General features: G+C 41.1%; 5 protein-coding genes across 6 annotated transcripts; 3 read left to right on the forward strand and 2 right to left on the reverse strand.

Moving 5' to 3' along the window:
* Positions 1 to 5,207: 5,207 nt before the first annotated feature.
* Positions 5,208 to 15,035, forward strand: ptgs1 (prostaglandin-endoperoxide synthase 1). The gene is made up of 11 exons (XM_031849616.1): positions 5,208 to 5,316; positions 5,398 to 5,475; positions 7,129 to 7,245; positions 7,736 to 7,876; positions 8,966 to 9,109; positions 9,181 to 9,362; positions 9,524 to 9,607; positions 10,734 to 10,980; positions 11,424 to 11,710; positions 12,612 to 12,759; positions 13,308 to 15,035. Exons 1-11 carry the CDS (start codon positions 5,310 to 5,312, stop codon positions 13,655 to 13,657), a joined length of 1,785 nt encoding a protein of 594 aa, XP_031705476.1. The 5' UTR covers positions 5,208 to 5,309; the 3' UTR covers positions 13,658 to 15,035.
* Positions 15,036 to 16,326: 1,291 nt separating this feature from the next.
* On the reverse strand, positions 16,327 to 33,183 carry LOC116384578 (uncharacterized). Its single transcript, XM_031849383.1, has 18 exons — positions 33,006 to 33,183; positions 25,995 to 26,146; positions 25,146 to 25,299; positions 24,727 to 24,919; positions 24,458 to 24,552; positions 23,845 to 24,031; positions 23,557 to 23,654; positions 23,296 to 23,449; positions 22,318 to 22,436; positions 21,585 to 21,752; positions 21,328 to 21,441; positions 20,971 to 21,023; positions 20,588 to 20,702; positions 18,617 to 19,928; positions 18,374 to 18,528; positions 17,785 to 17,854; positions 17,472 to 17,673; positions 16,327 to 16,821 (listed from the first exon to the last, which is right to left on the reverse strand). The coding sequence occupies exons 1-18, from the start codon at positions 33,181 to 33,183 to the stop codon at positions 16,327 to 16,329; spliced, it is 4,014 nt and encodes a 1,337-aa protein (XP_031705243.1).
* A 957-nt stretch (positions 33,184 to 34,140) lies between these two features.
* Positions 34,141 to 39,779, forward strand: pmpca (peptidase, mitochondrial processing subunit alpha). Its single transcript, XM_031849676.1, has 13 exons — positions 34,141 to 34,212; positions 35,118 to 35,320; positions 35,421 to 35,500; positions 35,580 to 35,662; positions 35,802 to 35,896; positions 36,081 to 36,181; positions 36,474 to 36,737; positions 36,882 to 36,974; positions 37,081 to 37,199; positions 38,009 to 38,099; positions 38,322 to 38,384; positions 38,489 to 38,633; positions 38,726 to 39,779. The coding sequence occupies exons 1-13, from the start codon at positions 34,166 to 34,168 to the stop codon at positions 38,893 to 38,895; spliced, it is 1,554 nt and encodes a 517-aa protein (XP_031705536.1). The 5' UTR covers positions 34,141 to 34,165; the 3' UTR covers positions 38,896 to 39,779.
* inpp5e (inositol polyphosphate-5-phosphatase E) lies at positions 39,628 to 44,863 on the reverse strand. 2 transcript variants are annotated; one of them, XM_031849674.1, is made up of 11 exons: positions 44,779 to 44,863; positions 43,358 to 44,196; positions 42,976 to 43,099; positions 42,783 to 42,880; positions 42,564 to 42,688; positions 42,198 to 42,317; positions 41,956 to 42,063; positions 41,359 to 41,520; positions 41,135 to 41,250; positions 40,900 to 41,036; positions 39,628 to 40,827 (listed from the first exon to the last, which is right to left on the reverse strand). In XM_031849674.1, exons 2-11 carry the CDS (start codon positions 44,125 to 44,127, stop codon positions 40,689 to 40,691), a joined length of 1,899 nt encoding a protein of 632 aa, XP_031705534.1. In that variant the 5' UTR covers positions 44,128 to 44,196; positions 44,779 to 44,863; the 3' UTR covers positions 39,628 to 40,688. The 2 variants fall into 2 exon arrangements, with proteins under 2 accessions (XP_031705534.1, XP_031705535.1); XM_031849675.1 differs by lacking the exon at positions 44,779 to 44,863 and having other exon boundaries at positions 43,358 to 44,768.
* Positions 44,864 to 46,612: 1,749 nt separating this feature from the next.
* Positions 46,613 to 47,567, forward strand: LOC116384509 (gamma-crystallin M2-like). Its single transcript, XM_031849265.1, has 3 exons — positions 46,613 to 46,645; positions 46,937 to 47,179; positions 47,289 to 47,567. The coding sequence occupies exons 1-3, from the start codon at positions 46,613 to 46,615 to the stop codon at positions 47,565 to 47,567; spliced, it is 555 nt and encodes a 184-aa protein (XP_031705125.1).
* The last annotated feature ends 22,942 nt before the right edge of the window (positions 47,568 to 70,509 follow it).

The following is a 70,509-nucleotide window of genomic DNA, read 5'->3' on the forward strand; positions in this document are numbered from 1 at the left end:
TGCATGTTTGTCTAATATTTATTGTCATTTAGTTCAGTGTTTGGTCTCTAATGACTTCTGAGGGAAATATCTGCCTATTTATCAGCTAAATGCTTCACTATGTTCGCCAGCTAGTCTGACAGAAGTTTTTTTTAATATTGTTTCTACTTACCATCTTTGTCTCAAGCTCATGTTTTTCATTCTGAAAGCTTTAAAGGGGCAATCCACCGATTTCACACAATACGTTTACTTGTCATGAAGAGTTCTACTCAGCCTGTGAAAACAGTTGTATAATGTCCTCTATCTGGTGGAGCTTTCTAAATTCTCAGAAAATAACCATCGTGATATGATCAGGGTTAACTCAGTTTTGGCTTCAAATGTATAACATAAAGCTTGTGTTAGGGGTGAGGAGTTCAGAGCTAAAAGTCAGGATATCTCCCCACTTCTGCTGCCTTGATTTTTATCTTTCTTTTGTCAATCTGTTTCTCACTGAATCGTTGAAGTACCCCTTGCAAGCAAAAAAGGTTGGACTATCCATTAGCAAAATGCTGAACCTCTTCCAGCTTCAGGGTCTGTGATCTGTTGCTACGCCTTACCTCTAACCTCCTTTCATACAGCATAAGGGAATTTGACCTCTCAACCTCCCAGACGAGAATTTCTGTGAGCAGCACGTTATTTGTTTATTGGATATATGACAAGGACGTGGATGTGTGTGAGAGAAGTTTATTTTCCCCATTGGCAATGACAGAAAACCGATCAAAGGAAGTAGAAATTTAGTATCTAATTAAATCAGCTTCCTTTAGGAACAATCATTCCACAGCCAAAATATGATAATACACACAAAGTTCAATTTCGTGAACCTGTTGTGATCGCTCTGTCTGATTTTAATTTAGCAGTTTATCTTGCCTCTCTGATCAGTATCCAGCTCTTGATATGTTTGAGGACTCAGGCCAATGTCAAAGATTAGCTACTTACCCAATCAGGTAACCAGCTCCAGAAGGAAAATTACCTCCTTCCGACCACTTGCACTCACCTGCAGTGACCCGGAGCAATCAGAGGTGAACGGGGCTCCTAATCACGGAAAAAAACCTCCTTTAGGTCAGTACACGCACAGCCCACACACGGCACCACCCAACCTCCTCCAACACCACCTCCCCCACCTGACAGGCCAACTCCCGAGTTCAAGTGTTTAAACTGTCACATCAAATAGGTTCAAACGTGGAGATTACTTGTGCAGGACGCATTGTGTGTTTAGTTTGATGCCGACTGCAATATCCTGCAGCACTGCTGATCCTTGCAGCTCTGGGTGTAGAGTGGCGGAGTCGAGCTGTGTCAAGTAGGGGTGGCTGGTGCCGGGCACGCTCGCACTCCGATCAGTAAGAGGAAGTATGGAAGGTGGGACAGGAAACAGAGGAGTGTTTTAGTAAAGAGCGGTATTGCTCAGAGCACAACCAGGACTCCCTCACTATTTATTTTGATAGGAGTAACCCTGGTCCTTCAGCAGGAGCATGTGTTATAAAGCAGAGAGTGCACACGGTGGCATAGTTAATTTATCCATTTTAAGACTTATGGTACCTTCTGGTTGAGTGACACGTGGATGGATACTCAGCTACGAGTGTTTGCGTTTCATGGACCCTTAAACTTGTGAGGGCCTGAAACCGTGAACACTTCAGATGTGGTGAGTCTGCAGAGTGACTAAATTACAGTGAGGGGACTCTTGTGTTTTTCTATGGTGAACCGTGCCAGCTCTCAGACAGCTGATGAATGAGTCCGAGTCTCGCTCCTCCCACTGATCTCAGATCCTTTGTATAGCCTGTAGTGTAAAAGGCCTGAGGACTGTGAACACTTGGGGCCCAGCTCACAGTACAATGTGAGGACCCAGTGACTGATCATCTACAGCAGGGGGTTGGCAACCTTTTCATGAGGTATTTTAAGATGATATATTTCTACCTGCCTACTGTTGGGTAGTCATCATGATGATATTATGCGGCTGGCAGATAAGAGCCCACTTTTTTTTATGCTGTTCAACAAAACAATGAGCTAAATGTGCAAGCTCCATACGGCTAAGGGGGACGACAGAGTCGGATGATAAGTCTCTGTGGGTTTGTCACCTTTCACATTACACATAGTCATTTAATACATTGTTTATGCACAATACCGACTAGTGCAGGCCTGAGTACAGTTGATTAATTCCAGCACTGATGAATGGACCACCAGCTGACTCCAGAGGAGGTCTGTCCTCCTTTTACAATCAGCTGCTTCTTCAGACAGTTTTAATGATACCTGGTTGGCTGTTTTAAGGACCTACCGCTGTGTGTCGGAAAAAAACCCATCTGAGATAACACATGATGCCCGTTGCCTGTACGCCTATCGCCTCTCCGTCAGTTGGGTCGGCTTGTTCCCCAACTGGACAGGAAGTCTGCTAATCTGTAACCCGATCCAGGGGGGGGGAAGACGTCAGGAACAAGCCTTCAGTGCTTTCACCAATCGTATTCATCACCAGAGCCGGACCGAGGCTCATTTAGAGCGGGAGCATATAGCTTAACTAAACATCTTCGCCATAAAATAAATGCTTCCAGGTTACTCCCAGTCCAGGTTCCACTCAGAGGAGCATCTGATCTCAATTACCAGGAGTGCTATAGGAAGCAGCGAGCCTCGGTCTGCAGGCTGAGCCAACAGCACCATGGCAACCCGCAGCACGTCTACGAGCCCTGCACCGATACGAGTCCCTTTCAGGCACTTGTACGGCGGGGGAATGATGATTTGATAATTAGTTCCTGATGCCTCTCATTCTTTTTCATATCAATCATGTCTAGGAAACAGAATGTAACTCAGATATAGTTTGAAGCTGCAGCGGTTGGTTGGTAAACTGAAAGTCCATTGAAGAGTGATGTATATGGATGCTCTACAGTCGCTCCACTCGGTTTTTCCATTGTGACATTTCAACACTAAACAATGAAAAGAAAAAAAAGTTCACCAAGCACTGACAGTCATGAGCATGTTTTAAAATGTATTGAGAGTGGAGATATCACAATTGTGTTACAGTTTCCAATAATTATGGGTTTTATACATTCCTACAGTTCCCAGAAATCCCCTGTTTAATCAGTGAGAGGGGTAAAATGACTTAATGCTACATGAAAGTGCTCCTCCTACTTCTAAGATTAAAGGTTTTACTTCTTTTTTTTACTTTAAGAACCAGATCAGTGTTCCTTTGTACTGCAGTGGCAACTTAGTTGAAGAAAGCACATATAGGACTATTAAAATATATTTCTTAAAAGGTCAAATCTTTATTGAAACGCACAAAAAGCCAGTTCAAGGCCTCAGGCAGAAGGTTTTGTCTTTCTCTCCATATACAAGAAACCATATAGGCTACCCCAGTGCACCAAATATATAGGAACAACAACAGGTTCAAACAAAACAGGTGTTGAAGACGGTAACGTCCAGAGAAAAATAGCCTACAGAATTAGTTGCATACAATTATTATCTACAAATGGCGAATAGATAAACATTCAGCACAAACAGGCAAGCAGGCATTTTAAGTAGAATAGCCAGGATTAATTGATTAATTGTCTAAATAGACGAATACAATTGTTGTCTAGAGAAAGCATAAAAAACCTGCAAATTGTTTATGGTAAAGTCATAGGAGCCATTTTAGATGCTTCTTCTGATATGACATTAAATTTATCATCAAACATTTTTTATTTTTACCGTAACAAAGCAGATCATTGATCAACATCACTGCAAATGTGCCAGTGGGTAAAGGACTCAACTGCTGTCCCTTGGCCAGATGAAAATGAAAACGTCGGCGTATATGTTCAATGATATATATGATTTTAATTTACATGAACCACGACACATACTAAAATCCCCTCGTAGATAATAGAACATAAAAGAAACCTTTTCCACGGCTGTTGTGGTTTTTGGTTTGGCAAAGACTGATCAGCTGCTTATGTTTTTAATAAGTGTTGTATTCCTAGAATAAATTTAGTTAAGCCCATCTGAACAAAGTGAATTCTTTTTCTGCATTTGTTGCAAATAAGAAACATTCAGCAACTCTTCAGAGAGAGCGGAAGGTAAGGTCTGCGAAGTTCAAAAAAATTAGCTGAACATGTTTTTGGTCAAGATTTGACTCATCTCCATGTGGACAAGCTAGTCATAAAATTGCTACAGTATGCAGGAAATTACTTCAACCGGCAAATATCTCACATAGGTTTGGCTCAGATGATGTCTCTGTGGAAGGTATCAAAGATCAGAAGTTGGCTATTCAACAGTAATGTTTGGTTCATTTTAAAAAGAGGACGTCCTCTGTCCTGTGACTCAACCCCTATATTCCCAAGAAAGCACAAATCACATATACTTTCCCAGTCTGTGTCAGTGTCTCTGTAGTATAATTGTTGGACAAGAAGTCCTGAAACTGCTCAGTAAAATCAAAACTTAATAAGGAACAACTCAATCGGCTGAAGAAGGTTGTGTAATATTATCAAAAGCTCCAGAACGGCTACTAAATGAACCTTGTAGTGCAGACTGTATTCTCAGTATCTGCTCATTGATTAATATACTTTGATGAGTAATACTACGCTCCTCATTCTACATTGAATTGATCAACAAATATTCAATCTTTGATATGATAAGCCGTGAATGCAAACACTCTACTCTACTCTGTTTATGTCTGCAACACTAAGATCAGTTTTGTAGGATGCAATTCTAAAAAAGTCCACCACAGTTAGATAATTGATAGCTGTTTTATCTTGCACACACATCAAGTGTAATGAGGGTGTCTATTGCACAAGAGCATTTAGGGTTACTGGGATATTTAGTACCGACATCTGTTAGGGTCAATTTTGTAAATGTCAATTTGAAATGTAATGGTTTAATTTAAACAAGTAATGTTATATGAATTCGCCAGCAGGTGGCGATAAAGCGCTTTGAAATCTTCCTTGCGCATCCTTCACTGTTTTCTTTCACTGCAATGAATTGAATGACACATTAAAGTTAATAATATTCATCTTTTGAATACTTTTTACACACTAGATGTAATTCTGAGACCAGTTTGCCCACCACATCTGGTTAAAAACGATCAAAACGATGCGCCAGTGGCAGCAGACTTTCTTTGAAATGTATTGCTGACTAAATGGAGGAAGTGGAGGAAGCTGTGTCACCACCCATTCCCTATAGCTGTGGTTATAAAGCCCATTCGACCATATTAGCAGGTCTTTGGGTTGTTAGGAGAGTAGCAAACCCATGTCTCTCAAATTACTTTCTAGAAACTCGTTTTCAGACAACTATAATTTAATTTTGAGCCCTCGTAGGACGATCCGCTCGTAGGAACCATGAAAGGTGAGTCCTCAAATTATTAAACACCTGCAGATAGAATTTGATGTTTTTACTGCCAGATAATATTGTAATTATGTTTTGTAGAGTTTAGCATCTTTTCCATCTGGTTTCTCAACCTGTTGCTGCTGGGGAGCTCATCATGTGCTGCTGAATCAAGTGTTGGTAAGACGGTTTTTCCCCCTCATCACAACACATCTTAATTGTTTAGACTAACAATGTGGTATTTCATGATGATGCATACATTCTTTCTTTATTATGAAGCTTATAGTACAAGGGTTAATGGATAGGGTATTGTATGAGTAAGGAAGGCACAAAGAAATACTGAGAATCCGGCAGAGAATGGGTGGAAATAGGCCTGTTGTATACTGCAGGGCTGATGAGGGAAAGTGGAAACGGGTGAGCAGGTGGATGTGAGAGATGGGCGACTGAGACAGGTGGGAGATTCTGAGAGCATCTGGTGGATGGATGGAGAACGGTAAATGTAGTGGCCTGGGGGAGCTGAGAAGTGGCTGTAGACTTGGACAGAAGATAACAACAACTGAGACAGACATAGTGACAGAAAGTAAAAAGAAATGCCAAGTTTACAATATTACATTTCCTATCTTAATATTGTCACGTAAAGTTCGACATTCATACACTACAATCACTTTTTTCATAGCAAATTAATGAATGACAGCAAGAAGCCCATATTGTAAATTCAAGTTAAACACAGAAAATATCAGGTTGTTGTATCAAAATCAGTGAAATATTAGAAAACAGCTGCAGCAGCAGCAGTGGTGGATGAAGTATTGAGATCTTTTTATTAAATGTAGAAATTCCACTCAATACAAATACAGTCCAGCATTCATAATTCATCATTTCAAGTAAAAGCACAAAAGCAAAATATACTTAAAGTATCAAACCTAAAAGTACTCTTTAGGAAACGCTCCATGAATGGATGTATGAATAAACTGACTTTTTATTTCAAATTAAGCCACCATTGATCGACCTTGATAAAAGAGTGTAATACATATCATAAGCAATGGTATGAAAAAGTGTAAAATAGTAATGAAATACCTACCTATGGTGATTCAATTTAAACAGAAGTAGCACCATTTTGCATTTACTCATGCTGTGTGTGCAATAAATACATTTGTTATCTGCTTTCCTGGTAAACATATAGACCTACATAACACATCAGTGCTATTTTAACTAACAGCTCATGCATGCATTCATACAGTTCTCCTTTTTAGAAACCTACATTTGTTTGTCGTTCATGTAGGGTGGGCATGCTTATCTATCCTCTCATTCATAGCTAATGAGGAAGAAAAAACTGCAGCGTCTCATCATCACATTGGACTTTTGCAAGTCTGAAGGGAGGACAGGAAGCCGTACTACAACAGCAGAGTGTTGAAGATATGAGGAAGGTGGTTGGGGTTGGTGCTAGGCAGCAGCAACTTTTTACAAGCAATGAAGTCCTAATTTATTAAAGACTTTCTGTGAACCGTATATTCTGAGTCAGTGGTGGTAATGAGGGCGGGCAGCCGACTTCCCTAACCCTTAGGCAACCGCTACATTTTTGGGGTAGTGATAATGTGAGATAATAAAAGTTTCGAGTTGTTTTTAGCTTTAAGATGTTATGGGACATGTTTGACACGCACAAACACACACAGTAATATGTAAATTAATTCTACATTTTCAGGTTGTCTGTGTTTGAATTTGGTTTTGGTAATGACAGGCAATACATCATCTGCACTGTCATTTAGTTCAGCAGTGGCAACATTCTTCCAATTATTCATTCATAGAAAGTAAGTTGATCTTTTTCTTCCTTTGCAGTGAATCCCTGTTGTTGTTACCCTTGTCAGAACTCAGGAGTGTGTGTGAGATTTGGTACAGATCGCTACGAATGTGACTGCACTCGCACTGGCTTCTATGGAGACAACTGCACTGTTCGTAAGTACAGAAAAAATATTTAAAAGTCACCCTTCAAGTGAACGGCTGGTCAACTTCCCAAGTACCTGTTAGCTCCAGTGCTACTTAAATGTTACATTTAACCAAACACCATGCTAACCCTAACCACTCTAATGCTCTTCTTATTTTAGTTAAATGATGTATAGTTAAAATACTAAGAAAGGGTTTTTACAATAATCTATAAAGTCTGCAGTTCCTGCAGCTCTTCATCAGAAGGGTGAACGTCAAACAGTCCGATGGACCGATCCTCATCCTAACCCTTCACCACTTAATGAACTAAAGAACTAAAAACATAAAGCAAGGGGCATTTTGAAGGAGAAGAAACACAAAACAAACGTGAAAACACAAAGGTTTCTCTCTATAAAGCATTGATAAATGATTTATTTACAATAGTCACAATTTCTAAACCCTGTACAAAGGCTGATTCATTAGAAGTTTATTTAAAGAATATTTATTCTATCTTTGTGTGCAGCGGAGCTCTGGACAAGAGTTTGTCTCACGCTGAAGCCGAGGCCTTCAGTGGTTCACTTCATCCTCACCCACTTCCACTGGTTCTGGGACCTCGTCAACAGCTCTTTCCTGCGGGACACAGTCATGAGATTAGTGCTGACGGGTAGGTTAAAAAAAACAAGTCAATCAATGAGCAGAATCACACAGACCACTGCAGAGAAGTCAACACGACTGGCTTGCAGCCAATATTTTCCCACCATTTTCTACAGATCTTCGCTGTTATTTATTGTCACAGCATGTACACTTTGATACGCAGTGTTGTCCAGGAGTTTGGGTTTTATTAACGTTGATTTATTTAAAGGTGGAGACACATTTTGATGAATATATTGCTGAGTTCAAAGCTTTTTTAGATAAGGCCTGGTGGGTTAATTGTCATAATATTCGTATGAGAAGCAAGGAAGAGAGGTCAGAGTGGGTTTGCCTCATCTATAGACACAAAGCTGTTTGCATGCAGATGTGTGTATAAAACTGCTTTTAGACTAAATAAATGTGAGCAGTAAGTGCATCTAGAGGGTTTTTTCCTTGATGCAGGACAAGTTTTGAGAGTGTGCAAAAGATTATTTGAACCCACAAAAGAGGAACTGGGTTACTATAAATGAGCATTACGATTTCCTTTGCTCTATATTTTCAGAGTTGAACGCTCTTACTTTGGGCTGTTGTATTCTTTGCAAGCAAACTGAAAGCATAGTTTAAGGTAAAGTCTATTGTTATTCGATACTTAACTTATTGCCAACAAAATCCATGAAAATGCCCATTGGTGCCCACTAAAGATGTTCAAAAAACTAAAAAACAAGCTAAATATTTTGCTAGCAAGTATTGCTACAGGACAGTGTTTGTGGGCTGAGTAGAAATACATACAGTGCTTAAGGTTTGGCTAATTTATGTATTTTTAATAGATTTTGGGCAACAATTGAGCTCCATAGAGCAGAAGAATAAGCTATATCGGGCTTTGTAGCTAGTAGCGTGCTAGTAGGATCAATGCATTGTTGGTTTTGGTCTTTTCATGGGATTTGTTGACAATAAGATACATATAGTATCTGACCAGCCTTATCCCTTAAATCTTTATATAGGTTAGGAAATTAATCAGCTGTCCAAACAAGGTGCTTCATTCATTTCAAAGAGACGGTAAAATTGGAAAATGTACAAAAAATTAATTTGTATTTCACAATATTTTGTCATTTTTCTCACAAAGTCAGAAGCGACCTTATTCCAAGCCCTCCGACCTACAATACCAAGTATGGATACCTCAACTGGGAGTCGTACTACAACATCTCCTACTACACCCGTCTCCTCCCTCCGGTACCTGAAGACTGCCCTCTACCGATGGGAGCTAAAGGTGAGACCTGCTCAACTGCACACAGACAACGGTGTTCCTGAGGAAATCTTTAAATGTTTCTTTCTCAACAGGTAAACCTGATCTGCCTGATCCCAAAGTGTTGACTGAGAGGTTTTTTAGGAGGAAGACATTTAGGCCAGACCCTCAGGGAACCAATTTGATGTTTGCCTTCATGGCCCAGCACTTCACCCACCAGTTTTTCAAGACAGCCTATGAAGTTCAAGGTGGCTTCACCAAGGCTTTAGGACACGGGGTGAGACACACACAGCACTGGCAGTTCAGCAGTTAGCCACAACCAGAATTTAATTATTATTAAACCATAAATACCTGTTACCTTTTATGAATCCATTGTTGGTTGTGAATGTGTTTGACTTTTGAATCTATTGACACATTCATGTATTCTTCTCTCACCAGGTGGATGCGAGCAATATCTACGGAAACGACCTCATCCGACAGCATCACCTCCGGCTTCATAAAGATGGAAAGCTAAAATATCAGGTAATAAAGAAAGTCTTAATTTCAAGAAATATGCTTATTGGCTTTTTTACTAGAGTTAGATGAGAAGATTCATTAATCGCTCACATGTCTTTATTGTAAATACATCGCAGGAGCCAGCAAGCAGTCAAACAGATTTAAAAGAAGAGAGGTGACAGCCTTATAACGAGTCATAATGTTAAATGTGGTCTGCACTTACTGACATGCTCACTAGCTGACACACAATCATAAAACATGAGGATGATTGATTGGTTTCACTGTGGCGTCCAGTGTAGCCTACTTTATGGGTGAAAATTACAATTTTGCAATCATTGAAAAGAACTTTAAAACAGATACACAAACGTTTTATTGTAACGGCCGCCATCCATTTGAGCGTACCCAAAAAGTTAACATAACAGCTCCAGTTACCCTGCAAATATATTATACCCCATAGCTCAAAACAGTGTATCAGCTACATTTAATAGCCTTGCAGCGGGTTAGCTTACCTTAGCTTAGCATAAAGACAGGAATCAGGAGAAACAGCTAGTCTGGTTCTGTCTGAACGGAACAAAATCTACCTACCAGCATCTCATTTGTTTAATCAAACCAAAAACAGTGATGTGTGGTACCAATATTTTCATCGAAGTTTTAACAAGAAAGCTATTTAGAATATTTCCCAAAATGTCAAACACATCTACATTAAGACTTACAAGCTATATGGCATTTTCTTGCATTTATCTTTGAAATATCAGACATCTTGATAGTAAAATTAATCTTATAACTGTATGATATGAGTGCCATTACAAAATATTTTATAAATATTAGTATTTTGTGGTAAGACTGTCAGTCTTGATAAACTTTTACTTCCTGTGTCACACTGGTTGGTGCCTTCGACATGCTTGTTATCAGGGTTTGAGAGGGAACTTCCTCAAACCATTTTTTTTATCTAAAAGGCACTCTGCTTGAGGATGTTCTGTGGTAGGCCTACTCTACCAGCATGGTATTCACAAGTCCTGTCATGACCTGTGCACAACAAAACTTAAATTTACCGAAACATGGGGAAGAAAATGGGGTATTAAAATGGTTAAATGGTTCAGAATCACATCTTCAAACTATCTCTCTCTGAATTACTTGTTTTGTTTGTTCACAGACAGTAAATGGTGAGATGTACCCTCCTACTACATCTGAGGTCCCTGTGCACATGGTGTATCCTGAGAACTTCCCTCCAGAAAAGCGCCTGGTCATCGGTCAGGAGGTGTTCGGCCTCCTGCCGGGCCTCACCATGTACGCCACCGTATGGCTGAGGGAGCATAACAGAGTCTGTGACATCCTGAAGGCAGAACATCCCACCTGGGACGATGAGCAGCTCTTCCAGACCACCAGACTCATCATCATTGGTGAGGGCGTCGGGAGCAAATCTTCTTTCTCTGTTCTCTGTGACAGAGTGATTGGAACAAATATATATTTGAATTATTGTAAATATGAAATAAACATTGTTTGGTGTTTAAAACTTTAGAAAACTGTGAAAACATATCAAAAGTGACTTCATATAATGCCTTGTTTTGTCCGACCAACACTCCAAATCACAATAATATTCCAATTGTTATAATTTAAGACCAAGAAAAACACCTAATTGCTGTAACCTGTAACTGCATCATTTTGGGCATTTTTGCTTGCAAAATGACTTGCAAGATAAGTTGATTATTAATTTTCTGTCAATCAACTAATAGAGGAATTAACTTATCGTTTCAGCTCTAATTGTTTGAGTAATTATCAGTCATTTTGATAAGGTTTAGCTCAGTGTGTGACATCAAGTGATGATATTTTTTGCCCCCCCCAGGAGAGATCATCAACATCATAATAGAAGAGTACGTGCAGCATCTGAGTGGTTACCTGCTGAATCTGAAGTTCGACCCCACCCTGCTCTTCAACGCACGCTTCCAGTACAGCAACCGCATCGCTCTGGAGTTCTGCCACATCTACCACTGGCACCCGCTCATGCCCGACAGCTTCCTCATCGACGGAGATGAAGTCCCGTACTCCCAGTTTATTTACAACACCTCCCTCCTCATGCACTACGGTGTGGAGAAAATGGTGGATGCCTTCTCCAAACAACCTGCAGGACAGGTAGATAAGTACCGTCTACTGTTTGTTTACAAGAATCCAGTGATAGAGGTACCAATGCAGCTACAGCCTGGTTAGTGTTGCTTTTTTAGATGTGAAGTTACTTGTACTTAGGTATGTACATTTAATGTTACTTTATACTATATTGTACTTTTTACTCCACTACATTTATCCCTCAGCTGTAGTTATTAGTTACTTTTCAAATAAAAATTTTGATGGAGAGATTTTAACTCTAAACTTCTCAGATGACTTTATTTAAGTATCTGTTTAAGTCCCAAAGAAGTAAAATCATTCAATAGTTAACAAAAGAACGGTTAGAGAAAAGTACCAAAAAATGAAAAACAAATTAGTGTAACATAGCTTGTTTTTTTCCTTCTATCCAGTCCCATTAATCCGTCTTGCATTGCTGCATCAGTATTAAAAATAAATACTGTAAATGTCAGTCAAGGGTAATTTTCCTGCAGATCAAGTACTTATACCTTTCGTTACTTAAAGTACACTTTGCTGATGAAACTTTTGTACTTCTCTTTAAAGCTACTAAGAGGAACTTAATAACTAATTTTTATGTTCCCCCTATCTAATTTCCTATTGTATTGATTTTTGCTGTCCTGTAGACTAAAGCAGTAGTGTCTCTAGCACCAGATTCCCTTGAGAAAACCTCTCATTTTACACGTATTTCTAAGCACTGTGTGCACACTGTGTTTCTTAATCACTTCCTAAAATCAAATGAGAGACAATATTCTCGTATCTTTCAGCAGCATCATTTTCTTGCAACGCTTTATATCTGTTTGCTGAGAATTAAGATGCACAGTCAGTAAGTGTTTTTTTTTTGTTTTTTTTATCTGGCTGATGGTGTCACTACGAACAGTTCAGTACTACAGTAACGTCTTTGTTTGTGTTTCAGATAGGTGGAGGTCACAACTCTCATGCAGTAGTGCTCAAGGTGGCAGAAATGGTCATCAGAGAGTCCCGAGCAACACGCGTGCAGCCCTTTAATGAATACAGGAAGAAGTTCAACCTAAAGCCATACACCTCGTTTTATGACTTCACTGGTAAGCAGCAATAATGTAATATAGCATTTATGCTCTTGATTTCAAATTTGACATTTCTTTGCCGCAGTTGGATGTCAAATGATTTTAGGAAAAACGAACGTTATCATTGCAGAGATGAAGTCGGTATTTTGTCTTTCATTTTTGTGGTAACAATGATAACGATAAAAGTTAAAAATGTTGACCACGTGGCATTGCGCATTTCTGCAAGTGTGATCCAAGATAGAAGATCCAAGAAGAAATGTATTCATGAAATACATATTTTGGTTCAGAAACGATGACATTCAACGTTTCCAGTTGTTTGCAGAAACATACGATGACAACATTTCTTCTGGCAGCTGAGTAGCATCACTGGAGCTGTGCTGCTATAGTGGATCGAAACATAAAACAATAGGTGTTGAGATGACTGAGAATGGTTTAGCACACTATGTTTTTGAAGTGGTTAAAGAAAAACACCCATTTAATCTGTGTGACACATACAGGGCGGTCTGGTGTAACATGATTTATCAGGCCAACAGTTTATTAACTGCTGTTTTCTCTTCTCCAAATAGATGACATAGAAATGGCCAGAGGTCTGGAGGAGCTCTATGGTGACATAAATGCTCTGGAGCTCTACCCCGGCGTCCTGCTGGAGAAAACACGTCCCAACAGTCTATTTGGTGAGAGCATGGTGGAGATGGGTGCTCCCTTCTCCCTGAAAGGCCTGATGGGAAACCCCATCTGCTCCCCTGAGTACTGGAAGCCCAGCACTTTTGGGGGAGAGACAGGTTTCAATATCGTCAAAACTTCCACTCTGAAGAAACTGGTGTGCCTCAACACCAAGTGGTGTCCATACGTGGACTTCCATGTTCCCCGGAATAAGGAGGAGGCAAAACCAAGGAAATTACCTACTGAACTTTAATAACGATTTCAATAATCATAATTCGTTTCTGAATATACTGACTGTGGGAGATACTGTAGTTGTATTTAATATAATTATTCTTTGTCATAATCCCATTTGGACTGGATTTTAGGAGAGGAGTGATTTTGTGACCTGGCCACTCCACTGGGGGTTTAAGTACGTTGATCAGGAGCAACTTCGCATGAGGAAGGGGTGCAGATCAAACCAATCAGGTTCTGTACTGCAACGATGAGGACTAGATCATGATTTATTTCTGTCGTATATAATATGAATTAAGAAAAACCTACAATCCCAATACTAAACGGTTAACTGTGTGAGTTCTCGACTGATGAACAGGATGTAGAGGGTGGAGTATCACCTCATAGCATGCGTGAGAAAAGTGATCACACACTGCTGTGGTTTTGTCTGCAGTACTTCTCTGTTTCAAATGTAATTAGTTCATGTGTATTTAGTGTTAACTAAATAAGTAAAACCAATACTGGTATCATGTCATGGGGGCTCGCATGCTGAACACACTGCAGGATTACTGTACACTACTTCTGATGCAAAAATAACTGCAAACTAATCTAAATTAAATATCTATTTTGAGAAGTTACAGCCAGCATGGCAGAAAAGTGTGGTTGCACTGACCTCTGTGGGTTACATTTCAAGACTGTTTCATGTCGAGTGTGATCGCTGCACTTAGCAGATTTCAGCTGCTAGAGGGCAACAAATACCCATTTAGCTGCTGCAGTTTCAGATAGTGTGCATGCTGGCTCACTGTCATAAAACAGAGACATCATTCATGTTATTTCCTGTGGTTTTCCTTCTATGAAAAGTCAAAATGTCTGCTGTTAAAAAGCCTTTAACTCTACAAAGAGTGACCCAAAACAATTTATTGAATAAGATTAGAATATGAATATGAATATGTTACCTATTGAAAAAAACAAGTCTCTGTACTACATTAATTTAAAATATTCACCCTTTCAATAGCTACAGGAATAAAACAGTGTATTTTTTAGAGTCAAATGTAGTATCAAGAGAGCTCTTGATAAAGTAAAAACTCGCATGTAAATGAGTTCTAATGGATTTCAGTCGTAGCTTGTAGCCTGTACTTTATCCCAAATGTTTAGAGCAAATATTAAATTCATGAAAAAATTGTAATTCATCTCTTCTATTTTAAGATTAGTCCGATTAATACTTTACTGAACTCCAAGATCCCAAAACTGTAGATTTATAAGATGGGACCAGAATAAGGATGGGATGCTAAATTTTATTATGAAAAAAAAAGGCCCTGAAAGGCCTGATGGGAAACTCCATCTGCTCCCCTGAGTACTGGAAGCCCAGCACCTTCCAGAGAGAGACCGGCTTCTGTATCATTAAAACTTCCACTTTGAAGAAACTGGTGTGCCTCAACAGCAAGTTGTGTTCATTCTGATAAAACACTGGTACATGATGTGGTTTGATGAAGTTTGGAGCACATAGTTATGGGGCTTTTAAAAAGCTTCAGCAACTTACATACTTTATGTCAAAAATAACATTCCCAGGCCATGTCTAAAATATCATTGAAGACGTTGCTTATATTGTCTAAATGTTTATTGATACAGCCCCTCTTACCCTCCTTTGGTTTCAAAAAAGGTGTTAACAGTCAAGTAGCTTGATATAAGAGAGTGAAAGTCACTGAACAAAAAGAAATACAGTATTTTGTGACAAAGTAAAGTATCCTTGGCTGTTTCACTAGATAAGTCAATACTGTACAACACATTTAGGTCTTACTGTACTTGAACTAACCCATAACATCACAATGAAACATGAATCCTATATAATGAATAATTTAAATAATATTCAGCATGCACATTTTCACCTTCCTGTTTCAGTAGTGAAATAAGGAGAGTAGAAAGCAAGCCCACAATTCAGAAGAGGCCTGAACTACAGTCAGACTGTAACATAATAATTAATGTAACACAGGAAGTAATACAGAAACTACCGTGCTAATGCTATGAAATACACTTTACAAAAAAGTTGTGAATGCTTATACAGAATATGTCAGCTCCATAGTATCACAATTTTCTTTTAAAGAAATAGTTCAACATTTTGGGAAAAATGCACATTTGAGTTAGATGAGTTGATCAATATCACTCTTATATCTGTGCGCGTGTTAGCCTAGCTAAGCATTAGCACTGAAGGCAGGTGGAAGGTACCAGCATCTCATAAGATCAGTAATATGTAAGTAGCATGATGTATACTGTTTGTTTAATCTGTACCAAAACAGAAAACAACAAGTTTTTATTTTACAGGGAGCTTCGCAATTTAATTACAATTCTTGTTAACAGTCCTGAGCTGTAGAGATGCTGCACAGGTGAACGGATAAACTGTCTTTACATTTCAGTTACTGTACAGATTCAACAAAGGAGGTAAATAATGTTTTAAATTAGTTAGTCGGTGTATTTTTAACTTTATCAGAGCCAGACTAGCTGTTTCCCTCTATCTCCAGTCTTTATGCTATGCTAAGCTAACCACCTCCAGGCTCTAACTCCATACACTTAAAGACACTGTTAGTAAAAAATATATTTTCCGAGTTATAATCCTGTGGCCCTGTGCAAACTGTTTAGTCATTATATTCTTAATATATTCTTACGACTGTTGAACTGGTTGTTCATATGAGCGTGTCCTGGACTTGATGCCCTAATCTACTTACTCTGATGAAATCTGGCAGTGGATTGGTCATTCTCCTGACGGTTAACTACCGGAGGACTGAACAGAGGTGCAGCCACTGAAGTGGAATTAGAGACTGAACTGATATGGGTGCTCGTGCCTACTGCCGTTGAAGCAGTGGCTGCTGGGTAAAAATGAACATCTACCGCCACGGTAGTGAGGCCCAAGGAGACGTGGTGAGAAAGGAGCATGGGAGGGTTGCCATGCGAGATGCTGAGGCTGTGGTGGATGGGTGCTACAAATGCCTCTGCACTTTGCAGGGTTAAAGAGGAGCGCAGACCCTCCTCACGTCTGGATGGTGGAGAGGGGGAAGGCGATCGAGAGGGTAAGGATGACGGGGGAGGCAACGCGTCCTGGCATGGGCTGCAGCGGTTGTCTTCTCTGTTACTGGTCCAGTCCTCAGCACACTGCAGCTGGATGCTGGGCTGCGACAAACTGCAGCCCTTCTCATCCTCCAGAGCGGGATCAATCTGAAATAGTATAACAATATTAATGGTAATTTATATGATTTGATCAAATAAAGGGTACCAGGCCTGATGGCATCGTGAGGTTTGTACTTCTAACTACACATCAGAAAACAAAACTATTGGCAAAAAGCTAGATAGCTGTGATGCTGTTAAATCTTTGCCACTTGTGAGGCAAAGAAAGGTTTGCACTAGAAGACATGCCGTTGCCATATTATCTTAAATTCGATTTAGGATTTCACTTCTTTAATTATATTCGGACTGGACAGTTGAAAGCAAAATTGATAAAAATCGTTGCAACAGAACCAAAGATCCTTTTTATGATATGATTTCTTGTGATTATTCCTTATCTAGCACCTACATTACCCACAATGCAACTTCACTGCTTACAGGTTGGATGGAGATTTGGATGTGCTTTAGTAACAGCAAATGTAGCCCTGAGCCGCTAACCTCATGCAGAGATGGCAAGTGGACTAAATAGGTCTGGTAAACTTGAGTCATTCTAACTTCCAGATTTTGTTGACTCAAGTGACATCACTTGAGGAAATTTATCAGATTTGCTCTTCTGCGCTACAACCGGGTTGCCTTGTTTGTTCAATCTGTTCATGCCCTGAGGACCGACAATCCTCTTAAAATGTGTTTCTGTGTAATCAAACCTTTGTGTCAAGAATGGGCTCAGGATAAGTCTCTACGGTGACTAAATGATTGTCCAGAGCCAGCTGTGTGTCCTCCTGAAGATCCTCAAATGTAGGCTCCATCTGCACCGTGACCAGGCTCGGCCCTGGAGGTCGGGCTTTGGTGTCTGATGTGTTGGGGCTCTGCTCAATCACTGCCATGCAATCATCGTCTTCAAAAGCTCTGTGCAAGACACAAAACACTCTAGGTTCCTGCATCTTTTACAAAGAGACAGAAAGATATTTTGCGAGACCTTGTGTCATGCATTTCTTTGTCCTGTATTAGTGTATTTACCTGTTTTCATACGTACGTCCTGCAGCTCGACATTCAGTTTGTCGTATGGGAATGTCTACGTTCCTCGGAGCTGTCAAGGAAATTTAAATTTTAAAGCAATAGTTTGACATTTTGGTAAATATGCTTTATTCGCTTTCCGGTGGAGAGAAGATTGACACCACTCTAATACTTGTCTATTACATATAAGCAGCTCATAGCTTGGCACACAAATTGTTAGACTTACTATGGACAGAAAGCCGATGGCCAGTAGAGAGAATGCACGTTTAAGGAACTTCCGAATTGGCTTAACTTTTCAGAATCGGAGGTTGCCGCCTGCAAAAGTCTTTATACAAATTCACAACTGCAGTAGTATTCCCCAAAAGCTGTAAACAGACTTTGATGTCTAAAATAGGTGAGGCTCTTCTTTCTACAATCAGACATGAGAGTGGTATCAATCTTCTTATCTAACTCTCCGCCCTAAAGCGAAAAAGCATATAACCCAAAATGTTAAACTATTCCTTGAATAGTAATGATTTTTTTTTCCGAAGTTTACCATGTTCAGAATGTGAAATAGTTGTGCTGACATTTGATGTGGCTGAGGATCTCTGACCTGCTCGGCTTGTTGGTGCAGATTCGTTCTTCTGGACCACTGAATAGAAGGTAACAGTGATGAAGATGAAGGCCAGAGATACACCCACTCCCACCACAATGGGAATGTCATGTTTCTCCAGCATGGGCAACCATGACGGAGACTGCTGCGTTACTCTGTGTGGAACACAAAACTTAACTGAAATATTTCTGTTTTTTCTTCTTCACAATATCTATCACTCCACCATATCATATTTTGACCTACCTTTGATCATTGCTGGTCATAGGTGATTGGGAGGTGTTCCTCTTCAGCCACTCTGTAAGCTCCGTGTCATTGGCTGATTTAGCTTCCTGACCTGGGTCACCTTTCTGGCTAGTATTTAGCTGTACCTTATCAGACATATTGACCTGATGGACAACAGGAATGTCAGGGCCCAGCTTTGAAGGATCGGAGGTCTGATGGGCGGTTGAGATTGAAGGCTGGATTTTAAGAGGGTTTCTGTTCTGGGGTGGAAAGGTTTCTGTCTGAGGTGGATAAGCTTGTGAGTGGAGCAGTGGATGTTGTGTTGGAGATGATCGAGGAAGTGTAGACATGGTTTTAGCTGGTTTAGGTAGGGCGGGCGAAGGTTCACTGTAAATTTGGGATTGTTGAGGCTTTATAACTAAAGACGGTGGAAGTTGTGTGGAAGGCAGATGATGTGGGTTTGTCGATAGCTCAAGATGGAACTTCGGAAGAAGACTTTGAGTGAATGTCTGTTTAGGATCAGATTGAGATATTTGTGAGAGAGTTGGTGAAGGCTGCAGGTGTGTGTCCAGGTGTAGACGTTGACCTTGGTGATCGAATTTGGTCTGAGAAATCTGGGTTGAGGTTGGCTCACGGACGGATTGGTAAATTGTACTTTTTGTAACCAGCTGGTGAGTTTGAGTTTGGTGCAGTTCAGCTTGAAAAGCAGACAACTGGGTGATTGAACTAGACTGGCTCGTCTTAGTTTGGGTTGCTAGACTCTGTGTTGGAGTCGGCGAATACAAATCTAACTTAAGAAAGCCAAAGGGTCTATCCATTGGAGCGCTTGACGTCTCAGTGAAGGGCTCTATGAGTCGACTGGCTAGAGACACAGCACGGATATTAGAGCCCTGAGAATCAGGCTCTACCAACAATCCGTCACTGACTTTATGCTGAAATTGTGTACGTGATGATGTTAATGCCAAATGGGATTGACTTTCAGTGAGTATATCCTGAAGGGTTGTACTCAAAACTCCCCTAGTGACTACTGATGTCTGACTGTGTGTTACTGGTGGCTCACTATTTGAAATCAAAAGAGGATCACTAGTCAATGGCGGTTGGGAGTGGAGATCTACTGACTGGAAGTTTGGATGTGGAGGAGGTGGCAACATTGGAGGCTGCATCTGTGTGACTAACGGCTGGGTTGGATTGGTCGTTGGCTGATTCAGGCGGTGCTTTAAAAGATGGCCGAGTGATCGTAGCGTAGGCATCTTGAGCTCAGCCACTGCTCCTCTTGAAAATATAGACAGTGTGGTGGCTCTGTTTGTTGTAGCATCACAGTGTGATAAGGAACCTGGAAATGGAGAGAAAAAAGTAAAATATGTTTTGATTCTGTAACTCCAAACATCAGTTCTGTTGGTTAGCATCAAACTCACCAATGTAATGGCTCAATCGCACAGCAACATTGCTAAAAACTGATCCAATGGGGAAATTAATTATTCTAGTAATGCATGTAGCTATAAAATGCAGCTTTCTGTTAATATTCTATTGCAAACTTAAACAACTTTCTCCTTGAGTGAGGGAGTTATCGTAACGTCCCAGTTATAAAGTCTGTCGCTAAGGACGGCAAAAGCGTTGGCCGACATTGCTTGCCGGTCTAACCTTACTTCACCACCCTGCTCTCTTCAACTAACATGATATAAGGTTTCCCGTCTGCCTGATTCCATGTGAATGCAGCAGGTTAGTGTTGGCTTCACAGATGCCTTCTTTTGTCTCCATCAGTCAAGCAACCCTCACCTGGTGTAGGACGTAGGGCCGAGACAATTTGGGTTGCAATTTTATCGTTTGCCTTTCTTTTTGCTTTAAGATAAATATGAATAACATGAAGGCTTCTTTTCAACCTGACTGTTCGCTGTTGTTCCTATTTTCTTGATATGGTTACAATATCTCAGCACTTACTTTGATGAGTACAAAGTTATCATAACCTATAGAAGTTTTTCTTGAACTACATACACGTGGCCTCCTCATGCTGTGTCTGTACATGTGGATGGTGTGTTGTCCCAAGGTGTGGCTCAGCCAAAGAGTCTCTGGATTGGGAAGCAGGCAAGTCTTTGCTCGTGATGGTGCTCTAGAAAATATGAAAGACTCTTAGTTCCAGGACAGGTGTAGCGTTTGACACAATCAGAAATGAACTAAGCCACAAAACAAGTAAAAGGCAGGTTATATGCCACAAATATCAGAGCAGCGACGTCAGCCATTGACAATGAAAAGTCACCACATGTAACGTTGTAAAGAGCAAAGACATTAAATAATCATTTACAGCTTCTGGACAGAAACCATGCTGATCTGAGAGCCAAACAGTGTCACCACATAAGCCACAGCAGAGGTTTACTCACAGCAGACAAAACCAGTCTTGTCTGCTTGCCTCTATCAGCTGGACGATGTTCAGCTTAGGACAGAGGACAGCATGAAAGACAATCAGCAAGATTGTATATGGGTTCAAGGAAGCAGCTTGTGGTATTACAATGTACTTTAAGTTGTTTGCCTCACAGTAAATGTAAACAAATCCCCATGTAAAGACAGCACACACACACACACACACACACTCTCTCTCTCTCTCTCTCTCTCTCTCTCTGAATATACTGTGATAATAAGACAACATTTGCATGTATATTTTTAATAATGTTTGGTATTTGTCACTCTGCCGATGATGGAGAAATAACAGGTTTTATGATGAGCAGATTTCGACATACCTGTAACAGCGAGCATGCTGCGTCTCTGATGTCGTCCTGCTCGATTCTCAGCAGTACAGTAATATTCCCCTACATCAGAATACTGCACACTGGAAATGTGAAGACTTCCATTTTCTGCACGGACCATAAGATAACAAGTCATAAATCACATCCGGTTATGGTATCCGTAGATTAAAGTACATTTTTTTGCTGCTGATAACAACTTCCAATGAGAACCTGATGAAAATAAAACAGCTCCAGTGACACTTTGGACTCACCATCAATGTGTCTGTCTTCGTTGAGGCTGATGGGGGACTGTCTCTCTTCTCTGCCCCTGGTCCAGGTATAGGTGATGGGCAGAATACCTACAGCCCTGCAGGGCAAGACCGCTGAAGCCCCGATCCTGCAGCTCACCTGACCTACGAAGGTCACTATGATGGGACTCACTGGGACGAGGAAAGAGAAACATGTAGTCATATTATGCATTTTAGGCAAAACAGGCACCCTCACGTACTGCTTTATGTGCCATAAGATGAGGAAAATGCAATTAACATTATTTTAACATAATTACATTATCATTATTGTACCAATTTGTGGAATATAATACACTTTTGTGACACGTGTCAAGCATTTTTTTGCAAGGAAATACAATTTTGTGCAACTAGATCTTTGTTTAGTGGACAAAATGTACTTTTGTACATGTCACATTCGTTTTAAAGAGATTGTGAGGTCCAATATCATATAATCCAAATAAGACACCGCTCCACATTCCTATTGCAAAACCAGTAAGATTATGCTATATCCCAATTGTCTTTGGGATATGGAATAATGATTATTGAAGGTACAATTCTAGATTGGTGTACAGCATCTTTCATCATATCATGGTTCAATCCATGTGGTCTGCACTCCTAGTTTGTATTTGCATACATACTGTACTGAGCAGCAATGAGCCTTAAACAGTGCATATTCCTCGCACTTAAAGTGTTAACATTAGTTTGTGTTACAAATTACCAGCAACTCTCAGCATTGCTGTGTTGCGGCTGTGGCCCAGAGCGTTGGAGGCCTCGCACACATACACTCCCTCATCATAGCTCCGGGCTGACTGGATGTAGAGAGTGGCATTTCTCAATCTGTATGAGAGAGACGAACATGGTCATAACACAGCTGTCACAGTACTTTGTGTAGTTTTGCTGGTGAGCAACCATGGTTTAAAGTAAGTGTTGTACTCAAGTAGTTTTGAGGTACTCTTAAGTACTTATACTCCACTACGTCTCAGAGGAAAATCTGGTATTGTGTAGATATGCACTTAAAAGAATAACACCACAATAAAACGTTTTTAATCGTGTAGCACACAATAATAACTTGTGAACAATTTATTATCTTGTCTGAATAAGTAAAAAAAATATTTGTCATCTTTTGGACCTTGAAAGCTGAACAATCTAACACCCTGAAAGGGACCATTTTGCGAGTCAATAATTTAACTTTTAATACTTATAAAGAAACAGTATTGAGTATTTAGGAGGATTTATTGACAGGAAGGGAAAATTATATTATTAGATTTGTTTTCTTTAGGTTATAATCACTTGAAAATAAGAATCGTTGTGTTTTCGCTACCTTAGAATGAGCCATTTTAATCTACGCTTCTCATCTTCATGGAGCCGGCTGCCATGTTTCTACGGTAGCCCAGAATGGACAAACTAAAACTGGCTCTTCACCTTTTCACATCGGTTTCAGTTGGTTGCATTCTGCAACCTCACTGCAATGCCAAATCCTACACACTGCCCCTTAAAGTACATTTTACTAGTAATACTGTAATACTATGTCATTTTTCGTTTACTTGTAACAGAGTACATTTACATTGGTATTGTTACTTTTACTTATGTAAAGAAAGAGTACTTCTTCCACCACTGATGAGCAAACAGGGTTACAAGACAGAAAATATCATCAACCGTCTTTCCTTTTAAATAAAGCCACAACATATTAGCGTACCCCAAAACGATCTTGCCTCCAGTCTGCTTGGAGTGGCCTCTCTTCATCCAGCTAATGGAGGGTGAAGGGTTACCGGACACCTGACACTCCAGCACCACCCGAGCACCCACAGACACCGTCACAACCTGGGGCCACATTTTCACTGATGGAGGGGCTTCCAGGAAGAGAAGAAAACAATGACCGTTGTTATACATGTAGATGAAGCAACAGTTTGAAGCGTAACCAGTGAGGCAGTATTGTGGGTATATCGTGATGTCATACCCAGCACAGTCAGAGTTGCTCTTCTGGAAGTGATAAATCTTTGAAGGTGGATGTTGGAGGCCCTGCAGAAGTAGCTCCCATTGTCGTACTCCTGTACACTGCAGAGAAAAAAGTCAAGACACGCACTTGTAGAATCGCTAATGTTATATATTATTAGCTTTATTAGCAGTAATGTAGTATATTGTCTACAATGCACACAAAAGAAAAATGACAAACACATGCACTCACAAACTAAACTGCACACATGGCATGTCTTTAAAGTTTAAACATGCATACATGCACACAAACCTGTGGAAGAAGAGGTCTCCACTGGGCAGCACCGTCCCGTGAGCTGTGGGGGCGAGAAGTCGGTTGTTTTTGAACCAGGACACCTGAGCTGCTGGTCGGCTGTATGGAGGCCTGCAGGTGACTGTAACATTTTCTCCGCTCTTCACCGTCAGGTTGATGGGCTGCTGGATGAAACTCCAGTCCATTTCTGGAAACACGAGTCACGATTCGACTGAGTATGTACTTTTCACAGTTTCACTATCGAACCACAAGCACCAAGATTCATATTTTGTGAGTAAAAGTAATGAAGAAAATCCTGAGATGACTATGCTATTAAAGCCCCCAAATCAATCTCATTCATTTAAGGTACTATCTGTGATTCAGTTTGTGTTTCTTTCCCTATTTGAAAAAGAGATTGTTGCAAACTGTTATTTGATATTAACTACTTCCCACTACTACCTAAAGTTTTATTTTTGCTACATAACTTGCATATTGCACATAATGTACATATATTTTGTGAACAAAAAAAATCACAAATACAATACAAATGCTATTTTAGCATAAAATCATCAATTAAAGTCTGAATCAAAGACGTTAAACGGTTTAGTTTACTGTAGACGTTGGCACACAGTACCGGCTGGAAGTAGGGAGGCTGGCTGGGACTTGATGGACTCTCTCTGGTTGGATGCTTCACAGTGATACGAGCCCTCATTCTCCCTAGTCACGTTCCTGGTGAAGACGGACAGAAATTATCATTTAAATTCAATCTGGCAGTATAAAAGCTCCAGACAGCGTGGATCACAACTTGTTACATCATTTTCTTTACAGTGCATAGTTCTCGTATCATCATTACAATTTGACAATAAAGAATTAATATTCCTCTTGTCCCATGCAGTGTGGGACCTGAATGTGAGCAGCTGTCCATTGTTCTGGAGGCCGAACGAGGACGAGCGGTTCGACAGGAGGTAGCCGTCTTTGAACCAGTGCACCATGGGAACAGGGAAGCCACGGACGGCACAGTGCATGGAGACCTCTATTCCCATAGCAACAGTGATGTTGTCAGGGCCCTGGATGATCTGCAGCCTTCTAGGGACACCTGCAAGGTAGAGTGACACCGCTTCAAGATATTAACAGAAAGTACAATTCAAATGAGACCTTTAATGGAGTGCTGACTCTTAAAAAACATGCAGAATATAAGTCCTTAAATTTGGAATGGATCATTTCTCTTGATTCCATTGATTTGATGAATCAGAAACAAAGTGATTTGCTGGTATGAACTGACAAATGTAAAAGGGAAAACAAAAAGATGTACATGCACTCACTCTGCACAGTGAGTTTGGCTGGGCTGCTTTTCTTGCTGATGTTCAGTGAAGGACTGTGTGTGACACATACGTACATCCCGTCGTCCTCTAATGTTACGTGGAAAAGATGCAGAGTACCTGAGGTCTTCTTCTGGTTACCACCTCCATACTCACCCTGAACAACAACAACAACCACTTTAAGTTTAAAGCATGCCGTATGATATATCTCGGTCGAAAAGTACAATAATATTTCAATTTGCATAATTTTTTGTGCCCTGATTAAACAAAAGATGAGACAAGTGGAGTTTGTGCTGTATTTCACACAGGCTTTGCCCTCTAATGAGGTTTTTCAGAGGCTATCTGAGGCTTGTGGATTCTTGACACATTTCAGTCAGTCTTGTTTAGGGTGCAAGCTCTACAGGCACAAGGGGTTTCATCATTGGAGCTGCCTCTCTCACTTTGCTTTACTTTGGCTATTCCCAGCCACCAAAAAGAACTGTAGTGTCAGGGAGCGTTGGTTTATGTTTGAAACACTCAAGAGTAATCAAACACCTAATTAGTTAAGTAATAAAGACGCCCTAATCCTGGAGACACTAAAGCTCATGTTACTGTGGTGTGTTTCGTTTATGATCTAATGTAAGTGTTTTTCTTCTGATGATTGCATTTAGGCTTCAAAAATCATAAAAATTGTGTTAATTTGTGAAGATGATATAACCACTCTTAGTGATAGTTCTGCTGTGTTTTCAAATGTACCTTTACAAAATAGGTTGCTCTACAAATTAAGTCCAAGTAAAAGTCTTTAGCACTATTTGATCCCTCCGAGTGTTGTAGGAGACAGAGAGCAGGAGGTGACAGTCATTAGGAGCTCACCTGAATGTGTCTACCTCTTGTGACCAGTGTTCCATCTTTGAGCCAGGTGATGCTCGCAGGAGGTGAACTTTCCCCTGACACACACTGGAAGAAAACTCCCTCTCCTTCTCTGACTGTCTGGTCCTGTGGACTGAAGAAAACATCCTCCAAACCTGCAGTATGAGCAAGAACATGAACGTTAGAGACAATCAGATGACCACGAATCATTCTGTCGACACCACGCATGATGTTAAGGGACAGCAAACATCTAGTGGTTGGACTAACCTACAATGAAAAAAAGTTCATGGACTCACTCAGTTTGGATGAGACCGCCAAGCTGGACAGGATGAGTAGGCAGAGGTGGGAAGTCATCTGTGGAAGCGTCCAAATGGAGACAGAGACATGCATCCTACTGCAGAGCTCCCTGAGGAAACCACCACACAGCTTCATCCATGGTGTCAGCTGAAAATGTGCACACATAAAAGAGTTTGTGTTGTAAATGTGGTCAATTTCAACCCTTGTCGTATTGGAATTTGATGCAGACTTACTCAGGTAACTGAAGCACCTGTAGCATGTCTATAACATGTAGTTAGATGCACAAGGTAATGAACATGCATATGGTTAAGTTTCAGACAAGGAGGTAGAGAAGCAAAACGCACAGTTTCAGCAAGTTGGAAAGTACATGTCATGTTGTTTTGATGGTATAGTCTTGTTCATCCGCTCTACAGCATTTATATCATTTAACTCTGTGGTATTTAAAACCCTGCATCCTGGTAAGCTCAACATAAATACTTCTGTTGTGAAGCATTTAAAAATATTTTGGTCAAATTAATTTAAAGATTACTGGGTCAACATATAACACCAGTGCATACTGGGTTTACTTGGGTCGTTTTGACTCAGAGTTAGAGTTATTGCTTGTATTTTTGTTGGGCTATTTACCCAAAATAAAATATGTGTTTTTGTTTTATTTGACTTTTATTTATGCAGGCATGTCATTGAGACCAAAATGAGAATTGAGACATGGGGTCTCATTCTCAAGAGAGACCAGGTTGTTTTGACCCGGTGTTACACACAAAACAAGCTCAAATGATCCCAAAGTGTATTGTTAGTTGTAAAAAACAACGTGCTTATGACATTCAGAACTGCAAAGGAAACAAATATTAGTATCAATCTGAAAAAGAAAAGTCGACATGTCAATTTAAAACGGATTAGCAGATTAAAACAGTTTGCAACCCGACCAAGATTGAGTCCCAACAGTAAAAAGCTTTTGGTTGTATATTTACCCAAATGTCAACCTTGTGATTTTAGGTGCACAGAAGGATAGAAAAATATGTGAAAATGTCTCAGAGATATTCTTCAGTGATACAATATGACTTCATCCTTCATTTTTCTCATAAACTCTCACTGCACCATTACCACAACAGCTGTCATTTCAACCACCGCATGCATAGATTCACTTTTGATCAGTTTCTAGCAAATGTATTCAGCAGGTGAATTCAACATCACTCTCCCTCGTGCTCTTAATGCCCTCCCCTCCCTTTTTTCGCTTTGCTTCATTCCTATTTTGTTTGTGAGTCTGTGACACCGCAGCAAGCACAGCTTTGTCCTATTTAGTCCCTTGAATGGGCCCAGCCACATTATAGAGCTCCCACTGTGGCCCTCCACTCAATGAAAGTGACATGAAAAGAGGCTGCGGAGCTTTGTACTATGAAGATCAGTTATTGGTCCTCTGCAAGGAAAGCTACCCGTCTGATCACATAGGCTTTCATGATCCTCAATAAGGCCATGTAAGGGCTGATCCTTTATTGTTTGAGCGTGCCACAAATTTTGTGAATGCAATGCTGAATTTGCACAGGTAAATATTAGGAGATATTGACGGGAAACATGCCGAAGACACATTTTGATCTCAAGAGGCTCATTCGTGATTAAAGGGTTAAAGCTGAATGTTTGGTTAACGGGTTCGGTGTGCTTTGCAAGAATGTGAGCGCTGCACAGAGAGACCAGAGAGAAACATAAAGAGATGTTTTGTATCAAATTGATCAATTTAGAAGGTTTCGCAAAAACTGTATCATCAAAAGGTTTACAGACAACCTTTGTCTGAAGGTTGTAGCCGCATTTTTAAAATGCAGATGAATGTGTCTTCTGATCCCCTATGTGCAAATATAAGGAGTAGATAAGCAGCTGTTGGCGCTAAATCTCCAGTATAGTGCCGCTAAATTATTGCGGAAGAAGAGGGCAAGATGGACAAGATGGCATGATTACAAGAGTGCCAGCTAAACCTCAATCGGTTGGAAACAATGTTGAAGACACGATGACAATTCTGCATTTATTTTTGCCTCCTGATTTAATTTCAGGAAAGTTACTGTTTCTATCTGATGTTTTGTTTTTGATATTTCAACTTTTTTTCTCGCTCTGGCATTGACGTGGATAGAAACGTACTTATTGTGTGGAAATCTGCTGGTCATACTAATATAAAACTTAATTGTCTTCTACTGGTCTTGAATACTTAAATACGTTTTTCAAAATATGAATGAATAAACAATGTATCATCCACCCCTCGATTGGACTAAAATTGTATTAAATTATTACAATCGTACCAACGAAAGCATCATATTATCAATATAAGGTTTAGAAAAACAAATATCACCTTTTATTTTATAATTGTCCCCTGGCCCTGCTGCTTTTAGAGAACAAAATAAATCAAAGGATGTGATAATGTGTAAATCCCACCAGTGAACAAATGAAAACGAAACAAACAAAAAACAAAAAACCTTGATTTCAGACACTAGTACATTAGTCATCACTGTTGAACTAAACACATCAATGAATCACTTTAATTGGTTCAGCGGCTGGTTAAACTCACATAATGCTGAGAGCCTGTGGGTGTGTGTTTGTTTGTCTCATAACAGATCATTTACACAGTTTAGCATGTCATTATTGTGTTTTTAGCCCACACGCTGACTCTTACGCTCTTTCTTTTAATACAGAGTGTCAAAGGCATAATATTATTTATTTACTTAATCTCTAAATTAAATAAAACAATGAGTGGAGATGTTGAATTAGTATGCAACCCACATTTGTACTGTGTGATACAGATCAGGTGCCAAAACTTAACTTTGTGTAGCACATTGTTGCATTTCTCCAAATGTCGTTTTCCTCCTCAAATAATGCAGAAATAATAGAAAAAAATGAAAGTCTGGCAGGTACTTATAAGGAAGTGGTTGCCTGTAAACGGGACTAAAATGGGCTGTAGCTGCAGTGAATGAGCTGAATGCATCACTTCAGATCAAGTGGTCGATAATCTGGAGTTATAATTTATAATCTAAACCTCATACCCAGCACCTGAAATGATTGTGGGGCAGTGATTACATTTCATTTTGCCTGCATTAGAGTATTTTTCAACTATAAAGCTGAAATTCTTCTATTTGTAATTATTTAAAATCAGATCTCCGTTCATAGTTTGCTTTCAATGCGGAGCTTAAGTGACATAAAAACAATTCATTGAAGCATTTGCTTTTGATTTTGGCTTGTTTTCAGAGCAACATTGACAAAAAGTAATGTTGTCTAAATTGCTTTTCCTTGTAAGTTGCATTTAAATGTGGCACTGCTGCATGTATTCACCAAAAGATATGTTATTTGGTCATTTATACTGTTATTTGTATTTGCTAATAGTACACAACCTATGATTTGAATTACTCCATCTTGTATAGCATGCAATTATTTTCTTTGGTTAGTTTTATCGCCAATGTGTGGCCAGAAAAAGCATTTGGAAACAATACAACCATTGTTGGTTTGCACTCTCTTTTATCATCATCCTGATCATCATCCTTACTACAACTACCAGATGAATTTAGCAAAGTAAACTGCTTGCATGCATTCAACAGATAAACAAGAGAAATACACATTCAGTGCTGGTTTCTATGCTGGTTTAGTGCATGCTGTGCAAAAACAATACTGTACGGTGCCCTCAGAAACTAGATGAGAGCCTAATTTGCATATGATATGAAAACGAGAAATGTTAACAGCTGAATAAACACAACACACTACACTGAATAATCAGTGTAAAGGTACAAGCAGTCAAAAAAAAAGCACTTCGGACTAAATATAAGACAAGATTCACAAGATGTTCATGTTGCAACACATTTTCATCCACTCCATTGAAGGACCATTGAGAGTATTGATACTTACTCTGCACGTGTCCAAGAATTTTTTTCTGTGTTGCTTTGCAATCAGCCCATTCGTCTTCAGTCAGTGTCTGTCTGTCTGTAGTGTGAGCACAACCTCTGTTGTCCTGATGCATTTGCAGAGCTTCCAGCTGGGAGAGAACAGCCACACGCATGTAGTAGACGACCTCCACTCCCTCCTTTCATACACACCCACACCCACACACACAAACACTGTGAATTCTCATTAAAAGACAACAGCTTGTAATGAAGCACAAAACCATTACGTGCATACTCATTATTTAGAAATTAAACAGAAGCAAAAATGATAAAACACTACACAATCCACACAAAACAGTAAATTAAAAAGTCCACTGACTGTGAGTGAAGAAGCACGGTACTATAAAATGTTTATCTGCATATAGACCTACTAAGATAACACCCATATGTGATTGTTGAACACATCGTTCTAGAACTCTGGCCGTTCATCTGCTGCTATAACCTCCGCTGTTCTCAGAAGGTTTTCCACAAAAAGTGTACATCTTTCAATCTGATGTTGGAACAGACCTATATTCCAACTTCATTCATTGATCTACACCTCAGCAGATTTGTCAGTTTAATGTGTAAGTGCTAGTTTATCTGTTTGCTCTTAAATGTAGGTTAATGGGGGATAATAATGACTGCTGCTGCAACACTCAATCAATGAAGAGAAACTGAGGACAAGCATTTAGGGAGGTGGCTCTTTAGCGCGACTACAAAAGATGTGACTCAACTCATATTCAGATTATCGTTTTCTTAAACCAGATGAGGTTGATTTAATACAAAGTACATCTGTCAAGAAAGTTTCAGCTTGAGGGCCCCTTCGCTTGTTCTTGAGCTTTGATGGTACCCTATCACACAATCTGCATCAGCAGATGGAGTTTAAACACACACAATTTAGTATAGATGATGAATCTTAATAATTTGGGTCATTCCCCGACTTTCCTTTTCACTCCACCGTGCCAGCAATAACCGTGGACGAAGGTATTATGTTTTCTGGGAGTCCGTCCCATTTGCTTAAACGCAATATCTCGGGATTCTCTGAAAGGGAATTTACTCAAATTTGGCACAAATGTCCTGTTTGGACTCAAGGATAAACTGAATAGATGTTGGTGCTCAGAGGTAAATGTTTATAACTTTATACTTATTTATAACTTTCTCAGAAAGAAAAGAGACAACACATTGAAGCAGTTAACGACACAGGAACATTACCCGCCTCTTCCCACCACTCACATGTAAGGGAGAAAAACAACAACAAAGGAACAAAAAGAAAAACGATTAGTGTCTACATAGGTTTATATGATTATCCTTTTATACAATTACAATAGTGAAACGTCACTGTTTGTTATGAAATATGGTACAAACATTCATATCCCCCTCAGGATGAACTGTAACAACCTTGATGATGCTGTGACTTCTCATCTATCACCATCTTTAGGTCAAAATCTTAATTCACAATACTGTATTTTATGATTAAACACCTGAAAAACTGATGACATTCACTTCAGCATCCGTTGGACTTTGTGTTTGATAATGAGCAAACTTTAGTCTGCAAAGTAGGACAGTAAACATGGTAAACATGCTAGTTTTGTCATTGTGAGCATGTTAGCATGCTGATGTTAGCATTTAGCTGAAAATATCACTGTACCTAAGTACAGACTCACAGAGCTGTTGGCATGAGTGTCGACTCTGAGTCTTGTTTCAACCATAAAGTGATGTCTTATGTTAAAAGGGGAGATGAGTACATGAAGAAACAGATGCATGCAGCGGCTTCTGTCTCATTTATTCACATGCTTGGCTGCAGCTAAGACACTGCAGTCTTGCCACATGTCTACTGGGGCCAGATGAAGTCCTTGCAAATGTAAATTGACGATCCATTCAGCATAATCAAATGGAAATGAAAGTACAAATGCACCGATTTATAATCTATGCAGGAGGGGTCATTTTAATTAAGCAGACAAAGACTGATTTAGCAGGCGAAATGCAACATTGTTGGATTCAGGACAACATCAAACACATAAATCTACCAAAGGAGGTGTAGCAGTTCTCCAGAAATAATCTGTATGAGAGCACAGTTTAACGTAGATGTTAGAAGAGGTTTCTTTGTGGTAAAGACCATTGGCTACAGAAGTAACTGTTGATATGCTACCTCTGGCCTGAATCCTTGTGACATATGAACATATGATCGCAAACAATGAGGAAGTAAAGCCAATCTTAACAAAAGACAGGAGTTAAAAAGATTTATTTTCGACCACAATTGCATAACCGACAGTTTAGAAAAGAGAGAGAGAACATTTACAGCGGATACGACTGAAAAGGTCAAAAAAAAGACCTCAGTGGCCTATTTAAAAAAAGTCGTCCTGCATTTCATTTATTAATTGTAGGATAATAATTACATTTACAAATACTTTCCTAATAGAGACACTGATATCCAGGTGGAGGTGTTGAACGATGTCGGCGTTTCGGAGTCAGGACAGCAGCAGGAGATTCATAGAGACAAAAGGTGAGAGGAGGAGGAGGAATCCCGAAGTGATGGAGGTGGGTTTGGCAGCTCCATGGAGCTCAGTTTAAACAGAGGGCCTGCTCCAACATTTGGTGAGTCTCGGCACTAATGCCTGGAAAAGATAAAGACAAATGTAACCCACCAAAACCGGGTCTGCTCCATAATGTCAAACTTCACCTCACCGTGTTGGGACCATTCCTTCCAGACGTGCAGGAATTCAGCGCCACGTTCTCCATCAGAAACTGCGTTGAATGAGAAACAAATTGCTATTCATTCTGACAATTTACTAATTTAAAATTCAATAACAAGATAGCTCTCAGCTGTTACCTGTCAGCAGATGTTTCAAGTCCCTGAGAGCCCGGGTGAGGTTCTCCAGTCGGTGCTGCAGGTGGAGGTTCTCTTCTTTCAGAGTGTGGATGGTATCCTGGAGCTCATAGGCTGAGCTGCAGCGTGAAAGCTGAGAAATCAACCATAAAACTGTGCTGGCTTGCAAGATGGAGAACATTGTGGTACTAATGGGATGTCATTCACTTAGTTAGTCAAATCTGCTGTTTGTCAATGTCCTGTTAAATACTGCAGCTCTTGAATGTTTTAAAATCAGGTGGAAGTGGTGACATTATGTTAGAGCTGGCCTACTTTGGTGTCAGAATTGATTCAGTGATGTGTAGCTAAATGCTCCTGGCCTGCAGACCACTCTAAAGGATCAATTGTTCTGTTTTGGATCCCAGAGCCCAAAGACACAGAGTCGTTTTTAAGGGTTATTCAACTTTCATCTTTGCAAGCAGCTTTCAGTAAGCACACTATTTTCCCATCAGCCAATCGTAAAGTGACACAAAGCATGAGGAAGACCAAGGGGTATGCATATATATATATTTATATATAAAAGCAGGAATTTAGAGTGTGAACATACAGCTATTTCTTTGTGTCAGCACTTACGAACTGTTACTAATAAGCTACTGTACCTGGTTGTAGCTGGGACTTGAGTCATGTACCTCCACTATCATGTTGTGTTTTGGCACTGAGCTATAATCACAGGACAGCTTTGAGTTTGTTACCAACCCACAGAAGCGATCAGACTGCGTTTAAAAACAGACAGCGGATGAAAACATGAGATGTGTTACAGTTTGAAGCAGCATTTGTCTGGTTCACATCAACTCTGCTGCTCACTGAGATCAATATTTGATCTTTTATGTAGATTGTTTTGTCACTTTTATCACGTTTAGGTCAGAATCTGTGTTAAGTCTGATGTTTGGTTGATGTAGGTAGATTTTATTAAAATCAATACATTTTAACCATTTACAAATACAATTCTCTAAAGTACTCGTTAAGGTTATAAAACAGCAAAATATATCGTCAAACGAAATAATAAATATAGCTGTTTGTTTGTGCTTTACAGTCAGAAAGGGTAGGGGGTAGTTTGCGGCGGAAGTGCTTCAGGAAACTTTTTATCATCATCCGGGTTACTGTCTGGTCACAGAGGATCTAAGATGGCGACTCACATGTCGAGATGTAGAACCTGGAGTCGTGTTCAAAGGTAGATTTGTTTTTTAAAATAAATGCTCTTAAGTCAGCGCCAGACTCGAGTTAAAAACAGGGAAACAACATCAGCGGTACATTCAGTATTGTCGGGGTCAAATCTCTCCCTGACAACTGCAGCGTCATAACTTCTGTACGTCCTCCTCACCACGATTAGCTCGATGCTAAGTGTTAGCCGTCTAAGAAGCGGTGGTCTTGCTGTTAGGATGGCTAATGTTGCATCATGAGTAAATAAAGTCACCGGTGTTTAGAGGTGGGCTGTCGAGATAAAGACGTTACATTGTGTAGGTGATGTAGCTGTGCTTTTACCGTTTATTACACTTTAATTGATACCGTTTTAAAGAGGTGATATTTGTTTCAAGGTTGTGCTTCTCATTATAACTACAACTGAGAGGGTTGTCTAAAATGTAGTTCACCCCATTTATTTAGACTTTAGACTAAATATGAAGAAACGCTCCTCAGTATAAGACTTCAACATGACCATACAGTTCAATAATAAACTCTCTGAAACAGTTTCAACGCAAACTCAACATTATATCTTATCAAGACGGCATTAGTTTGAGCTAGGTGTGCCTAATAAACTGGTGTTTATTCCTTTTTATGTTACATGTTTGACTGCAATGCACAGCACAACTTAAAAATGCACAACAATATAAAAAGTACAGATGGTTGACAAGTTAAATGTAAATTCCAGGTATATTCCTTTAACAATTCTTTAATCTTCTGTAGGAAAAGTCCAAAATGTACAGTGAAATAAAACACAGTTTAGGGACAAAGACCTGAGGCATTGTTTCAAACTATTGTTCTGTCTTTGCTCAAGTTATGGATTCAAACACTGTTTTCACAACTGGCCTCACGTCGCTAGAAATACATTAAAGGAACATTGCTTTGTTTTTCTCAAAGGTTTGGGATCGCAGCTTACAGAAAGTACAGCAGCGGTGGCCGGTACCCAAATATCTCCCTCTCTGAACCGCTGCCTGGGATCCCCAAACCTGTATTCGCATCTGGGGATGGTCTGGAGAAATATGAGACCAAGATCACTACTCTAGAAAATGGCCTCAAAGTCGCTTCCCAAAACAAGTTTGGTCAGTTCTGCACAGTTGGAGGTAAGTTACAGCAGTTATTATATGCACTTCATATTATCCACTTGTCTCTGGGATCTGGCTGAAGTAGATACAATGTGTTTGTTCTCTTTCTTCTTTTTAGTTTTAGTAAATTCTGGATCCAGACATGAAGCAAAGTACCCGAGTGGGATAGGCCACTTCGTAGAGAAACTCGCCTTTTCTGTAAGTACAACACAGTGAAGACCACAAAGAGAAAAGTCAAGCATGTTGAGGCATGTGAGATGACGTTTTGAATCTGTAGTCCACAGCTCAGTACGGCAGTAAAGATGAAATCCTCCTCACGTTGGAAAAACACGGAGGGATATGTGACTGCCAAACATCAAGGTAGTCTTTCAGCTCAATGTCTGTCTGTGTTATAAAACTAACGTTTGTGTGTTATTACCTTTCTGTCGGGGCCTTTCTTCTGTTGGAGAGTATGCCGATACAGTTGTACGTGTGATGCATGACTCATTTTGATGTGCAGGGATACCACCATGTACGCTGTGTCTGCTGAAGTGAAGGGTCTGGACACGGTGGTCAGTCTTCTCTCTGATGCTGTTCTACATCCTCGCCTGCTGGGTAAGTCCACTCTTCACCCTGTTACTGGTGTTAGTATTAAGTATTCATTTTCATTTTTGTTATTATGTATTAGTATTACTATCTTCTCTTCTTAACTTAACTCAACTTACAAATCAGCGGCAACTGTGCCGAGTGTCTGTGTGTCTCCTGCCGGCCTGAGATTGTCAGTGTTCGTCTACTGCAGATGACGAGATCGAGATGACCAGAATGGCCGTACGCTTTGAGTTGGAAGATCTGAGCATGAGGCCAGACCCTGAACCTTTACTCACTGAGATGATCCACGCTGTGAGTCTCATCGTTTGTTTAAACCCTCCAGCAGCAGCGCCCTGTGAGACAGCAAACACATTTATCCCGGACTTTTAAGCACCAAGACTGTTATTGGTATTACTAAAAACAAGTTAGTTCTGTCACTCATGGTTCCTCTTGTGATGGGACAGTATCTACTCTGAAGCAGGAGTTAAAACAGCTCTCTGAGAACCACAACCGCTCATAGTCCTTGCGGTGTGGACACAATAAAAACGGCAGTTCTTAGAACTATGAAAAAGTTCTAAGAGTATTGTTCATTGTTTGTTTCCAGGCCGCATATCGAGGCAACACGGTCGGACTGCCTCGCTTCTGTCCCGTAGACAACGTGGACAAGATCGACAAGAGCGCGCTCCACGACTACCTGCGTAACTACTACTGTCCCGAGCGGATGGTGCTGGCCGGCGTGGGCATCGAGCACGAGCAGCTGGTTGAATGTGCCAGGAAGTACCTGCTGGGTGCGAAGCCGGTGTGGGGAGCAACTGCAGTGGCCAACGTGGACCTCTCTGTGGCTCAGTACACTGGTGGCATCGTTAAGGTTGGTTTTTATTATTTGTACCTGATATGGTCCTGTATGTTGTCTTCAGGGAAACCTCGTTTTGGCATCTGTTGTATCTGCTGCTTATTTGAGGGTAATACAGTTCGTCTAGAAGGATAATAACCTCTTCTTTTATGCTGTTAGATGGAGAAGGATATGTCGGATGTGAGCCTCGGCCCCACCCCAATCCCAGAGCTCACCCACATCATGATCGGCCTGGAGAGCTGCTCCTTCCTTGTGGGTGATCACGGTGCCTGGCTGTCCTGAAGAGTCTCAACTCGGGGGGGCTGATACATGTTGGCTACAAGCGCCCAAATATTAAAGACAAGTTTTCTCTTCGCAGGAGGACGACTTCATCCCGTTCGCGGTGCTCAACATGATGATGGGTGGAGGTGGCTCCTTTTCGGCAGGAGGACCCGGGAAAGGCATGTTCACCCGCCTTTACCTGAACGTGCTCAACAGGTGAGCGTCTCACAAACATCAACGTGACTAGTCGATTAAACGTTGCTACCCTCGCTAGTCGCCACCAGAAATACTAGTAGGTTAATTAAGCTTATTTTAATTAGATATTTGTATGTGCTGTCTCAGCTGTTGCTGTGGAGTGCCTCTGCACTTCCTGCAGCAGCGCTTGAGAACATAAACTCATGTTCACAATGAGGCAATATATCATGTGAGAAGTAGACATTTTCTCATTGACTTCCATACAATTGGACTTCTTCTTTCAACCGGAGGAGTCGTCCCCTGCTGGTCAGTGGAGAGAATGCATGGTTTCAGACACTTCCGCATTGGCTTCCCTTGATGGTACCGGATGTTGTCACCTGACTAAAACTAGCTTACCAGCTAGCTAGCTGGCTAGCATGTATGCTACAGACTCAAGCTAGCGGCCTAGCGTATTAACGAAGTGGTGACTCTTCTTAGACCACACCCCCCGCTGACGTTTTATCAAATATTGCACCACACACCGGGTTCATGAGCTGCATTCTTACTGGGTGTCCGGATGAGATAAGCATTGATGTCAGCAGCATTTAATATACAGTTTTGGTTGTTAAAAAATGTGATTTCAAATGGCTAGTATATACTACATGTTATAGATTAAATTGTGCTCAATTTTGAGTGTTTTCTAACTTTTAAACTAGTCTACTGCTCTACGTTTAATCTTTCTTTTTAAACGTCAAGGACATTTAGTAGTGAGGAACGTCTCTAATTGTTAACTCACTAATATAAACAGTCAGTTTCACTAATGGTCTTGTGGTTTTCCTTGTCCGTTGTAGGCATCATTGGATGTACAATGCCACCGCCTACCATCACAGCTATGAGGACAGTGGTCTGCTGTGTATCCATGCCAGTGCAGACCCCAGACAGGTTGGTACCGGTTCAGCACAGCAGCGTTCAAATGTCTTATTGTCCCTTTGAACCAAATAGGACTTTTTATTACCAATCACAGTTAAATTGCTGCAGATATCCCTTCAAAACGTGGTGACAAATTGTTCTGTTTTCAAAACTTGCACATGGCTTCCTGTTGTGAATGTTTATTTATATGGTCTTTTGTGATGTTCGTGTTCTTATCGTTGCATTCGTCTCCAGGTGCGGGAAATGGTGGAGATAATAACCAGAGAGTTCATTCAGATGGCAGGCAGCGCAGGAGAGGTAATGGCCACCACAACTTAAGCGATATTGATCAATGAAACAATGGAGGTGAACCATTCTTGGAGCATTTTTTCTCCTCATTCTCATCTCCCCCGTATGTCCAGATGGAGCTGGAGAGGGCCAAGACTCAGCTCAAGTCCATGTTGATGATGAACCTCGAGTCGAGGCCGGTTATTTTTGAAGATGTTGGCCGCCAGGTTCTCTCTACAGGAAAGAGAAAGCTGCCACACGAACTGTGTGATCTAATAAGTGAGTACTGACCAGAATTCAGCGCTCTTAAAATGCCTGTTAGAGCTACTTGTTTTATTTCTCTTTTTGACTTGTCCACTACTAATTTCTAGGCAACGTGACAGCCAGTGACATTAAGAGAGTGACCACCAAGATGCTGCGCAGTAAGCCCGCAGTAGCAGCTCTGGGCGACCTGACGGAGCTGCCCTCGTACGAACACATCCAGGCAGCCCTGTCCAGCAAGGACGGACGTCTGCCCCGCATGTACCGCCTCTTCCGATAGTCATCGCTGTAAATATACTGGACTGGAAGATTACACTAGTGTTCCCTCCCATCACAGGACTCGATACAGCTCGCTCTGGGAGGGGACTAATACCCGGGCTCCCGGCTGTACCTCTGAGAGGGGTGATTGTAAAGGAAACGTTACATTTTACTCTCCGGTAACCTTTTGTCTAACTACAGTTGGAGTATCTGTATTTATTGATTGTGGGCAGGAAAGCCTCATTTCATTATTTACTGGGGTGGTTTGCAGGAGTTTGGTTTTGAAGGAACAATTCGCCCCAAAAGCCAAAATGTAAGTGTTATTTTTTCCATTTCAAAACCCCAATACCAACCTGTTATGTTTAAGTTTATGAATGAATGACACCTGTAGTGGGAAGGTAAAGTAGCATATAAGCAAGAGAAGGGAGCGGCTAACATGCCCAGCAGTGTCTCGACTGGTTTTATTGAGCTGTATTGTTTTTCTCGGCTCCATAAACATTTCAGAGCTGCACCTTGAGCCGTCTCTTCACAAACGTAGGATATCTACACAAAGTGATGGTTGAAATATGAATAAAGAAATCCTTGGAGTTTTTTTTAGGGATAAATGTGAGAAACCTCACAACTAGCCAATTAGTCCTCCACACTGAAGTCATGTGTTCTGTCGTCGTGTATCAGTGAGTGTAAAGAGATTGAAAACTGTAATTATTTTGTATTTTGTGGTTGTGTAGATGCCCTTTCAAATTAAAATATATATCAACAGGATAAATAAATAGTTTTGTACAAAATTTAGCCAACAAACAAAGTCAGTTTTCAAACTTTTATTTTGTGATGTTACATTAGAGTGACTTATAAAAATATGCAGATAGTTAAAAGGTCTTATGGAAATAAAAACAACACTGACAGGCACTTTATAGAGCAGACTATTCTTCATGCTGGGAATGCAGTATTCATTAAAATGGTAATTTACATACAGTACATGTAAACTGGAGATGAAAGGTAAGGCATCGAGTTACAGTTAAAGTTGAAAAGGATCACTTGGCCCCATAAGAGAAAAGGTAGTGACAGGCGTTTTTATAGTTTGTGAGTTCCTGCGAAATAGTTAAATATAAGCTATCAAATACATTTGTTCTTCCTGAAATTCAACAGTAGCGTGTAACAAGTAACAACCTCCTGACTGAAGTGCTCAGGCGTATATCGTCTCCCTCCTACAAAACAAGCTTAGAACTAAATTCAAGTCAAAATCGACCAATGGCAGACGCCGAAATTCTATTTAAAAAGTGCACCTCAATGTGCCACCAAATGCAATTGTTTGTATTCATTTTACGTTTATATTTGATGACAAATTCACAAGGCATCTGAAAACAGGAAAACGTAACATCGTGGTTCCTGATGCTTCAGAAACACCTAAAAAAAAAAAGAAAATTGGAGAACGAATGCAGTAACGGAGCCTTTAAGGTTAGATCAGTGCACACCGGAGCATGTGACTGAAGAGTAAGCCACGACGGCAGCAGCCCCCACCCCCCCCTTCAGTCGTCATGTTTGAGTGGAGGGGGGCTGAATAAATAAAGGCCAGACTGAGTCTGCAAACCTCTGTGTCTGACCTCAAGGTCCCTGCTCTCAGGTACAGCCACACACAGACAGTTCCCAACAATGACCAACAGGGCGCACTCTGCTCAGTCACAACCAGCACTGGGCTCTGTGTAGTTAAGACAACTCTGGTTTCCTTTTGGTCCTTTGTTCCCCCCGCCTGGTTTTACATTCCAGTTTCTGGCACAGTTCAACCCACTCCGGACTGGAGAGTTTGTTTTTAAGGGTTCAGGAGATGGTGCAGATGCTGCTGCTGCTGCTGCTTTGGTTCTTCATGGCCTCCTTCCTCTTCAGCTCTCTGGTGATCCTCCTCCTGATGCCCTCCAAGTACACTTCTCTGTCGAACTGTCCCGCACCCAGTGGAATACTAAACAACACAAACAAATGATACACACCTGACTTATGAAGTCAAAATAAAATGACGGTCAGTGGGACTCACTTGTCTCTGCCTGGCCTGAGTTTGACCTGGAAGACGCTGACGACGGGCCGGTGGTCTGAGGCCTTGATGCTGGAGCAGCTGGTGTACTTGACCACTTTTATGTCATCAGCCTGCCGGCTCCTGAACAAGATCCTGTCCTGTGAACGTGCACGGAGAGGTTTAACCCGGCTGAGAGCCACAATATGCTGAATGTTTGGCTTATTATGGAGGCTTGATATTCTTTCTTTTTTCTTACTGTGTACGAAGGCGTTCTCTGTTTAGAAGTTGTGTCGTAGATATCACAGCCGATGTCAAACTTGTACGTGGGGAGGAAGTGTATCGGTGCCTCTTGGAAACCTTTAAAGATTGAACCTGGAAGGTACAAACCAGCACATTCGCACGGTGAGAATCAATCAAACACACATCGACCTACTTCTATAAACTTTTAGAAATGTTTTCACAGAGAACATGCAAGCATACCGTCCTTCATCTCCTTGGAGAGCTGGTCATGCTCCAACAGAGGGCCCATGTCTCCGCCCACTGTGCGGTTCATGATGGCCTCCACGTCGACCCGGTCTTTGCACAGCCGGAAGTTAAAATCTCCACACCAGAAAACCTGGTCGAATCTTGTGGTGACGTCAGCTACAATTAAAAAGTACATCCTGTGATCATCAGACTGCCAGCCATTATTCTTATCAACACCGAGGCTTGAAACTAAGTACCGAACAACAATACATTTTATTCTGCAGTCAACAGCAGGGTCAAAGAATGGGTTTGAATTGCTACAGCTAAAAACCTATTTGGGAAAAAGAAGTAGCAATTTGTGCAGAGATGCATCATTTGTGAACTGACAAGAATCCAGTGAAGGAATACCGTGTTTAAGTCACATTTGTCTTTTGAAAATGACGAATGAGTAAAATATTATTTATCCCGTTTCCAGAATGTTCCACAAGATATTTCAACCCACAATATGAGGCTGACTGCTGCGGGTTAATCTGTTAAAGTTTGATCGTGTTGAGACGACTCCGTCCTAGTTGTTTTGATTCACGTCTTTCCCACAAGATGAGAGAGTCTTACATGCTGTGGAGCGATATGGGTTGGTGTCTGGAAGGCCTTTGGGAAGAGCTAGAGCCTCGATGATCTTGTTGTAATCTAGTACTCTCTCGTAAACTTTGGCATCTCCGGCTGGAAGCAGAATCAGAAATTAGAAGACTTTAGTACAACTCTCCAACTGGTCCTATCTATCTATCTACCTATCTTGGTATAATAAATCACTGCTTCAGTCTGCGGCCTCTCCGACTTTCTGGGAAACTACTCACAGGTAAAATGAGATGTGATGAAGAGGAAGGAAGTGCCAAAAAAGGTGAGGGCGATTCCCACAGCCCCTTTGGTCTTGATCTTAGAGATGATCCTGGTTGTGACCGTGGCATGCTCCACCTCTGCGTGAGTCAACAGGAATAAATGCTGTGGTCAGTGTCAGAGCCTTAACAGTGTAATCAGATAGACTCAAACATAAAGCATGTGCAGTGTCCATAAAATAAATATGTCACCACAACAAAATGCTTTTATGGACAATAAAGATGAACTAAAAACTAACTGTGTACCAGAAAGTCATGAATATTTCAATCATCTTCCAATAATCTGCACTAAACACACATAATATAAGAAGGGAGCGAGTTTATTACCTGAGCAGAACCAGATGAGGTCTCTTCTGACAAATACAGTGAGATACAAAACCCCATGTGATGCTGCATATAGCATGACGTAGTAAGGGCCCAGAGTCTCCTGGAGACGGGTCTCCCACTCCTTTCTGCACACACATGAACAGTCACAGTCACCATCAATTATAATAACTCACTTTAATTCCGTGATGATGATTCAAATCAAAGGAAAACATAACACACTTGTCAGGACAGCCCTCCTGGACCCCAATGATATAAAAGTCTTGTGCAAATTTAGAATCCGTTGGAAGGAGGAGATCATCTAAGTTTGTTGGAAGCCCCTGAAAACGATAGAAACTTGGTTACAACTCAGTAGTACGACTTTAAATGGTTCTTAGTCTGGGAGATGCTGCTGGGTCACGATGTCCTCCGCTACCTTCTCTCCCTGCATGTTCCAAGTGGCTACGTAGACGCTCATTCTCCTGTCGGGGAAGTGGCGGTCCAGCTCCTCAGCCCCGAGCAAGGCACCGCTCCCCAGCACGCTGCCCTCCAGAAAGCTCCTGAGAAAACACACACCGGAAAGGAACGTCAGCACTTTCTTTCGAGCAATTTTCTTTTGGTACAAGGCGTAGGTAGGTGAAGCTTGGTCAGAGCTCAGACCAATGCGGTACAGGATCTTAGGTACTCTTGAAACAGACCGGTCTTTAAAAGCATTCTCTCTGACACCGTAAAGAGTAAGCCTTCTAAAAGAGCCTTCAATTCCATCCTGGGGATGATATCACCTCCATGGTCAGGATATACTCCATTGCTTACTGTACCTGTTCCTCACGTCCTGCGGTCTGATGGGGCTGAGCACGCTGTAGCTGGACCTCATGGAGTTGACAGAGGCACTATCCGACCCCATGTTCTCCAGAAGCCGGCTGTCGCTCAGGTTCCTGTGGAGTCTCTCCCCGAGTTTCTCTCTCGCCAACACGGCGTAATCCAAACAATCCCTGTCAATCCTATTAGCAGCCCTCAAAGGGGCTGACGCAAAGCTCTTCTCCAGAGCGGGCAGAGTCCCTGTGGGTTGCACCGGAGACAGACGCAGCTTGGTGGGCCCCGCTCGGTGGTCCGTGGGGTCGCTCTGCTGACTGTGGGGCCTCCTTTCATACTCGGAGAGACTGCTACCTCTGTCCCAGAAGACTGGGGATCCCGTCGTGACAGCAGAGAGGAGTCTCACGTCGGAGTCCTGGTCAGTCCGGATGGGGGCGTCATCGCTGAGAACAAACCCACCTGGAGCTGTTTGGTCCTCTTTAAGCGAGTCTGTGGAGGAGCCGGTCTCAACCGGGTCACTCAGACTCTCCTGGCTGTTTCTCAGCCTCCTGGCTCTCACGGTCTCCTCCGCTGAGACACTTTTGCTGGACTTTGACAGCCTGGGTAGTAAGGGTGGCCGAGGCTGGTATGGACTGATCTCTCCCTCGGCCTTTCTAGCAGTGAGTTTAAGGGCCTCATTATGGTTCTTGCAGGATTTGGGATCTACTGAGGAGGTCTTGACTTTTGAAACTTCACAGGACCGGTGGATCGGGCTGTGCTCTCCATTCTCAGTCATCCTCTTGTCATGTCTGAGAGCAGCTTCAATCAGGTGGGTGGAGTTCGCTCATCGCTCACTGACATGCACCTGAACACACAGGGCAGAAAATCATTCAATGAGATGTTGGCCTTTAAATTAGCCTTTATTTTAGCCTCGTAAACCATCCAAAGAGGGTTTGCTGTATAACCTATAACATGCTTATTTCCAGTAGAAGACAGTGTTCACAGTCGTTAAACTTGCAGCATTAGTTAGGGATCGCTTTGTGCTATCTAACTATCTTTAGTTACTGTTAATAAATACTAGCTGCATGAGCTAGCTTATTATGCTAATGTTAGCCTTAGCGCTCTAAATTAGTTAGAGTCCGAGACTGAGTCGCGTTGTTATCCAATAACTTAACAAAAGCTCCGTGATTTCAGCTAACTAACCTATCATCCAGACAACACGTCACGTTTACATATAAACTGTTACAATGCTCACTTTAGCTAACCTTCTAGCCTACAGTAGTCATAAAAGCTAGCTATAACATGCTATAGAGGCGATATAACGTCACATGCTAGCTCAGCTAACGTTTGAAGCAAACGTTTAAAAGACCGTATTCATAAACGGCTAATGTGGGTAGTTTCTGTCTTATATAACTCTGGCATTGTCATCACGTTGAAATAAGGTTACCTCTGGTGTACTGTTTGGTTTCAGAGCGGCTAATTTAAGAGTAGCTCAATTACTTCCTTAGCAACGTTTGACAACAGATTTTGTTACCAAGACAAGAGTCATGGCAGAGAGCAGAGCATTCGTCACAGCGCCCCCCTCTGTTGAGAAGTGAAAGTACACCCCACTACTTTCATTAGTTGTATGTTGTACCGTGATCATCTCTTAATGGTACCTGTATCCTAAACTTGTTTCAGCATATCACATTGAATTGTGCATTCAATTTACCTTAAAATGTGATTGACTATATTGTTTTACAGCTTGATATTATTCCTTTCTTGTGCCTGAAATCCTTGATTACTATGTGATTACTGGATACAAAACATTTATTGTTGTGGCAATGTCAAATAAACTAATGTGAATATGAAGTTATAATTATTGTTATGTAGAAAACTGAACCGGACAATGTGCTTCACTTACTATTGAGACATTGTTTCTTCTGATAGGGCAACATTTGTGAAATTCTCATCCACACAACCCTGTTGTGCAACAAAATGCAGTTTGTTGCCCATTTTGCTTAATAAGAAAAACACAGACAAAGAAAACATGAAACATAACTATATGATATGTAGAGGGAGAGAGAATTGATTTAATTACTGCATCACTCTTTTAGTAAATTAAAGAAAATGCCGGCTTCCCTATAGATCAATATTTCATCCTTCATATGGGTAATACTATACTTACCATTTAAAACATGCATTAAAGCGATGTGGATTGCTTCAATAAGCAAAAGGTATCTAAACTGTAAAACACATTTGAACAGGGTCTGATACACCCACTGTATATTACAAACACATAGTAAGTAGGATGTTCCAACAGCCTTATTAGATCTAAAGTTAGATTTAGAGTTCATTATCACAAAATAACCTCACATATTTTTAAATTTAGTTTTCCCATTAAATGTCTTGTATTGGTAGAATACAGAGGGATTTGTCAATGCTTTTTACAATATTCTGCATTAATCAGAATATTTCATCGGGATGTGACATTAACCTGAGTATCCCCCCCAAAAAATCACCATCCACAATAATATATTTTGCCATTTGTGTTTTAAAATGCATATTAGTAGAGGTGATATCCTAAAGTTTAGCCTAACAGAAATCTTGATGATGTTTAAGAAAAGTATTTGCCAAAGACATTATAATTTATTTGTATTTCCCTTACATGATCTAACAACCATTTGCCGTAATTCATATATTTTCAATTATGTTTATGTATAATTAAATGTCACCTCATTACTGACTTTTGTTTCATTTATACATCAATACAATACAATCACCGTCAAAATCACTCACACAACGTTTCTTTATGTTTATTATGTGACAGTCTTTTGGCCATTTTTCAGAAAGTCATTATTAGTATGCATTTACATGTCGGTCATTCACTGAGTGTTATATGTCATGAAACTTACTAAATTTAACATACAAAAACTTTCCACATGCACCACTACGAGCTAAATTCAGTGACTTTGCAAATGACTCACATATGTGATTCAAAAAAAAAAGTACGTTCTCGCTGACAAAACAGCATAATGTGAAGGTGCGACCTGCAATTGTTAACCCGTTCACCCTTTCTGTGACTGCTGAAAGGGTTTCTGAGTCTGCCAGCCACTGGAAATGTGGACAATCCCTCCATATTCTGTGCATTTCTATGGCACTGTTGCTGGCTCAGGGGGTTTAGACAAAAGGGCCAGTCTGTGAGTCAGGTATAAAAGCAAAGGGTTAAACCAGGTAGAGTTACAGTTCGGTGCAAGAGCAGCAGCAGGACCAGCAGCAGCAGCAGCCCACTAACCAGCAAAATGACTTCCACCGGAATGAACACGATGAACAAGGTAAGCTCTTTCTGTTAGTTTTCATTTTCAGAACTGAACAGCTAATCTACATTTTGCCCTTGTGGCCTTTAAACACATTGAGTCGTCTGTTTTTAAGCTTTAAAGGGTCTTTGAGCTCATTGTTGTTGTTTTTGGGCCCTCGATTTGACTGTTTTGGTTCACTCTGACCCACTCTGGTTCAATAGACACATGTAGAAAATTGAAAAATTTTAGTAAACGTGCTGCTTGAACATATGACACCTGTAACCCTCATATACCGCACACGTTCCAACCAAACACTTTCTCCCTCAGATCATCTTCTACGAGGAGAAGAACTTCCAGGGCCGCTCCTACGAGTGCATGAGCGACTGCCCCGACATGTCCTCCTACCTGAGCAGGTGCCAGTCCTGCAGGGTGGAGAAAGGCTGCTTCATGGTGTACGACCGCTCCAACTACATGGGCAACCAGTACTTCATGAGGAGGGGCGAGTACTCCGACTACATGAGCATGATGGGCATGAGCGACACCATCGGGTCCTGCCGCATGATCCCCATGGTAAGATCTTGCACCTACTTGGCTAGATTTACTCTAGATGACATCTCTAGAAAATGCAATTATGTTTTTAAATGTTCTGAGTTAAACCCACCCGTCTTCTGCATCACAGCACAGAGGATCCTACAGGATGAAGATCTACGAGAGGGAGAACTTTGGAGGTCAGATGTCTGAGCTGATGGATGACAGCGACAACATCATGGACCGTTACCGCATGTCCAACTGCATGTCCTGCAACGTGATGGAGGGCCACTGGCTGATGTACGAGCAGCCCCAGTACAGAGGCAGGATGATGTACGTGAGGCCCGGCGAGTACAGGAACTTCATGAACATGGGCGGTAGCAGCATGAGGTTCATGAGCATGAAGCGCATCAACGACTCCTGCTACTAGACTCTCTTAGCACTGAATAAAACTGTCATAACCTAAACTGCTGCTGTGTTTCAGTGTCTTTTTTTCAAAAGATCCTGAGTACTCATACTTCACACAGTTTAACCAGAGCTGGCCAGACTTCTATTGCTGGTTGTAACTTACAGGGAATTCACAAAGAGAATGGTTGTAATATGAGAAAAGTTTCTCATTTTCATGAAATAATTTGCTTCTTATTCTTAAATAATGAATAGTTAACAACTTCACAATCTCCAATCTTTTGTCAGATACATATGCTGGATTGGGGAATTGAGCACAAAAACCTGGACAATCTAAAACAATCTTATCAGCTCTGCAATGCACTACTTTACATTAAAGTTGAAGTTGTTTGAGCCATCGTCTTAGTTGAGACTGCCATATATAACCTACACATCATACAGTATAGCATAGAGCCATTTCTGCTCATTATATGCCATTTTTTGCATGTGTTCTGTGTAATGTTCAACATCTGTGAAGCCTTTTGATTTGCAGCGGAGGAGAAGCCATGCGTGCTGCTGCCCTACTTGTTATAAAGTAAGGCTTGTGTCAGCTGAAATCATGGCACTGAGCTGGAGGAAGTTTAGTCTGAGCCCGAGCGGAATTGAAACCGTTGTGTCTACGGTCTGTCGTAGTAAACTTGGACATTGTCACATAAACAGCTGAGACTCTCTGAATTATATTAACACTGCTCTAGTTTGGCTGCAGTCTCGTTCAGAGTTGTTATGAGGTGTAAATATTGTCTTTGGAGCGTCTGGGTTTGTTTCTGCTCGACTGCGCGTTTCCTTCTGTCTTGTTCCTATTAGAAAGACAATAACAGAGCAGTCGCACAGGCAAACACAACCAGAGTCATTTTTCGCTGAAGTTACATATTATGCATCCATGATGATGATAATAATAATATGCAAATGGAGGAATTGTTGGGGTAGAATGTAAGTTGTTTTCAAAAAATAAGTTTTAGCCATGCTAGTGGCTTAGCTCTACGGATGCTAATGCCGGATCTGTAAATCAGTCGGTCAACGAGTATTGGATGTATTGCCGTGAAACGATGAACACACATTCGTAGTGCCCTGAGGATGAACCTTTCTGTCTTCGGTGATCTCTTGACTTCTCCTCTGCTGTCACCAGCAGGTTGTGGTTTGGAGTGACAAGTCTCAACAACAATATGACAGATTGCTATTCAATTTGGTGTACACATTCATGTTCCCTGCAGGATGAATTGAAATCATTTTCATCCCCTGTATTTTCGTACAGCACTATCAGCAGGTAGACATTTTAACTTTAAAAGGAAATTTTGCTGATTTTCATCTGGCCTTGTCTCGTTGCATGTGGGTGGTACAATGTTCACATCACCCGTTGGCAAAAGTACGGTGTTTAGCGCCACGAGACGGACCTTTGCTGGCAAACGAGCGGGGAGCTTTTGGGGGCCGGTAACACAGAGAGAAGCCAAACGTTGTTCATTTGCACATACCACCCACAATGCAACAATACAAAGGTTGAAATCTGCAATGTTACCTTTAATCAGTGAAATATCAATATTAACCTTTTGGATTGCCACAGAACCTTGCAGAATTGCTCAAGTATTGGATGATTTGTCTATAAACTTGGTACACACATTCATGTCCCGCTCAGGATGAACAATAACTTTGGTGATCCTGTGACTTCTCATCTCGCACATCATCTATTCTATATGATTTTTGCCAAAAATACCTGCACAGCTAGTGTCATTCCTATCAGCCTCAGCTGTTCTTTATGTTTCCAAGTCAAAATATACTTTAATTAAACTTTTATTAAAAAGATAAATGCAGACAAAAGATATATTATAAATCACTGCCTATCTCTAGATTAGGTTTTTGTTTCACGCCTCAGAGGAGGATTAAAGAAGCACATGCCTCTCTATCTTTCTTTCTCACTCTTTCTTTCTCTTTTCCTCTCTTCTTCCTCCAGAGAACGGCCAATCCAGCGAGCGAGCAGGGAATCGATGCCCTGATACGAGATTCTGCCTAATGAGGATCAGAAACATCTTAATAAAGACCCATAATCCACCACTTAATCCCTCATTACAGAATCATCTGCATTCACTGGTCCTGCTCCATACCGCCGCAGCGACGGCACATTTAGGTCCATTGTTCTACCTCGCCTCATCTTTCACCCAGGGCTACGTCTCCCTTTGTCTCCCCTCGGTGTCAGTTATATTTGATCCGCTCTCATTAGACTTTCAGACGAGATGAGCAGCATGGGCCTGAAAATAGTGCTTTTGTGTGCACTTCTATGCTATCTCCCGTCTGAAATGGAAAATGAGACATATGCTTAATGAGGAGGAGATGGACTGGGACCTGCCGTCCGACACACAGAGAGAGATAGGGAGCGTATTGTGTGACCGATGCTGCGAGAGGGCACACTTTCCAGGCAACGTCTGTGTCGGTGATTACAGACTTCTGAGAGTGTGAAAATGACTCAAAAATAAAAGTGGGACAGATGGATTAAAGTTTAATGCTGAGCCCTGGAAAGATTCTGAGAATGTGTTTTTAGTTTAGCGCAGCAGTAACACAAAAGTTGGAAGTTTACCCAAGTTTTTAAAAAAAGTATACTGTAGTCCCTGACTTTACAGAGAGTACGTTCTTGAATGTCCAGGGATTTATCCACCAACCCTCTTGTCATATCTATTCCTCTGGTGTCATGATCCCTTCATTTCTTGAGTTTCTACCTCGTGTTCTTTCGTATCCATCAGTAAAGCAGCATGCTTGTATGAGTCCTGTGGATGGGAATAGCTAGTATCAAAATACCAAGTGATATTAGCTTCATTCAGACACGCTCCAATTTGGACTAACGAAGGAGGCTAATGTAGAATTATGTGTCGAGAAAGGAGGGGAAATCTCTTTTCCTTTGGCTGTGAGATGATCCTTTGAGGGTTGGATAATTAGCCCCATGAAGGTGCAGAGAAGGCTGATTCTTTCAACCGCACCGCCCCTCCCTCTTCATTATTCTGTGTACTGAGGTGAGTATGAGGTGGAGGGGGATAAAACAAAACAAATAAAACTCATTAAAGGTACCCGTGTGGCTACAAATCCCCCTCTGCAGTATGCTAAAGCACCACAGGCATCATTAGCTCCGCACAAAGGAGCCATCGTTATTCTGCCTGGATATATGAACGCAGATCAAAGACCGCAATAGTTCATCGTCTTTTAACCCGAGGCAGGATTCTCAAAAGCAGAGCTCCCCTGTTTTGGCAGGTTTCCATTTGTTTCCCCCTCGCTGATCTCGGCCAGTGGAGACCCAGAAAATCACTCTACATAGCACGAGCAAATCTGGAGATGAAAAAGCTTAAATGATTTCTCCAATGATGCACCCGTGGCATTATTTTTGTTGTGAAGAATGAGGGTTAATAGTTGATGCTGCTAAATAGACGAGGGTTCTTTTGTAGTTCTACAAAAGAAGTTTGGTAAAGGAAAGTTGTTCTCATGTACAATGACAACTTCAACTTCAAGCATCAAGAGGCCTATATATTTCATTTTCTTTGCCACACTAGCAAGACATGGCTCCAGAGATGGCAATATCATTCTGTTTGCCGGTTGGTCAACAGCTGTGGTCAACTGTTGGATGGATTGTCAATTTGCCATTGAGTGTGGCAGGATAAACTGCTAATTTTGGTGATCCTCTGACTGGACTAAATTTAGATTTGTACAGGGTAATGACCAAATACCTGCAAAACTAATGGCATTGCATCCACCCCAGCTGCCTTTGAGTTTAGTGCGTATTAGCATGCTAACAGGCTAACTAAGATGGTGAACGTGGTTAACGTCATACCTGATAAACATCCGCATGTTAGCATGCAGATTTGCATGCCTTTTGATCAAAGTGTGCTGAGCCTAAAAACAGCCACGGACACTTTAATTTTTTTCCCATATCTTGTCGCTTTCGCATCATAAGTTGACACTGTGTTTATTTTATGCCATTTATCATTTTATATTACCAATAACCACCACTATACAACCAAAATATAAATCTAAATATGAAACCTGAAATCACTAATTCAGTTTTTGCAGAATTATTTTGAGAATATCTTCTCTATGAGGGCGTTGCCAGCAGCATTACTGAAATATTGTACAGATGAATTGCTTCTGTTGTCAAAAACTTATCCACGATATTAAATGCTCAAATACAGCGGAACTGATTGGTATATAAACTGCTGGACTGGACCAACACGTCCCGACAGTGTAAAGTGTAAAACAGTGAGTCACAGCAGCTGAATCCTCCCCAGAGGTGATGTTTTGCTCCAACATGCTGCGTGTAATCCACACCACTCTTCTGCCTCATTTCACACACATTTGCATCAGTGATCCTCTGGGTCCCGTCCCCACGACCCCACTGATCTTACATGTCTAATAAGGATGGTGTAATTTTTCTCTTCTGGTTTGATGGCCTCAATGCACCTTGACAACTTGATCTCATCTGTGCAAATTGCCCCATTTACATCCCCTCCTGCTCACACATAGACATCACACTTTTTTTTTTTTACCTGTTTACAGATACAGAGGCAGGTGCAGGGGTTTTCTCCTCGGGGCAGCTGTCACAAGTGTAACTGCTATCAGACAGAGAGAGTGTGTGCCAACAAACACGCTATTCTAATCACACCTGATAGCATCTGCAGCCAGCAAGCACATGTTGAAGGCCTCGGGCTCTCCAGCAGCGAGCTGAATGAAAGACTGCAGCCAGCCGTGACGACATCACAGCACACGAAAACACACACAGATCAGTACAAGCACAACAAACATGGGAATAAACACACAGACGTACCTCGAACACATGTCCACTGCTTAGATTAAGGTATCTCTGTTTTTTATGAAGAAGAGATTTGCATTACACCATGTGCTCCGTCTTAAGTACACAAACTGATGAGAGTCTGGCAACAGTGGAAGAAGTACTGAGATTATTTATGTAAAATGGTGGAGAGGAGGTCATCTGCTTATCTGTTTGGCAGCACCTGGAAGTTACTCAAAGTCCTCTCAGATCCATATTCTTCATATATGTTTATGATCAATCCCGATTTCACATATTGGAATGTAGCTATTTTGGTCTATTTGAGGTATATTTGTGAACTGTGATATAGGCTTTTATGTTTATAAATAATATTGGAAGTAATAAAGTACATTAACTCACATTACTGTAACACAACCATTGCTGGAGTATTTTTATTTTTAAAAGTCGGTAATTTTGCTTTTACTCAAGTACATTTGATCTCAAGTATTGCAGGCCTGCTCGTACTATTTCAAGCAGCTTCTCTGACAAAGGGGCAATTAATTGTTACATAGAAATACATTAAAATTATGGATCACAACCTCTTTCTGTTCTGGTTGGTTCTGGTTAACATTTTTTAACTTTGGCATAGTTTTTTTTTTAAATTAAGCACTGATTTAATCACCACCCGGCCAGTACACTAAGTGAACCAAATCAAACACACCCAAGATGTTACCTGAACAGGTGCATGCTGGGTCTGGCTGACATGCTACCTGCTGAAATGCTCATGGTGGGTCCTCCAGGTGACTTCTGCGTTCACTGAGCATCTTTTAGCCCCAGTGAGGTTTGTGTTGTTACACACCGTTCAGAGTGGTGAGTACAACAATGAACTCATTTACCTCTCCAGGTGAGACCGTCTCTGCTTTGCTGTAACATGTGTGTTTTTGTGTGTTCATACAGCTCCGTGTTTTCTGCTTTGGTGATGTTTTATTCAGCTGTTGATTCTACAAGAAGTGTCGGGATATTTTATTTATGTAGCTTTATTTATTATCGGTCATTTTGTTTAATTGTCTGAGTTTTGTCTCTTTTCTGGTTAATTCTCGTGAAGCTACACTGAGGAATGCGGTTTCATATGTATGATCGATACAAGTTGACAATAGTTGTATGCCCCGGCTGCAGAGTGTACCAATAGAAATGTAATATTTGTTTGGACATAAGGCCTCATGTGGCTTGGAATTTGTCCACAAACATTTGTCCATTGACTGTTTTGTGAAAGAAATCTTAATCTTCAAAACAACTGTACTGATTGAACAAATTAGGGCTACAACTGATGCTATTGCTGTTATTATTTTAATGGTATACTATGCAAAACTGGAGGAGCCCACATACACCTGCGTTCACAGAATGGCTCAAAGTCATGACAGAGACGGCTGCCTTTTAAGTTAAGTGATGAATGTAATTTTTCTTTTTTTCTCTATTTTATGTATTTCATTCTGCGGTTTTTGTTTATTATTTTCATGGTTATTTGTCGTCTTTCCTTTTTTTTTTGCAGTCGGAAAAACTACTACAATGGAGGACACAGCGCCAGAAAAACGCAAATATCCGATTCCAGTTGACATTGTGCGAAGGCAGGGTACATAGAAACAGACAAGCGTTCACGCTCACATTCACATACGTCAATGAATTTTTTTTGATCGACTAATAGATTAATCAACTCATTGTTTCAGCCCGAAATTAAATGTATTGGGGCAAAAAGGTACAATATTCCTCTCCAATAACTAGAAAGTTGCATAAAATGAAAATACTGAAGTAACATTCAGGTGCCTACAGAAGTGAAGTACTTAGTACTTAAGTTTAGGTAGTTTTTTTTAGCTCATGACCTCCAAAATCTGCTCAGATTAACCTAAAGTTTTCGTTACACCAAACCTACAGTCTTCTCCCTGCTTCCTGTGCTTCTCTGAACCTCCTCCTCCTCCTCTGTTTCCAGCCATCCCTGATAATAACTCAGGAGGAATGTGGGCTGTGGAGCTGCATGTGTTTCCTTGTGTTTGTCCTCACTAGTTTCTTCCCAGTGTTTGTTGCAGTTGGAAGCCTTCTTTGAGAAAAGAAAAGATATGCGTAACACCAGATACCCAGGAAGTGGTGAACAGAGAGTGGACGGGCAGTAATAGGAGAAAGCTGGGGGCATTTGTGTCCCATTGTCCCCTCAACACAAACACACACAGCCATGCTCTCAACTCACCCTGCACTGGTCAGCGGTAGTGGGTTCAAACACTGACCTCTGGCCTCTGACCGTGTAATAGCGTGGCAGGTCGAGTGTTGTTATCGGCACCTACAAGGATCACACTACTGGCTGTTACCACATACAAGAAACGCTTTGAGAAAATTCTCTTGGATGAAACGGGTTCTCTGCTTAGATATTTCAGTCTTTGGTCCCGACCGGAATATCTCAGCAACTAGCTCCTATTGTAGTCATGAAGTTCTGTGCAAACATTCACATGGAGCTGGCAGGTTGTATTTTACGTCTCGAATTAAATGTAATCGTTTCATCCATTGTCAATACAAAAATAATGATTCTCGCAGCTTTAAACGCCTACGTTTTGTTTTGCTGCCCTAGCTGGACAGCTCAACGAATCAATGTTCCCTCTGCGATGCTCATATGAGGAACTGAAGTAATCCAACTCTTTATGACCCGAGAGTCTGCTTCATTGGATTAACCTTTGGCCTTTGTCACATTATCCACTTAGCAAGTTGAGAAGGTAAACACGAAGAACACCAGTAGCGGAGTTCACTTGCTGATTAAGTGTCTCTGCTTTAAAGATGTTTATCCACACTCAGTGGAACCAGATATTTTCTTTATTTTCTAATAATATTGCATGTTTTTCCACAATAGAGAGCCCAAACTAAGAGTTAAGCACATTTTAGTATCTTTATATTCCCTTTTAAGGATATCAGTAACCACTGAAGTTGGACTCTAGTAACATATTTAGATGTAGAAGGCCTTTGACTGCGGTCAGGCTTTTAATTTATATGTGAAAAGATCCGCCTTAACCAATAAATCTACAGCCGAGCTCCGTGTCTGAGGCTGCTGATTTGACCTCAGGCGCCGATGAGGACCTGATGACCCACAGTGACCTCTGACCTCTGTCCTTAACCCAGGCCATTTAATATAACCTCAGCAGATCAGCTCCATATGGTGGTTCAGAGAGGAGAGCCTGGTGGAGGCCACTGTAGAGTCATTTAACTATACGTCTCCCAACGCCTCCGTAAGTGGAACTTACCAAACGTTATGAGGATAATCAAAGGAGGTTATTAACTGTAAATTATACATTTCATGTGCAATATGGTCGCTTCTTTCATCGAAGCTTGGTTAAACTTCAGAGTCACTTTCTGTTTGTGTTAAATCATATTATCAAGTTGGAAAGAAGGTTCAGATTGTGCCATCAAAAACTTGTTATCCACTTTATCTCTGCCCTCAGTGATCCACTGGCAGGTTATCAGTATTTGCTGAGGCTGAGGTGTGGGCCAAGGTGTTGACACAGCTGCGGTTTGGGTGTAAACGTGTCCAGGATGAACCTCGTGCTGCCTGCCAGCCCAGCAGCTTCACAAAAACACAAAGACTGGAAAGATGTTCTCCCACCCCAATGTGTGAAACCAGTCCGAGGAATGTGCTCTGACCTAAAAAGGAAAATGTCTTTGTGATGAGTAGCAATATTATCTTGAAATTAGACCTGAAACAATGTTCATATGATTTGAAAAACAACTTTTTGCTATGTTGATAAATCAATACTGTGTACATTAGTATCATAGTTTTCAGGTGGAAAGTACAAATGGGAGATTCATGTACTTTACTTGACAATTTTCATTTTACTCGATTACATTTATTTGTTCATTCACTTGTTTTGTTTAACACTTGTTCAAACTACTAACTTACTTACCAAATACACATTTTATTTTGGAAAAGCCAACTTTAATATCTGACTTTAAATACACTGACTCTGGGGCAAAACAACCCGTTGGTAGTAAAGTCAACCCAATATTGCATCGGTGTGCTATATTAACCCTACAGGGCTACATTTTGAATCCAGCGATTTTTAGTGCATAGTTATTTTTTAGATTTATATTTTACATTATATAATCTGCTAAAATAAAACATATTTTTTTGAGAATAATCACATGTTTCCCAACATTTTTTTGGCTGACATTTCCTCCATGGACCTTAACTTTTACTTTAGGGATTTTAAATGCATGGTTTGCATTCAAGTATTTTTACATAGTAGTATTGGTACTTTAACTGCAGTAAAGTTTCTGAGTACTTTGTCCATGACTGCATCAGCTGCTGCAACTACTGATCCATGTGAGAATCCAAGAGAGAGTTTCTGGTGAGTTCATTACCAGAAGGGGGCAGTGGTGCTGTTACTCTCACTTGTATCTCAGTTGATCTAAAAAAAAAAAAAAAATGTGATTCTCCTATTCTGCAGAGCATCAGAGCCAAAGATCTGAAGCTCAACCAGACAAAGTAGACCTAACTCCGACTCTCTGTCGACAACAGATCTGAGATGCATTCTGGGTCTTTCTCTCTGCTCTGGTGTCCCAGTGTCAGTGACTGGGAAGCCCTGTAGGCAGAGAGGAAGGCGCTGTGGTGCAGATATACCGCGCTAAGTCTAGCCCCTCACAGATTCAGCTTTGTGTGAGTTTTCATGAAGGCAGGGACAATCAGACGGAGGGTCCACAGGGACGAGTGTCTATGGTCTATATTTAACGCGGTATATGTTGAGTATTGCTTTTCTGTATTGTTGTGTGTAGGCCAGCGGCTGATGGGTGAGAGGACATCCTCTTCTGTAGAATGTAACAGGTGCTGCAGGTCCCCAAGGACCAATAGGGAAGAGCTCTCTGTGTAAGGTACACAGTGTACACGCCTGTGAATAGAACATCTGAGAGAGAATGCTTCATGACAATACAGTGTGTGCAGCACGGGGGTGCAGCGGCAAAAAATAGGTTATTGTCTGAAAACGTCTCCGTGTTGTGCTGCAAATAGAGATGCAGAGTAGAAGTTCATTTACATTTGTCATCGTAGTTTATTAGTTTATCAAGTAGGTGACTATTTCAACAAAGTTCTTAAAGGCTTATTGACGGTTGAGGATCAGAAACTTTGAATCTGTGAAGGAAATAATCGATCACACAAACAAGATTTGACCTGTTGAAGGTTTGTGGACCAGAACCTCGTCAATACAAGTAATGAAGGTGTGCAGGATTCCTTGGGTCATTGATTTTAATTTTTTTTTAATGATCTCAATGTAACTGGTTTTGGACTGTTGGCTGAACTTAACAAGGAATTTCAAGATGTCACATTACGCTCAGGGAAAGAGTGCTATTAATCAGCTTTAAGTTTTTATCGATAACTTTAAATAACTCTAGTTGGGAAACTTGTTTATTTAGAGGTTTTCTTTCACCCAAATTCAAAAGCATATCCTCAGGATTTTAAATCTATTTACTTTGCCTACACCGTGTCCGCTCAAGGTCCAATCACTCACTTGTTCTGTCAGTCTAAATCCTCCATCTCTATTACTTCATCTGTAGCTATAGTTCCAGATCTGTGTACAAGTATTCAATTCCTTGCCTTTACTTTATTACAGGTATGGGAATCCATTTCCATGTTTTTGAGTTGCCAGATAAACTAAAAAGAAGTAAGGGGGGTAACCGTCGGCCGAGAATCTGAGATTAAAGAACAGGGTTGAAAAAAAGTCTTATATATTCCATTGTTAGATGGGAAAATGCCCTAAAAGACGTGCATATAATAGAAGCAGGACTCAGGACCTGAAAGTATCCGTTTTACTCCTTTGGCATTTTTCACAGAGGATCTGAGGTCACTTCCTGTTTGTTATTCCCGATTGCTATCATCCTGAAAGGCCTGGCAGCTGTTTTCCAACAATCCAGGAAGTCCTTTCTTAATTTGTTATGCCTCCATCACCTCCTCTTTTTTTTTCCTAATTCCGAAAGAAACCCCGGCACAAAGCAAGCGAGCACTTATCAGTCGGGGACTTAAAACGTGTTTATTTACAGATCATCAGGGAGCTCGGGCAAGAGACCTTCAAATTAAGCTGCCTGCTGGACTTCAAAACCCGGAGATTTGGGTCCCTCGGTGCGCGTCAGGGGCCGCGCTCTTGTTGCCATGTTTGATGGCGTCGACAGCCATTCCCGGGGCTTCAAAGAGCAACGTGGCGGCTGCAGATGTGTGACTGTTCACAGGGTCCTAATCTGTTCAGAGGAGGGGGGTGTGGATCCGATCCGGAGCTTTTTCATCCAGACACTCAGAGACAGGGCTTTTCCAAGAGGCCTGCTGTAATACAATGCATTAGTAAGATAAAGGCCTCTCCTCACAGCTGTCTCATGCTGACAGACTCTTGGAAAAAGTGGCTCGGGGTGGATCTGGGAGGATCCTTTCCGTCTCTACGGCTGTATCTCTTCTGCAGGTTTCTTTCCTGGCAGCCTCACACTTCCTTTCAAACTCTTGAGCTTGGCCTTCTTCTTGCCCATAAATCTATCTTATGATTGGTATGATCGTGGCGCTGCTTCATAACAGTGTGCACTTAACTGCAAAGCCTCAGCCATTTTTTTTCTAATTTTTCTCAGGCATATGAATTGCCAAGCACTACGAAAACCTCACTCCCTTAAAACACCTTAATCTAAATGATTATTTGATACGGCAGCCAGAATTCCTTTATTTATCAAAAATACATTTTAAAGTTTATATGAGGCTTCAAGCTCTCTGAGACGGTCAAATCAAGCAGAAATCTTCCAAAGCTTTAGTGCAACATTTCCTCTTTACATTATTTCCTTACCTTTTTTTTAAGATTAGAATGAAGGGATTCAGTCTTTTCGTGAAAAACAGAATATGAAAACATGAATGATGCTTTTGCAGGATAATTTCCACAGAGACGAGGAGAGAAAATCTCCTCTAATTGGCCGTGAGGGTAGTAGTTGCTCCTGTCCAATGAGAGTCGGCGCTGGCTCTCGTTGTGTTTGTATTTATAGAGTGAGGACGGCAGAGTGATGGATTGAAGTCGGTAGACAGGCAGCAGACGAGCCAGAACACGGAGAGGACGACACCAGGCCGGGGAGGAAGGGAAGCAGTGGAGATGAAGGGAGGGAGGGAGGCCGAGCCCCAGACGTCACATCTGCCACCACAACTCCCAAGGGGCCTCCAGGGCATGGGAACTTCTCTCGTCTCCACCCAACACCCCCCCCCCTCAATGCTCCAACCAGTCCCTCCACCGGCCTGGGACCTGGTCTGCCTGGAGGGGACCCAGTTCTCCCACTCATTTCCCTGACTCTATCACACTACTGTTGTTGCTTTTCATAGTCTTTGTCTCGTCATCTTTGACTTTTCCTTCCCTTCTCTCTCTCTTTTCTGTCTCTGTCGATATATGTTCTTCTACTTCTACAAGCCCTCCCAGCCACACTGACGGTGGTGATCCTCACTCAGTTTCATGCAGATGTCTGTTTCTAACCTGTGCTTTCACGTACACATTCGCGTTTTTGCATCAGTTTTGATCTGACTCTGTTCTCCAGTGTACTGGATTGAAATCAAACAATGATAAAGAAGTTAAAGTGCAAACTTTCAGCTTAAATATGAAGATATTTCTATTCACATCATGGATTGTCTAGGAAATATAACCCTTCCCCCAAGGCTTGAAAATGCTGCAAGCCCCAGTAGTTTGCTAAAGATTCTTAAATCAAGTAGTGCTATATGATGAATCGATCGGCTCAAAATTTGATCAGAAACTAGAATCATTTTTGAAGCAAAATGCCATAAATGCACAACTTCCTGTCACTGGAATTCTGAACATTTTCTGGTTTTCTTTGCCTTCTATTACAGTAAACGGGATCACTTTAGGTTTTGTTGGTCTGACAGAATAAACAATTCAAGCCTTCAGTTCTTGGAAATTGTTTTTATTTTTTTTTAAATATTTCCTAACATTTTACAGACTAAATTATGAATCCAGAAAGTAATCAACAAATTAATTGATAATGAAAATAATCATTAGTTGCAGCCTGATACTCGAAGTTCACTTGCTTTCTTTGCCTTTTCTGCGCTTTCAATCGCATATCACAATCTGCCTCTGCAGATCGAGTGAAAGTGCTGAATTTCAGCTTTTTTTTTGAGGGTGTTGACATCCACGTGTGACCTCCATCCACTGAGGAAGACTGTGAGATGCGCTTGAGAGCTCTAGAAAAATAGTCTGGAACTTAATTTCGGGTCTCTTCGTGGATTACAGGTCTAAGATGCTGGCCATGTAATTACAACATCTCACATTTTATGTCGTCTCTCAGAAAAAGCTTCAAAAAGGACCTTGAGTTAAAATTCACATTTTGTCATATCCGTGTTTTAAAGGCCAAGAACAATGTGAACACTTTAAAACACCCTTAAAACTGAGAGTCAGCACTTCAAATAACCACATAAGTCATTAAGTATAACCAAGACTATGACAAACCAATACTCAGAGTAACTAAAACTATTCATTTTACAACATTGTGTCTGTAAGAGACCTCACTGTTGATTCTTCGTCAGGTCTACTGACTCTGTCGAGAGGCAGCGATGTTGAGCTCTTTAGAGAGTGAACTCGCACCTACGTTTGAGCTGCTTTGGTCCAAACCACAGTGGAAAAGTTTGTTCTTGCATTTTGGAAACAACTGTTTTGGTGAGCTGCCATCCTGGAGGGCAAAAGATTTTGGGTGGAGTTCGAAGAGAAAAACAGTTCTTGTGACTTCTGCTCTGCATTATAGACTTGTATGTGACCTTTCTTGTAATTCACAGCACATTGTCTGGTGTTCAGACCAGGTAAAGCACATGTAGTTGATTGTAACCTGACTGCTGACTCACTTTTTTACATGTTTACCATATGAATTCCACTTATCTTGACTCCAAGTTTGCCCTTGATTACTTTAGTTATGTAGCACTTTCTTAAGTTATGTGTACTGTAGCTATTGTACTTCAGCATAAAAATATGTTCATCAAGATTTCTGTATCAAGTTCAATCTACTAACAAACTGGAAAGTATTTTGTTTTTTTTAGAGATGCCGCCAAAGTTCAAATGGCTTTTGTTCAACTGCGCCAAAACCAAAATGACTGAATGCTCTGGACTTTGCTGCTGCAAACACGCTTGGTATTAATGTGCTCGAACACATGTGTAACACAAGATTTATATCGGTTGCAAACAAAGTGTCTATTTGTGTCACATTGTTGCGTTTACATCTCCGTTTTGACAGTCGAGGTTACCATGCCACATTATCTCCTCTCCGCTTGCGTGTCTGCAGTAATACAGCAGTTAAACTCCTGCCAGCTGTTAACAATGGCATGCTGTGTGTGAGTGTGTAAAATACCTCTGTGAAGGCTGTGTGTGTGTGTGTGTGTGTGTGTGTGAGGTGCACATGCATGTGCAGCAGCTGTCGACGGCATGTAGGTCCTGCAGCCAGCGGCCAAAAACACAGCGGCCGGCTGCTCCCGAAGCTCATAGCAGCACGGCCGCATTCACACGTTTACAGCTAACCGCTGCCATTCTTGTAGACCGTGTCAATATTATTACAACAATACACGTTCCAGACTATGGCCCAAAAATATCTCTGAATATTGTGTGGCCTGTATTTATTGAACATTTTCTACTGCACACTTTTTAACCTTTCCTTTTATCTTTTGAGAGAGAGTTCATAACATAAAAGAAAAGGAGGAAGACATATTAATGAGAAAGAAAAAACATAAAAGACATAATTTCTGTGCAGCATTTTGATATCTCTCGTGGAGGACGAAGCAAATATACACGCCACTTTGGATTTATTCCAATAAACAAACTATCAAGATGTACATGCACTGATGACTGTAAATTTAGACTGTATATGGACCAGTACAGAGGTGAATGCTGCTCATGTGAACAATACCACTAGCATTATAAAAACAGACAACCATTTCAGTAGAAATCAATAAAAACAAATATTAATTGATGCAGTTCAAAATAAAACCTTACTGTTCATGATGAAAAGAAAACCCAAACTGGATTAGTCACTTGCCTTTTTAATGTTTTTCTTGTGTGGGGGTCATGTGAACAAGCGACGGCCATCGTGTCTGAGGGTTCGCCTCCCCCTCCTCTGAACGGCTAACTTGGCAGCAACAGCTGATATTTCATAAAAGTCTAACGTTACTTCTTGGACCGACAACAAATTAACATCAAACAGTTGGCACATACTTGTCTCTGCTCAGGTTTCACAAAGCAGTCCTGTGTCACAGTCAAGAGAATAAACAAGCGGTGCCTCACATGTGTGGTTTGTCACAGTCAGTCGACACATGTCCGAGTGTGGCACAGTCAAATAACGCTTGATGTTTGTTTTGACCGGTGGTCTCAGAATCATGCATCAAGACAATTCATGGTCGCGATCACAGCACAACCGAAATCTGATAATGACCACACTGGCGTTTGCATAGTCCAGCTCCTTTATGTGACCTATTTCTAAAAGCGTTTTGTGTCTGTCATGGCGACAGTCAGGGGCGTCGTTAGGCCTATTTTAGGGGGGCCTGAAGCCCTCCTAAAATAATTTGGCATTATTGGATTTAAAAAAAAAAAAAGGAAATTTTTTTTTTTTTTTTTGGTGATGTCATTAAATTAAACTATTGTTTCTCACATGGACAAGTTATTTATAAGTCTAACATGCTACATATGTGCGTGCGTTCTGGTTTGTATGTTTTCTCCCCCTTCAAATTACAATCCAATAGCCCATCATCATACTTAACGATATACAGTTGACACTGTCAGGTCCATTCTCCATCCATTGTGTGCGGTCCCTTTAAGAATTAGGATTTGGGAGTGACGCAGATATGAAAGCTAGTTTATCCGTCTTTCCTTTACAAGCAGGAAAATTATTTCTCTCTTTATTTGAGAAAAGTTCATATTTGTGTTGTCAAATTTCACGATGACCCTGAAATTCTGTCTCTTGTGTTATCAAATACTGAATGCGAGCAAAACTACAGAGCAAAATCACACTCTCTCTTATTGAACCAATCTATGAACTGTCTGAAACAATGGATATCCACGGCCCCAAATGGGCCCCAAAGAAAATTGCTGCGCACTACGCACGCAAACATGACACTCCCTTTGGGGCTAAGCCCCCCCTTTCTTTGAATCCTAGAAACGCCCCTGGCGACAGTCATTCCCGTCATCCAGCCTGAGACGGACAGACGATGTGTTGAGAGGGATATTAAGCCGAGGCTCAGCGATGCAGACACATCTGACCTGAGATCAGTCATCAAGGGTTGGTGTTTGACATAGTACGTACTGTATAGATCCAGGGCTGGAGCATTGACACTGAGGTCATCGTACCTTTTTTTTGGTGAAATTGGGGATTTTAGGAATTCCATTAAAATTAACATACAGCTCAGATTTTAAACTTTTTTGGGCTCTTTTACAATATCATGACACATGATAAATGAGGTTTGACTTTTGATTTTTTGACACCTGCCCTGTGCTGAGTATCTTGAGAGCTCGATCACGTATCAAAAACTGCTTCATTTCAGCCAACGACATGAATACATGATAGAGTATTTTCATTCCTTGCAGTGTGAAGAAATCTTTGAAACAATATTCAGACCTTTATCTTGGGAAATAAAATGCTTTAATACGATGAAATCTCAATGACAAGTTCCACTTACATTTTTTGCAGCTTTAACTGAACTGCATCTCAAGATCTCAAAGTCTAGTTTGTCTTTCATTAGTATTTCATACTTTGGTACTAATTTGGACAAAATAGAGACAAAGTTCTGACAGTTGTTTGAGTTTTGTTGTTGAATTTAGCAGTATTTGTTGATTTAAATAATTGAAAGATCGGCTTCATTTAAATAAAACTTGGTGCAAAATGCAACATTTTAGGGTTTTTATTTTGGAGAGTAGGTTTTTTTTCTCAACCTCAGTATTTTTTAAATCGTGGCTTTGTTTAAATCTTTAACTATTATGTAATCATCGCATTGTCATATTCCTGCATTAAATCCCAAAGTAAAACTCCCCCAGCAGTCTTATGTTGCTTTTATGTTACTTACCATAACAGTGACCTCAACAGCTTGAACCGTACTGTTTGCCCTCAGTGTGGTATCTTCGTTTTGCAGTGAAATCAGCTTCGTCTTCCTCCTGACAGGCGAGAACTGAATAGAGGGATCAAACTCGACACTTTCCGGAGATTCTTACGCTCGTTCACAATCAAGGCCTGAATTACACCTTATCACCACACGAACAATGTCCTTATTCAGGTCCCCGACATACAAGGCACTGATCCAGCAACAATAAGCTGGTGCACACACACACACCCACACACACACACACACACACACACACACACACAAACACAAACCGTTCTAATATACTTGTGAGGACAATACATCGACTCATATGAGTTCCTTGGAGGTTTAGTTTGACTTCAGCGATACATGCGTTACCCCAACACTTCCATTTGTGGGGACCTTACTGTTAATCCCCAAATGTGAAATGATTATTTGTCCAAATAATAAATATATGTGACCCATACACCGACACACACAGTCAGTAGCGTTTTTTTACTTTACCTGTAGGCCACCGTAGGTTTTCCAACTTGCATGGGAAAGGAGGAGTGAGCAGAGGAGTAATCTGCAACCTCACCACTAGATGCTATTAAATCCTACACACTGCTCCTTTATAGTTGAAACAAAAGTAAACATATTGAAGGGAAAACAAATGAAATACGTCAGTTAATATTTTGCAATATGTTCTGTGTCAACATTTTGCACCTTGGCAGAAACGTTCATTTAAAAACATTTCTTCATTATGTAAAAATCTTGTAAAAACACAATTCAGGTGGCATTTTATCACAAAACACAATTGTTGCAAATTAGTGGAATATAAATGTAATTTCTAAGCGACATGTTTGATATGCAAGATCTGGTCGACAATGTTTTTGACATTTTTGGAGTATTTCAGCAATATTTCAATACATAAAGTAGCAGTTTTCTGTCTAACAAATGGACTTAACATTTGATTTTTAAGTATTTGAGTGTGACAAAGTATCTGGTCTTAATATAAAAATATATATATATATATATATATATTTCTCATTTAACTTGTTGAAGGTCTCCTCTAGCATTTCTTTAGATAAGTGCAAGCCATTTTTGTATGAAGTTCAATAATTAGACCATGAGACAAAAAGATAGAAAAGACTTAGATTGAGCAGGTTGACCAGGATGCTTTAGAATCTGACATAATTCAATGCAGAAAGGTTAATCCGTCCATCCATCCATTAGCTGTACCCACTTATCCTCGAGGGTCTTGGTGAGAAAAGGTCATGTTAAACAAAACTTAAAGAGCTGAGTTTCCGTTCTGATATTATCAGATGAAGACCAGATGGTTCTGACTGTAGCGGAAATTCTCAAAAACTCCTTAAAAAACCTCCTGACCTGCTGTTTCTGTCCATCCATCACCGCCCGTCCTCTGGGGATCTGTGGCTTTTATTAACTCCCCACATAAACGCGAATAAACCTCTCATTTGTCATGAGATGTATCCTACAGCTTGCTAAAGTCCGGTACTTCCCAGGAGCTTTCAGCTGAACGACATCTCCATGCTGCCCTGTCACACCTGCTGGGAATCCCAGGCGACCGCTGGGAGATGAAAATTGACTGAATGCCCCTTTACCGACGCTGCCTGGTTAATTGGCACGATGCCGCAGATGGGCCTCGTGTTGATACCAGTAATGGCTGTTACAGGAGATGGTGTTGATCTCTGCCACGTGGCTCTCTGCTGCTCTTTGCCCACACAGGAGGAAGGGTGATGCTAATTGATAAGAGGGATAGAAAGCACAACAGGAGGCATCAAAGGCTGGAACATCAAGAGAGACGGTGAATTTTCAGTACACAGAAAAGAGAGGAGGAAGAATAGAAACGGAATGAAGAAAACAAGGATGAGAAATAGATAGGAAGGCTGGTGGAGAGAGTGGACCACGGTGGTGCATTTTCTCCTCAGTAAGCCCCGTGTTGAGCAGAGGCAGCTGGGAGTTTGGCAGCTGTTCAATCCCTAATGAGCGACCATCTCCCTGACCCTGCCTCGTCCCTCTCTTCCTCCCTTCATCCCTCAGTTCAATAAACCCCCTCAGTCCGAAACCTCCCGCCTCTCCTCTCCTTCGCCTCATTCTAGCCAGCTCTCCGCAATTAGGAGAAGGACCAAACATGATTGCGATGAAAGGACGAGAGCCTCTGTGGCCCGCGTCGCTGTCGGCTCGACTGTGTCAGAGCCAGACGCCTCGTTGGGCTCAACATTGTCCGTCAAGCCTTTGTTCCCGGTGGAGACCAGAGATGGAGAGAGGTGATGACCAGTGCAGCCAGACCAAGAGGAGGGCTGCAGAAGTATGCAGTGTTATTCAGGCAGAGTTTCACCGATAAATTGGTCAAACCCAAGTGGCAACCTCCCAGGGCTGAAAAATTAGGCCAACGTGGAAGTGCCAAAAACTGCAGTTCATTGAATGGCCACTTGAGGCTGGCTCCAATAGCGAGTCAATCCCCACAGACTATGCAGAATAAAGGGCGTGGTCGCTTTGAGTGACAGGTGGCCGCTAGCTGTCTCCTAGGCGTCACCTCGGCAAATTCGAGTCATTGAACTTGACCTCTCGGCCGTGTTTGTGGTGTTGCTGTGCTTGCTCTGCTGTAAACTGTACGGCAGGCATCATACTAGCCAATGTGCTGCCGTTGGATGAAGGTCTGGATGGCATCCGTGCCTGCATCAGTCTCCATCGAGATATCGGGAACTGTAATGTCCTTGTTCCACCGAAACTGGGCTCAATCCTGGAACGTCGTATATAATATTTGAATGCATCTCCAGCAGTGATTATGAAAAACACAAGTTTATAATTTGACCTGCCTGGTAGGTCAACAGTAATATAAAGCCTGAACCTTTCACTTTTGAGTTAAAAAGGTTTTCATCACAGTGAACGTCAAATGTGCGTTTATTTTTGTCAGTGTTACGTTAATGTTACATGATAATGAAGTTGATTGATTTGAAGAGTCTCTGCTGCTTTATCTCACAGATATTATCTAAAACATTTACATATACAGGGATTTTGTGCAAAATATTGGCTCTCGGCAGGTGAAATCTATAAATATCAGCACTGGTATCAGCCTTCAACAACCCATAGAGGCTGATTGGATGATCCGCCGCTGTTGGCCATTCCAGCTCCAGCTCTGAATGGACGGGCAGAGGCCACAGTGAGGCTGCTGGGACAATCAGCAGAGGGATCATTACGAGTAAAAATAGCCCTCTTTGTTTGTGAGTGTGTAGAGATATGACAGAGTCTGTGGGACTGACTTTTTGTTTTACTGTTGCCACACAAACACCCAACAACCAAAACATTAACACAGCTTAACCTATTTAAAAAAATATATATAATGATGTTATGCAAAGTCTCACTGATCGTTCTGCCAGTTTCTGCAGTTTAAAGGATAAACACGTTCACGATAGCAGCTGCTTGATGAGGTCGGTAACTGTCATTTCTTCGTACTGCATGCAAATATTTCAGGAGGAGAAGGGTTTGACTCAAAACACAATCAAAAGTGAATCTCTATGTAGCAGCAGGGTAAGCGCTGTGTGAATGTAAACATCAATATTATTTCCTCATTTAGGACTTTTTCCCAGGCTCCAAAGGAATTTTGTTACCGCTTTAAAAAAAAAAGGAAAAAAGATACGGGGTTGGTTGGTAAACAATAGCCAATAACCCTCAGGCTTGTTCCTTCGTGCAGAGAGCGGAAAAACCAACGGTTGACTGAGATGAAACAGGATGACAGGTGTCAGATGAACGAAACAGGAGTCTGATGGTCTCGGAGATACTCGATGGCAGCAGGGTGCCTTGGCCAGGAGAAAGCAACTCCATCACACAGCGTCGGCATTTAAAAACCCATCACAAACAGAGAGGGAACGTCTTGTGCAGCGGACACGGTGTGGGAAACTGATGAAATGTGTGATAAGAGCCTGTGAGGCTGCTGGAGGTGTGAATCTCACAATCGCCTTTTCCTGGAACTGGAAGTCGGCTGTTTTTAATGTTAGGGGACATAGAACACCTACAAACAACGCAACCTCCCTGTGGTCGTTTTGTTTCTCTTTGTAGTTGTCTCGTGTCACTTTTGTGGGCATTTTGAGTCTCTTGTAGTTGTTTTGCATGACTTTGTGGTCTTTATACATCACTTTGTGGTCGTTTTGCCTCTCTTTACAGTCTTTTAACATTACTTTGTCTTTTTATGTCACTTTGAGGTTGTTTTGCATCATTTTTCAGCCCATTTGTGTCACTTTGTAGTTGTTTTGCATCATTTGTGGTCTTTTTGTCACTTTGTGGTCGTTTTGCCTCTTATCGTGTCATTTTGTGGTCCTTTTTGTATCTCTTTGCAGTCGTTTTGCATTACTTTGTGGTCTTATCAGCTGTACTTTCTGTTCGCCGCTGTATTGTGCTGTACTGTTCACAGTTCAGTGCTGGGAGTAACAAGCCATTTCCTGTCGTGCAGCCCACTCAAGACATCTGATTTCCACCTCCAGCCTTCTGCAAATATTGGACCGCCATGTGAATCACCCAGGGACTTGAAGGGATATGCATTCATGCATGTCATCATGATTAGAGCCATTTAATGAGGACTACAGAGTGGATACATTGTACTACCGGGACATTATACTCACCAGAAAATGACAGTGAACCAACAGACTTGTTTAGAGCCACACATGTCCAGGCCAAAGTGGTTCTTTGTGCATTTCAAAATGGTCATATAGTGGCAGGCGGTCAGTGTGAGTCATATTTAGGCCCTCCACAATGAAGTGTCAAAGTAGGTTAGAAGCATGATTCTTTTTCTGGTATTTGGTTTGTTAGCAGACTCGGTCGTGAACAGTTAATGTTTGTTCTAAAGGGAAAAGCAAGATTTGTTGCTTGTATGCACTTGGTCCAAGATAAACCATAACGTTGAGAACCCCTGGTCTACAGGACAAACACTCGCAATGCCAAATATGGCATTTTTTATTTATTTTGCCTTAATTTAACCAACATGTTGTCAAGAGACTAAGAGAGTCTTACAGAGAAAATAGCAGCACAATGATGTTAACATGAGCACCAAGTTAATTAATGTTTGGGTCCACTCACCTACATGCTTGACGAGGTGTGCGCGGGTACTCTTGGTGCGAACAACCGGCCGTAGTTTTGTTTTGACGTTTGCCTTTTTTGGGCTTGAGAATGAGCCTTATTTGCCTTAATAAGTGAAATGTGATGCCAGGCGCTTAGTTTCTGCTCCCAAACAAAATATTGTCTGTAAGTTGAGCTCTGAACACCAGAAGGTCTTAGCACATGTTTAAGTAATTATTGAGTCATATTTTCCAAAAAGAAAAACCTGGCGTAACATTTTGTTATGGCATTACAAATCTTATTTATTGCATCTTTAAGTGCTCACTGAATGCTTCCATCACAGTTTCTCTACAGTAAAACAAGAGAACAAACATCTCAAGGCATAATTACTAAACAGTGTGGTGATGGGAATATCTTTAGAAAGCATGAAGTGAAGGATAAGAATGTTTAATCTGATCACCTTTCAGTCAACAAAAGTACCTGTGACTTGGTGTTTGGAAAATACCTATTCCTTTCCAATGATGTGTTGTCTTGTTTTTCAGTAGCTCCTTGTTTGGTGATTCAGAGCAATTAGCAGTTAAAAGGTGTATTCAACCTTTTATTTCTCCAGAACTTTCTCACAGCTGCTATTTAGGGATTAATGCCACTCAATTATGTTTCCCAGCTGCATTATACATTTCCCACAGTTGTAAGATTGTCTTGTCATGAGAGCAAGCCGGGGACAAACAGGTCTATAAATACAGACTACTGTATTTGTGTCTGTTTAGACAGATTGGATATTCAAGTACCCTGTGAACCGCAGGAGAGCCGGAGCCTCAAATAGCTGTTTTCATTTAAGAGCAGGATTAAGTACACAAACAAATAGTTGCCGTATCTATAATTCATGTAAGGTCTTCTGAATTTTTGGAAGTGAAAGGGGAATTCTGAACGAAAGTCAGGGATATCTTTCCTCCCACAGACCTATAGGTGAGAGCTTTAAAAAAACACAAGAAGCAAAGGAGCTTAATTGCAGAAAACAAAACATTTACTTCCTCTGAACTG

Source organism: Anarrhichthys ocellatus, unplaced genomic scaffold, assembly GCF_004355925.1.
Source record: "Anarrhichthys ocellatus isolate YVR2014 unplaced genomic scaffold, GSC_Weel_1.0 scaffold9, whole genome shotgun sequence".
Classification (NCBI taxonomy): domain Eukaryota; kingdom Metazoa; phylum Chordata; class Actinopteri; order Perciformes; family Anarhichadidae; genus Anarrhichthys; species Anarrhichthys ocellatus.

What these genes read in the sequence shown, in the direction of transcription:
- inpp5e (XM_031849674.1), bottom strand. Translation starts at nt 44,127, where the DNA reads ATGACTGAGAATGGAGAGCACAGCCCGATCCACCGGTCCTGTGAAGTT. An exon ending in CAGGAGGGCTGTCCTGACAA is followed by an intron (nt 42,689 to 42,782) that starts GTGTGTTATGTT and finishes ATGTGTGTGCAG; the next exon opens with AAAGGAGTGGGAGACCCGTC. An exon ending in CATCACATCTCATTTTACCT is followed by an intron (nt 42,064 to 42,197) that starts GTGAGTAGTTTC and finishes TTCTGCTTCCAG; the next exon opens with CCGGAGATGCCAAAGTTTAC.
- LOC116384578 (XM_031849383.1), bottom strand. Translation starts at nt 33,183, where the DNA reads ATGTTCTCCATCTTGCAAGCCAGCACAGTTTTATGGTTGATTTCTCAG. An exon ending in AGCAACTCTGACTGTGCTGG is followed by an intron (nt 23,450 to 23,556) that starts GTATGACATCAC and finishes TCTTCCTGGAAG; the next exon opens with CCCCTCCATCAGTGAAAATG. An exon ending in CAAGACTGGTTTTGTCTGCT is followed by an intron (nt 20,703 to 20,970) that starts GTGAGTAAACCT and finishes CATATTTTCTAG; the next exon opens with AGCACCATCACGAGCAAAGA.
- ptgs1 (XM_031849616.1), top strand. An exon ending in TGCTGCTGAATCAAGTGTTG is followed by an intron (nt 5,476 to 7,128) that starts GTAAGACGGTTT and finishes CTTCCTTTGCAG; the next exon opens with TGAATCCCTGTTGTTGTTAC. An exon ending in CACCAGACTCATCATCATTG is followed by an intron (nt 10,981 to 11,423) that starts GTGAGGGCGTCG and finishes TGCCCCCCCCAG; the next exon opens with GAGAGATCATCAACATCATA.
- LOC116384509 (XM_031849265.1), top strand. Translation starts at nt 46,613, where the DNA reads ATGACTTCCACCGGAATGAACACGATGAACAAG. An exon ending in GAATGAACACGATGAACAAG is followed by an intron (nt 46,646 to 46,936) that starts GTAAGCTCTTTC and finishes TTTCTCCCTCAG; the next exon opens with ATCATCTTCTACGAGGAGAA. An exon ending in CCTGCCGCATGATCCCCATG is followed by an intron (nt 47,180 to 47,288) that starts GTAAGATCTTGC and finishes TCTGCATCACAG; the next exon opens with CACAGAGGATCCTACAGGAT.
- pmpca (XM_031849676.1), top strand. Translation starts at nt 34,166, where the DNA reads ATGGCGACTCACATGTCGAGATGTAGAACCTGGAGTCGTGTTCAAAG. An exon ending in ACCTGGAGTCGTGTTCAAAG is followed by an intron (nt 34,213 to 35,117) that starts GTAGATTTGTTT and finishes TTTTTCTCAAAG; the next exon opens with GTTTGGGATCGCAGCTTACA. An exon ending in CGAACTGTGTGATCTAATAA is followed by an intron (nt 38,634 to 38,725) that starts GTGAGTACTGAC and finishes ACTAATTTCTAG; the next exon opens with GCAACGTGACAGCCAGTGAC.